At 40.4% G+C, this 72,089-nt stretch overlaps 1 protein-coding gene across 2 annotated transcripts; it reads left to right on the top strand.

Moving 5' to 3' along the window:
• The first annotated feature begins 14,026 nt into the window (after positions 1 to 14,026).
• On the top strand, positions 14,027 to 27,629 carry ISL1 (ISL LIM homeobox 1). Of its 2 annotated transcripts, none has more exons than XM_083883840.1 (6): positions 14,027 to 14,697; positions 15,580 to 15,769; positions 18,680 to 18,939; positions 20,908 to 21,191; positions 22,621 to 22,788; positions 25,110 to 27,629. In XM_083883840.1, the coding sequence occupies exons 1-6, from the start codon at positions 14,670 to 14,672 to the stop codon at positions 25,224 to 25,226; spliced, it is 1,047 nt and encodes a 348-aa protein (XP_083739966.1). In that variant the 5' UTR covers positions 14,027 to 14,669; the 3' UTR covers positions 25,227 to 27,629. The 2 variants fall into 2 exon arrangements, with proteins under 2 accessions (XP_083739966.1, XP_083739967.1); XM_083883841.1 differs by lacking the exon at positions 25,110 to 27,629 and adding an exon at positions 23,776 to 24,900.
• The last annotated feature ends 44,460 nt before the right edge of the window (positions 27,630 to 72,089 follow it).

Below are 72,089 nucleotides of genomic sequence, written 5' to 3'. Positions count from 1 at the left end.
GAGAAAAGATGCAGTCATGGGATTTCTCCACTGTCTATTTACTGCTTGTTACAGGTTCCAAACATTCATTAATGTAAAAGAGACACTTTTTGAAAACTCTTCATACACTCATAGCACAGACATTAATTTGTTCTAAAAGTTACATTGAAAGCATTTCGTTTACTGTATTTGTGTTCTGTTGGCTTACAAACAATAACAATATTATGTATCAGACCAATAATTTTATTTCTTGGAAATATCTCAGAATAAATAAGAAAACAGACAATAGAGACATTTCAGTTTTACAGTATTCTTTTCACTTTCTCTTTTGTTCTTCCTAATACATTCCTGGGAGCCAATATGTGTCACTCTCACAAATATTTAACTAAGCACACAGATGTTGAGACTTTGGAGTATATCCACGCCAGCTCCACGTGGTGTCACCTGAGCTCCCTGTGAGTGGGCACAGAGCTGTGCTCAAGTGTTTCTGATATTTTAACTGACTTATTCAGAGACTAGAAAAGAATTTAATATTTACAGCACCAAAATATGAGAACCAGAAGAATACAATTATTTAAATAAAAAATATTTAATCTGCTGGTTGAAGAGCAGAGAATATGAGATTTCTAGCTTCTTATCCAATCACTATATGCAGCATCAAGGAAGCAAATATGTTTGTAAGCCTTGAGACAGAGATAATGGCCTGGGTTATTCTTCTTCCAGGCTAGGAATCAATCACTGAGCTTCAGAATCATGGTTCTTCCTGTCCCTGATATTCTGCATAGCTACACACCTTCAACAGAAGGGATGGATGATGTCTAGTTTTTTTCCCTGTACTATGCTCCCACCAGGTAATAGTGAGGTGATAGGAGCTCTCTGAAGGGACTTGAAAGGTGTCATCTTGAGCCTTCTCAGGTACATCTGGGCAAAACCCTGTAATCTCTGGGTTATTGTATAACAAGAGCCTGACTGTGACATTGTGCTTTGTTATGTTTTCTGTTGGTTTTGTTTGCTTTCAATATGGGTCACTGAGCTATTGCTCCCAGACTGAATCCTTTTTTTGCAAAGAAGTCAAATCTATGAACAGAGAAAAGACTGATGACCTAATATTTTGCAGGTGCTTCAAACTCAAGATCATTACACATCTCTTTGATCAGCATGTTGACTGCAGTCAAGCATTATTATGGTGGATACATATTTGGGACCACATACCTTTCCCCACCCCTGCAAAATGAGACACCTAACACAAGGTTACAGATTTACCTCACTAGTTTTAAAAAAAAAAAAAAAAAAAAAAAAAAAAAAAAAAAAAAAAAAGACAAAATGTATATCTTCTATAATGGCACCATTTTTCTTAAATCTAACTTTTGCTGTATTTAAAACCAGACATAATAAACACACAGCATATAAAGGTATTCAGTAGCATGGACCTCAGGAACTCTGTATTTCATTCCATGTTCTTTTTGCGCATGCTATTTAATCTTGCAAAACTTGTTCATGTGCCATATTTTGTTCCTCTCATTCTCTTCACTAGCATTATAGATTCCAAAATATTTGAGGCAGATTTATTTTTTATTATTATGTTTTTATGGCGGCAATCACACTACACCTTGATTCGCACTGGGGACTATAATGCTAATAATATCTCTGGTGATGTTCAAGGCAACCAGAACCATGGCTTTTAAAGAAGGGACAATGAATATTGCTTTAGTACCTTTCTGTATCCATCACGAATGTACTGAGGCATACCCTGAGGGCCACTCTGGCCCTGTTCATGTCAGTGATGCACAGAATCTGTTAAGCTTTTTATCCAGCCAGATGCACAGAAAACTGAGCAGCAGCTGGCTCTAAGACATGTTGAAGAGATGCTCTGTGGCCAGAGCATTACTATACTCCAGTGGAGCACACATCATGAGACAGTCCTGTAAAAAGGGCTGTGCATTCTCACATCAGCTCTTAGGACACCAGGATATAAGAACTTCAAGGATGGTCTCAGACTCATAATCTACTCCCACAGGGTGTACTGAACAGAGATTCTTTACAAGCATCTGCATACGACAATATCTGACACTTCCTCAGCTGTTCAAGTTACTTTTTATCTACTTTTAATTTTATTTAAATTTTTGTACTTTGGTAAGTTAGAGGTCATAGAGTAATTACTTTGCCAGTAAAATGTCCTCCAATGCATTCACATTGGGGTTCAGTTCACCCAACAAAATGCAACAAAATCAGTAGTTATAAGTTAATAGTAAATATTAATTTTAATTATTCATTAATTTTAATAGTTTAATGGTTAATTTTAAACCACTTTTTTAGGCTGGCCCCAGTATTCAGTGATCATAAAATTAAGTCTGAAAACAACAACTATAGCACACATCTGCCTTACCTTTTTTTGCCATAACTAATTGAACATATAACAAGGAATTAATAGTCATAGCAGTTAGTTTGGCTGTTTCTGTTTCAGAGTTTGTTTGCATATCCTGGCACTACCTAAGCAAAACAAAGTGCATGTTATCTTATATTCAGCATTTCATAGCCAACAAAAAATCATGGTTTTAAATTAGTTTTGTAAGCCTAATGTTGTATCAGCAAACACTTTTGTCCTGTTAATGTAATAGCTTTATTATTGATACATTAGGGGAAAAAAAAGAAGAAAATTTCTTTGTGAAAGTCTGCAATTAATCAATTAAAGATCTACTACAAAATCACAATGTATTGATGGCCACACAGAGGATACTGAAATTATAGTATTACTTATTTGGGAGATTTAGGGTAATGTAATTGCACCGAGATGTTTACTTAGTAATCCAAAATTTTCATAGGAATAATGCAGGTAGGGGTATTATCAAAAAAAGGAAATATTTATAGTAAATTAAAAACATGCTTGTTCTCTGTTGGAAAATTTCTAAAGAACTTGTTGATATTGGCAGGTTAGTTGCATATTTGGTTTATTTTTTTTTAAAAAGAACATAATTTAAGAGGAAGTAAAACACAACTTAACTGTATTCTCTGTTTACAATTCTGATAGTAAAGTAAATCTGCTGCTCTGCTGATTTGAATCCTAGTTATTCATATTTCTGTCTAGTCACAAGACATCTCTCTTTGAAAAAAGCTACAGTTTGTGTTTAGCATCCCTTAATTTCTCTTCAATTTCACACTCTCCTTGTTTCCATTTTGTTTCTACATCATCTGAACATGAACTAGGAAAAAAAGAGACTGGTAAAATTATTCTTCTTTTCTAATATATATTTTAGCACAAGAATTAAATTTTCAACAGTATTTGACTATCTGTAAGTAATTCCCAGTGCTCATTATCTTTTCTTAAAAAATACTTTTGTCAATTAATTTGCAAAAATTTGGGTTGTCTTAGTTAAAATTTTTTGAAGCTTATGTAAATTTTGCTTTTGTAACTGGACATGGACAAGCAAGATATTTCTAGCTTCTGATAAACAGCATTCCAATGATTTTGATATACTCGATTTTGCTACTTTCTGAAAAAAACAAAACAAAAAAACCCATCATCTGTGGTGGATATATTTTAGAAATATATGATGAAAAAATATTTAAGTGTTTAAACATGTGGGTTTTTTCTGATACGAAAATTTTACTGACTTGAGAAAAATAACAGCTCTGACTAAGGTTTTTGTCACAGAACTCTGTACTGAAACATTCACAAAAGAGGTGATTTGAGTGAATAAGTCTACATATACACGTAGCCTGATTACCATCAATGTCATTGATCTTCTGAGTAAGAATTTCTGTGTTTAGACCTCAAAATGCATACTTCTACAGTTACAGTCATATTTCTCTATTCCAGATAATCCTATTAATGTAAGATGTGTTTGTGTTCATTCAATCATTTTTCTTCCATTAAATAATATTAAATAGGAGTAACTCACAGGAAGAAAAGATAGCAGGAAATTATGTTGAAACATTCATAAAAGAGAAGCAAGTTGCAAGAACTTTTACCTAACATCCTCTTGACTTTCCATTAACAATTTCCAAAAAACCATTGTCCTTTATTTCCCCCAGTCAAAGAGCAGTCTTTCTGAGTACGTCTGTGTTTTCTTTTGAGCTCTTGAATATATAGAGGACTCCAGATACAAAGTGTGTTTAGATGCAGCCAATCTATATAAACAGAAACACTTCTTCCAAAGAAGGAAAGACATAAAGTCAAATAAAAATTCAAGCTGGTGATTTTCAGAAAGACTTTTCTTCCTCTTCTTTAGGAACGGAGTAAGATTTTACCCTAAACAACTATAATCAGTCTTTTGTGGTGATGACAATAAGTGAGAATTATTGTGAATGAATGAAAGATGTCAGGGACTCAGGAAGTCACATACAACCTGCTTTCAAAAAGGCCTCTTATAACAGTAGATTTACTTGAGTCCTTAGAAATAGGCAAATGCTTTACCACTTTATAAACAGAGCTCTTAAAAGAGTCCACTTGCATAATAAATAATCTCAGAGTCAAAGGAAGAAAGTATTATCCTAATTTTTGTGGGGTTTTTTTCACTTTATAACTGATTCTTGGTGGGCAGGAGCACCTGCTAGATTTGCAGATCTAGCTCTTTCACAGATGAAAATTTATGTAAAAATATTTGAGTTTATATCTGCTTACATATTAAAGCTTATGCACCAGTGTAATATTGCACACAGAGCTATCCTAGTAACACATATTTATATGTTGGAACATAAAGACACAGAGATTGTGTTACTTTGATCTTTAAAGCTGAGAAATATCTCAGGCTGTTGCACAATAAGTCAACAAGAAGACTCCTCTCCGATATGCTGATTATATTGACAGCAGAATTTCACCCTTTTTTACTTAAAGGAGAGTTCAGTGCATTTGTAAAATGGCTATAATGATTATTGCCTGCCTCAATATATTGCTTAGCTAAAACTTTTGAGTGACTCCTGCAGATGACTCCCTGAGGCAATGACTTTGTTCAGTCTTTGAGACACTGCAAAATCAACAGTTGAGCATAGTATTATTATTTATTTTAAGCAAATAATTCCATCTTGTCATAAAGCAAATTCAAAACTCATTTTTGGTGGTGCTTCTGAGCAGGTTCATAAGTCTGGAATACTTAATCTTTGTCTTAAACTATTACTCATTTGCTGAATTTTTGAATCATGGATTTTATAAACTGTTCAGATTGGTGAAGCTCCACCAAGAAATTCTTTCAGCTCTCTAACAGAGATTGGAAAGAGAGGAAGGGTTACTCTGCTCACCTGTTCTGACCTCCTGTCATAATTCCTGAAATAAAACTGTTTTTTCCTTTCCACCACATAAGCAAATCTTACCAAACTCATCATTATCAGAATAATATTTATAGTACACTCTAGATAAAGGGGAAGGAGGTCTGAAACAGATAAATAAGGCTGACCCCAATCATTTCTGAAAATCCAAGTATGGCAAAATATACACACATAATAAAAACATCCTTATCTTGTCACACAGAGGTAGAAGATGGTTCATTGCAACATGTGGTGCCAGTATAAGGGTTTCTAATGTCACATAGCAAATCAATTTCTAAATTAAAGAAAAAAAAAAACAATTTCATGTTTTAAAAATCTGATAAGATTTCTCCATCTGCCATGTGCTACAGTTGACAGCTGCTTCCTTTTGCATAGCTAAGTTCAACATGACCTTAGCCAGACAGAGGGTGTAGGGTATAAGGCCATTGTTGAACATGTTAGTGGAAAAGTATTAAAGCTTGGCCGAATTTTCTTGTTTTTGCCGTCTGTCTTTTACTCTGATTAATACCTATCCCTTTCTATGCTGTTCCTGTCTGTCTCATATTTCTTCTCTCTGGTAGATGCCTTTTAAGAGTAGCTTGATTCAGCTGTAGTTGACCTTTAATGGAGCAGTGCTGATTCACATCAAGTTTTTATAGGCCTGCTAGTTTCTGCACATATGTGGAGCAGGGGTCCTCTTTGACCTACAGGAGTTACAGAAAGAAAGATTTTTGGGGAGGGAGGTTTAGTGGGTATTTTTGTTTGAAAGAACAGTGTTTTCTTAAAATCAAAACAAACAAACAAACAAACAAAAAGCATTTACATTATTATAAGAAAGAAATCCTACGCAAATTCAAGAGTGATAAAAAGTAAACAATTACAATGTTTAAATTAATATAAGCATAACATGCTTTGTCACATACACTAAGACAGATTGCACCCTTACAGAAAAATATTTTTATGAAGGAGATTGGAAAACTTCTGCAGTTGAGTGTCAAATCATCATCATTAGCAGCAATATCTGATTTGCCACAGCCTCAGTGTCAGTTACAAACACACTCTGGAAAGAAGCTTTCATCTTTCTATTTTCTTGCCCTGCCTCCATCTTCTCTCTCTTTATTCTTCATTCTGATATGCTCTTTCTTTTATATTCCCTTCACCACTAGTTTCTTCCCTTCTTCCTTATTTTCTCCATTTTCAATGACACTGCATTCAACTTCTTAAACATTTCTCTCACCTCTGCCCCTCTGTCATTTTGTTTGCTCCTCCATACATTTTTGCTCCATATATTTTTCTCCCACCCCTAAAGCAACATCCATACTTTTTTATCTTTTCCCTAGATTGTATTGTCTTTCTTTTAACCACTCCTTACACATACATTTTATCCTACAACATGGATCAAATGCATATGGTCTTCAGATCAGATTATATCTAGGCTCTCTCCTAGGCCTCCTATTCATTTTGGTACCCTTGACAACAGTGGGAATGACACCACCTCTTTACTGACAGCACTTGCAGTGTTTCCCAGAGTACGTGTTGAGTACGGTCCTGGGGTTAGAACACATTTACTGGCCTGCCTTCTCCAAAGAGGTTTGCTTTCTTTTCCAACCTGTCATGAAACTGAGTGGACTAGTGCACAGCAGACAACCTACAGGCAAACTGACAAACTATCCTAAAGACATCAAATTTCCCCTGACCTGCAGTTCAAATACGTTACATGCATAGATAGGAAGTTGATACCATTTAAAAATCCCTTATCTGCCAAACCTGGTTTTGGCAGTGAAACTGTTAAAGTACACGCTGCACTGCAGCATCTTCAGATGCTGAGTTCACCCTGTACATGTTTGTTTACCCAGGGAAAATGCAGTTGGGTGCAACACTGTTTGAAAAGTCACAAAATGTGGATACAACTAACCATACAGCCAGAAATACATACCGTTTTGAGGAAGAGAACACTGACAAGCATCTCAAGCTCTTACTACACTTAGTCATGGTACATTTCTTGTCATGAGCTGGGATTGAATGCTGGATTCTGAGAAATGCAAAGGAAACCACAAGTAGCTTTAATAATGATTATATGTTCCAGATGAATGTCACAAACATGTAACACATGTATTGGTGGTACCTATTGTATTAATAGTCTGACTTGCTTTCTATCTACATACACATAACACCCAATACCACAGAGTGTATGATATGCCTTTCATCTTCATACGTAATGGATGGCACATGTCCCATTAGCGGCGAAAAAAATGCTAAGCCATAAGTATATTGTGCATGCTTCTTCTTAATGTAAGAGTTATTATTTATTGATGGCTTTTATTTGCCCCTGTTCAAAAGAGAGACCACTGAACAGTGGACAACACATAAAAATCTCCTCCACAGATCCTGCTTTTGCCTTCATGCATGAAAAATATTGTACCAAGGGTCACAGTCCATCTTTAATTCATCCCACTAACATTCTGGTTGCACTACCTTTCACTTAGGATTCTCCTATTTTGTATCTAGCCACTTTAAGGAGTTTGTGTCTGCAGTTTTGAAAGTTGCAGTGTTAGCGTTATGCAAATCCTTTTCAGTATTTTTTGTTTTGATTTGGTTTTTATTTTTTCCTGTTGTAGTGAGGCAACCTCTCCTCAGCAGTATAATAAACTATGTGGCTGAGATAGTCTGCCAAAATGTTATTGTGTTCAGATGAATGAATTCTAACTTCTCCCTCTTTGGACTTGGTCTCCTTTTTTAGGTCTTCCTACTGCTTCTCTGGCTGTTAATTTTATAAGATTTATTTGAAGGATCTAAGCAATAATACCAGTTTTATCGGACATAATTTTTTGTTTACACATATTGTCTCTCCTCCTCTGGTTAACCTGACCTCTCTAACTTCCATGCAGACAATTCTGTGTCTGGTTTTTAAACACACAGAATGTTTATCGGTTTTGGTTGCAGTTGTCAATTTTATTATGCTCATTTAAGAAGCAATAAATATACCTTATAATGACCAAAGACGGGTGGCATATCCTCTGTTGGGTCTAAAGTAGATCACTGTCCATCAGACAAGACCAATCGTCAAACTTAGTGTCTTCCAGCTGTTACATTCCTTCATTTGTCTGGTGCTCGCCGCCGCTGTTTAAGTCTAGTTGGGGTTTTTATTTTGATTGAGGTGGGGGGTTTTGACTCTTTTTTTTTTTTTTTTTTTTTTTTTTTTTTTTAACCGCCTGAACCCCGTTGCGAAGGTCATTGGGGCGCTGGGGAGGAAAGCGAGACTCTCGGACAGACAGCCAGGCAGTGCCTTCCCCCGCAGGGCGGAACGGGGAGCGGTGAGACCCTGCAGCCGCCGCCGGGAGCGGGGCAGGGGCCGGGGTGGCACCGGCGAACGCCCCGAGGCGCTTTGGCTCCGCCAGCACGAATCCCCGGCACGGGGCGGACCCGCGGCTCTCCGAGCACACCGGGAGCCCGGCGGAGCGGCTCGCCCGGGGCGCTGAGCGGATCCCCGCGCCGTGCCGCCCCGCCGGGCGCGGTGTGCGGGGTGCTCGGTGCAGAGTCCTCCCGGCCCCGCTCCTGCCCGGCGGCCGCGGGCCCCGACAGCGCCCAGCCCGGGCTGCGGCTGGCTGCCTGTTGTGGTTACCGGCGCTGATGAGGACCGCGTCATTAATTTTTTAACTGGGGGGGGAGGGATGGTGGTGTTTTGGGGTTTTTTTTCCCCTTTCCAAAGCCACCCTGCAGAGATGGGGTTGTGGGCTGTTTGCCCCGGGACCAGCACTAAGAGGGGACGCTGGTTGAGGGAATTTCGGAGAGGAAATTTTCCCAAGGGAATCATCCTGTTTACGAGGGGGTAGGATTGGGGCGTCCCCTAGGCACGTTTATGGCAGGACAGGCTTGTGAGGGACAGGGTTATCCCGGCTGATCTGCATCCCGTCTCTCCCGCCAGTTTGATCCCCTGAGTGGGACGGGCGCCCTTTGGGACCGGCAGGGCCGGGCTCGGGTCGTTGCCTCCCCCCCGCCCCAGGGCCCACACAGCCCCCATGGACAGCGGGGGGACCATAAGGGCCCGATCACCCCGGCGGGATCCCCATCAGAGCCGGGACTTGAAAGTGGGCCTGGAACTCCCTCGCTGCCCTGGGGTTTCTGTTCACCCCGGAGACAAAATCGCCGCTGTATTTCCTGTCCTCGAACACTTCCTGACACTGGGAAGATAACAAAGGGGAAAGTTTAAAGCAATAAACATCCCCGAACTGCCTCGCTCCTCGTGTGCGTCCGGGGCTGCCGGCGCTAAGGCCAGGCAGCGCTCGGCTGAGGAGAAAATGGGCTTTTCCATGCCTCGGCCCGACCCGTGCTCTGATACCTCCTTAATATCTTTTCGGGATTTTCCTCTCCCCAGAATTTTGTGGGGATTTATTTTCCCCATCTGTCCAAGATCTGTTCTCCGCTGTCTAAGCGACCCATGACAGCGTGTCCACTTCTGTCTGGATAAAAAAAGAGGATGCGGTGATACTGGCCAATCCTTTGGAGATGCTCCGAGTCTTACTGAACTCCGAGAACGGCTCTAGGAGAGAAAGGATGGCTGCATTCTGCTTTTCTTTTATTCTTCCTTTTTTTTTTTTTTTTTTTTTTTTTTTTTTTTTTTTTTTTTTTTTAATTAAGCGGCAGCGGGATTTAATAAGCTTGATCGTATTATTAAAAGTTAGGAAGGTTTCCTGGGTGTACAGAAGCCCACTGACAGGTTTTCTTCTGTTTTGATAGATTTAGTGCTGTTATGGTACACTTCTCCCTCACATGCAGTAGCTAAGACTTGAAGATTAAAGATCGCACACCTCTAGATGAGTCAAAGCCTACACCCCGGAGCAGCTAATTCATTTCGTGATTGATTTCCCCGCTGAGCTGTTTCCAGTTTCAGCCTTGTGTGAAACCTCTTCCCCTCTCAGCACATCCATCGCACGGGCTCCTCACCACGTTCCGCAAGACAGCGAGGGGAAATCTGAACCGCTGGGAACCTCAAATCCAGACCCTTCTTGCAATGCATCTTTTTGGTCCAAAGCTCCTCAAGTTTTAAAGCGGAGCAGACTGAAGGAGACTTTCTACGTGCCCGACTGGCGAGGCCATGCCGCGGGACAAAAATAGCTCTCCCGACCGGAGTGGGCGACTCGCTGCCTCCCGCGGCCGGGTCCCCTGGTCTGAGCCCCGGGACGGTGACTGCGACCAGCCCCGGCGGGGCGGGCAAGGAGCCCTCGCTGTCCCTGCGCCCCCGGCACGGCCGCCGCAGCCCGGCACTGCCGCAGCCCCTAGAAGAGCATTTCACCCAGCCCCCAGCGAACCCACTTCTTCTCTTCCGAAACCAGCAACACCTCCTTCATCATTTCCCAAAGCTGATTTGTTATTGTTTTTTTTTTTTTTTTTTCGTGGCTGTCCTGAGAAGACGTCCTAATTTTCCCCACTAAACAAACTCAGGACAGAATTTGTAACGGTTCTTTACGGGACGGAAAGGGTTAATCGCCACTGTCGATTTGGGGGTTGTGTGGGTTTTATTTTTTTTTTTTTCCTTTTTGCCCCCGTTCCCTTCCCTCGAATGCATATAATCTTATTTGAGCCCCTCAACATGGTGAAAGCTAATGATTACTGTGTAGAGTCACCGACTTTTAGCAGGCTTCCCCAGCCCCCATCCCAAAAGTAAATAAATACGATAAAGGGGTGGAGGTGTGTGTGGGGGGGTAAAACATGTATTTTCGGAAGTGTCTCATATATGTACAAATCTCGGTTTACGTCTTCCCATTCACGTGTATACTGATATCATAAAAGAGAAATCCTTCGCCAGGGTTTTCCTCTAAATACCTTATTCATTGAAACTAGCAGTTCCAGTCATTATTCCACTCCCTTAAACCCGATTCTGATGCCGGCTAAATATAGAGCTTCCCCTTACTGGGAACGCGAATCGAATACACACTAAGCAAATCAGTAGCACAGGAGGGGAAAAAAGCCCTTGATCAAAGCCCTCCTTTTCTTCCCAATCCTGGTTTGTGGGGCGGAGACAGGTTTCTCGCTTATTGCACATCATTTGCAAAGATCAAGCTTAAAATGCAGCCACCTCTCCCAGAAGTAGTAGTTAAACCAAAAGTTAGGCGGGGGGGGGGGGGGGGGGGGGTTAATAGAATTACAACCAGATTGAATTATTTTCAATCAAGGGTGTAACGGTGAAAAATAAGATGTGTTATTTCAAATCTGGAAGGAGCTGTACTTTAAGCAGGTCATTTTTTAAAAAAATTATATACAAACATCCAAGGGGCGGGGAGGGGGGGGAAGTATAGAATGCAGTACGAAAAAACACCTCTCTTCGAATTTCATAAAATCCTGGAATTTTCTTTTTCTCAGTCATTGGGTAATTTTTTTTTTTTTTTTTTTTGGGGGGGGGGGGGGTGGGTGGGTTGGAATTTTTTTTTTTTTCCTTTTAATTACTCTAACTTTTTTCCAGCTCGCAGCGCGCGAGGTCACCCGGGGGGAGGTGGTGGGGTGGGGGACGGGAGGAGGCCTGGGCATGCCCCTCGGGGAGGGGGCAGACGGTGACATTTGCAGGAGGAAAGACACAAAAGGTCCGACGCGCGCCCACCGCGCGGGGCCGCGGCCGCTCGCCCCTCGGCCAGCAGAGGTCGCCGCGCCGCCTGCGCGCCCAGGCGCGGGGAGAGGCCGGGCGGGCACCGCGGAGAGACCTGACCCCGCACAGCCCGGCCCCGCACCCAGCAGGGACCCGGCCCCGCACAGCCCGGCCCCGCACCCAGCAGGGACCCGGCCCCGCACCACCCGGCCCCGCATCAGCCCTGCATCGCCTGGCCCCGCACAGCCCGGCCCCGCACCGCCCGGTTCCGCATCACCCCTGCATGGCCCGGCCCCGCACCGCCCATCCTCTCCCGGCCTCGAACCGCGGAGAGACCCACACCGCCTGGTTCCGCACCTCCCGGCCCCGCACAGCCCTGTCCCGCACCGCCCGGCCCCGCACAGCCCTGTCCCGCACAGCCCGGCCCCGCACCGCCCGGCCCGGGGGAGCTGCGCAGGGATGGCACTGCAGCCGTGGGTTTCAGTGAAACTGGCCATTGCTCAAACTGGTCATTTGCCCCAAACACGTGCCAGGCTGCCCGAAGCTGCCTGGCTCAGAAGTCTCTCAAACTGCTTTTTGGTTTACTCAGCTAACACAGAGAATTACAGCCACTACTCTGATACCTGATTGCCTAAGTATTCATAGTTATACGTATACCTAATATTTTATATAGATTTTTTTTTTTAAATCTATATACCCCCCCCCCCCCCCCATACATATGTATATCTCCAGCTTCTTGGGTTGTGGAAGTGATCACCTAGAACAGTTGCATTTCACAGTGTTTATTTAAACGTCGAATATGTAAATTAACTGTGTGCGCGTGTTTACAGCCATATCTTTACCTCCTGACACTATCTTGAGATCATTTCAGGGCAGTTTAGTTATCTCTGCAAGTGGCAACACTGGGTCCCGCTTCTTGTTTGAAATAAACCTGGAGGATGCGTTTGCTCCCTCAGCTTCGGAAAGGAAAACATCTTGCAAAGTAAGTTAGAAACATAAGATGGTCTGCTGTTTAGTAGCTCTCTCAACAGTAAATGAGAGTTTCAGAACTATTTCTTGGCTGTTTCATTGCAATCAGACTTCCTCGTGGAAAACTATTCTGCATGATTATGGCTTTGCCTCTCTTGTACCCAAACTCGGTTGCCTTTTAAAAACATGGGACCTTGAAAACAAGTATGTTTCCCTGATGAATAGTGATTGGAGGGCACTTCTACCCTACGTTGATGAGGGCGGTAGAACAGTCCATACGGAACAGAAGACAAAACTGGGATCTAAACAACCTCAAAGGGGACGTTTAAATCCGGGTGTGGAGCATGGGGCGGTCGCTCTCGGGACCGGGCACAGCTCCGCACAGACTAAAGGACAGGCTCCCATAGCCGGAGTGGAATCTGCCCTTTGAATAACACACACAAAGTAATCAGTGCCCACGCCGAAGATGCCTTTTGCCCGGTTTGGGAAACTTTGAGATAGGTGCCCTCTGGGATCCAAGGGGCGCGGGCACCGCACCTCTCCTGGCCCCGGGTCTCGGGTGAGGGAGGACTCCCCACGCCGCCTCCAGGAGCAGCGCCAGGAGCAGGTCCGCTCCGACAGCGAGTCCACGTCTTCCCCCCACCCCCACCCCCCTTAATAATAATAATAATAATAATAATAATAATAATAATAATAATAGTAAGGGATTCTCTTTGGGGAAAGGCGGAAGTTCTTGAGAGACTATTTAAGGTAAATATTTGTACCTTCTCCGGTCTTGTGTTTAACAGAAATGTTGAAGATTCTATCCACGCCTTTAAGAGAAAGAGGCTGGAGGAGAGACGTAAACAGTCCCATCTCGTGGCTGGGGTCGCGCTCGGCCAGCCCGCTCTGCCCCCCCTCGTCAGGGCATCTCCGGCTGGGCAAACAGAGCGTCCCCTGCGCCTGGGAGAGAGAAACGCTCGGGAGGAAAACGGTCGGATCCACACCACCAATAAAAAAAAAAAAATTATATATATGTATATTTATACATTTATATATATATGTGTGCGTGTCTGTGTATATCCATATGGCAATGGCACATGTGCCGCAGCAAGCCCGGACGGGGGAAGGGGTATAGCAGCCCGAGCGGGGGCCGGGAAGGAGAATGAAAGGTGTGACGGGGGAGATAAGCGACGGCGATGGAGGAGAGCGACAAGACGAAAGTATAAAGGGAAACACAAATAAGGAGCGAGGAACAGAAAAGTTGGCGGCGCGCGCCCGAGCCAGACGCCGGGATATGCTAATGAGGCCGCTGCGCCGCGCGGCCCGCGGCCAATGGCAGCGCGCGGGCGTGACGTGCCGGCGCGTGACGTCGCGCCAATGGCCAGCGGGCTGAGTTGGAGCAGAGAAGTTTGAGTAAGAGATAAGGGCGAGGCGAGAGCCCGCGCCGCCAGCGCCCAGCCCGGCACCGCCGCGCCTCCGCACCGCACCGCGCCGCACCGCGCCTCTCCCGCGCCCCGCTCCTGCGCCGCTCCGCCACCGCTCCGCACCGCGCCCGCGCCGCGCCGACACGCGTGGACCGACCCCGCCGCGCCCCCGGCGCCGCGCCCCGCACCGCGCCTCGCCGCGCGTCCCCTTCTCTCTCCGCAGCCCTGACAGTGTCTCCCACGCCGGTGGTGTTTTGTGCCGTTTTCTTTTTTTTTTATTATTTTTCTTTTTTTTTTTTTTTTTTTTTCGATTTCGATTTTTTCCTTTTTTTTTTTTTTTTTTTTGCCTCTGTTAATACTTCTACCTTTTTTTTATTATTATATTTTTTTGTTATTATTATTCTTATTTTTAGCGACAGCTCTCAAACCTACTTTGGGGTCTTAAAACGAAACCGTACACCATTTCACTGTGGACATTACACCCTCTTACAGATATGGGAGACATGGGAGACCCACCAAAAAGTAAGGCGGAATCTTTACCGTTGTTGGAATAAGTGTGCTGTCTATTGTAATCGTCTCAGGCAGACGAGCTGCTAAAGTGCTGAACTTCATTTGAATGGTAGAGAAGGTGCCTTTGTTACCGTGCCTGCATGCTTGCTCTGTCGTAGCCTTATGTGTTTACAGTCTGGGGTCCTACTCTCTTTTAAAGTTTGGGGAGCAGAGAGGATTTTGATGGGATCTCCACGCACGGAGCCTTAAATTCTTTCTCGTGATAGACTGCGGTGAGGCTGTCTGACTATCCAGCGCCTAGTCGGTCTAGGGGTATTAGCATTAGACTTGCAAAAGAGAGCAAGTGACAACCTTAATGATGCTTGTTCTTGCTGGAAGCCTCGACTCCCTTCTTCTGAGGGAAAGGGCTGAGTGGGAAGTGCACCCAACCATGCTTCATCCTTTCCAGTCAGAGCCTCTTAAAATGCGAAATGAAACACATAGGTGCTCTCCTCGTAAGGCAGGGCATCCAAACAACAACAACAACAAAAAAATAAAATAAAAAAATTAAACAACATGGGAGTTTGAAGTTTTGATTCCTTGCAAGGTTTGTGAAATTAGGACCCTCATCCCAAAGATTCTTCACATTTGCATTTTAACATGTGTTCTGCCTCCTTTCTAAGCGAGGCAAGGCTTTGATGGCACACTACAATTACTATCCAAAAGTGTAATATTCTTTAAAAAAAATCCCAACAAACATTCCCCCCTCCCAAAAAAAAATAATATACAAACAAACAAGGGCAGAAACCAAACAACGCTCCCACAATATGCTTTATAAGGGAATGACATTAAAAGTGTGTTTATCTCTGTAGGAGAGTAAACGGTTAGTCAATCATGTATTTATTTTCATTTCAGAAAAACGTCTGATTTCCCTATGTGTTGGTTGCGGCAATCAAATTCACGATCAGTATATTCTGAGGGTTTCTCCGGATTTGGAATGGCATGCGGCATGTTTGAAGTGTGCAGAGTGTAATCAGTATTTGGACGAGACCTGTACGTGCTTTGTTAGGGATGGCAAAACCTACTGTAAAAGAGATTATATCAGGTACGCCATTTACGTTAATTGTTTGATGAGATTTTATTTTTCTTTTGACTTTATAAAGGAGGAATTAAGAGGGAAAACTGTGAGGAAGCGGGTAAAAGATAATTGGTATGTTTTTACGTGTTTTCCCATGAATAGACCTGCGAGGAAAAAAGTTAGTAGTGAAGTTTTTAATTTGTTCTTTTCAAATGCAAATATCTGCATTACTAGAACTAGGTTCGGGACCGTGTAGGACCTTTCAAGGACTTTGGCAATGCATCCTGTGATTCTAACCAAGGGGTGAATTGTAGATAACGAAGAATATTTTCAATAGTGTAGATATTTTGAGCAGTACGGAACATATAATTTTCCGAGACAACCTGAGAAATGCATCTCTGTTTCTGCAAAGGCATACTGGCATTCCAAAAAAGCCACTTCAAGCATGTATACTGTAAAAATAAATACACAGGTAGAAAAAAAAAAAAAAAAAAAAAAAAGGAAAAGTAAACCCCACTTAAACTGGGCCAATTAAAAAAAAAAAGAAAAGAAAAAGAAAAACAAAAATAAACTCCAAATTTCCTTCGAACTGGAGGATCCTTTTATGGGGATGTTAAAACCTAGACCGAAATGTTTCTTAGCTAAAATAACTGACATTTAATCTTTTTTAAATATTAACCCCTTTGCTGATATCTGACTGCCTTTTCTTTCTTATCTTATCTGTACTGATGAATTAGACAGAGCAGATCAAATTGCCCATCATCTGTTCGCGAACAATTGGGTATATTTAGATAATGGAACCGCTTCCTTCCTCACATTAAAATCTGGTAACTGATAAAATGTGAGAGTTGCCAATGCTGACACTATAGAGAAACCAAAGCAGGAATTTCGAGTGTGTTTATTATTTGTGCTCCTGGGTCATGCTGATCCGTTTCAGTGTCGCCTACTGGGTTTGCCAAATCGTAAGTTTGTATGACACTGAGGTATGAACAGTAATTTTTTTTTGCAGAAAGTTTTTGAAGCAAATCACCTAGCCACCTAAGATATCTTCTGATTTCTGTGTAATTCTGAATTGAAATAAAACCCTCCAGTCTTTCCTTGTCTAGTGCACGATTTATAAGCAGACAATTCCTTCAAGCCATTGTGAGATTATTCTCCAAGTTCTAAAATGGCAAAAAACAAAACGCTTTTTTTTTTTTTTTTTTTTTTTTTTCTAAAAGAACGCTGGGACCGTTCTCTTAAATGTTGTCCTTTCTCTAAATTCAAATGAAAAGAGAACGTTTGGATCGAAATGTGTTTACTTACTTCCTTATAGAACTGAGCGGGAGAAATTTAAGCAGGAAGAAAAACAAAACAAAACAGCTCTTTTAAATTAATGCGGAATACATTTCATTTGCTACAATTTAAAAGGGAAAATGCACATTACGTGCAAGCTGGCAAAGCATGGCTTTGAATTAGACCATGAGCCAATCTCTAAATGTTAAACCGGTGGGCAACCGCCGCAACTTTTGTACCTATGAATGCACCTACTTTACGACCACTCTGTTCTTTTGCTGCTTGGCCGTTTGTTTTTTTCTTCTCAAAACTCTGTATTTCGGGTATATGCAGCCCTGAATATAGGATTAGTACACTTCTATAGCCATAGAAGCTACAGAAGTGTGTACTTACAATTATACATTACATACTGTACCTCTAAGAAAGTATACCGGTGGGGAAATCGGTGGGGATAAATATTAGCTCAGTTTTAGGAGCAGTTTTCACAGTTGTGTGGATTGTGAGCGTGCATAAGTGCATGCACACGTACATCTGTGGAAAGATGTTAATTTTAATCATACCAAGGACTTCTGGCTAAGAAGCACCCGGTGGGAGACGAGAGAGTGCAGTTCGACACCCGAGTTGGAGCATTTTCTTAACGTTTTTCACCGCCCTACTGGTGGGTGAGCTATCGTTCTCTCTTCCATGGGAGACGAGCAGCCCGCCACCCACTCCAGAAACTCCTAATTTGCTTAGTGGGGCTGTCAGCGAGAGGTTGCCCTCTCATTCCTACCGGAGCGCTTGGCCCCCAGCTCAAGGTGGGAGCGTCAGGAGGAGAGACGGGGCAGGGACGCTGAGGCAGAGACAAGCCACTGATCCGGGGCACCGAAACTGCCTTCTTGTTGGAGGCGGGAGACAGGAGTTAGACTGCCTGCTATATCTGAGAGCTTGAGGAGGCGTGTGTGTTATGCTTATATTGTAGTATTAAATTAATCTGGTGAGAGGGGGTTAGGGGAAGAGACCCTGCGCTGGCAGTCACTCCTGCCGGGTCCCGTGGCCAAGTTGTCGGCGGTCCGAGATCACATCAAGCGGCACAAGCCTTGACTGGGTTCTGAACAAAAGGGATCACAATTTGGTGAAGGTGGCAGGTTTCTGTCTGGGATGGGAGCTTCGGCAGTCTCGCCTTTCCCTGGTGTGCTCGGGTAGTCCAGTTCAAGCCCAGGCCAGGCTAGGTCAGGTGAGGAGGCAGGGAGAGGGCAGGGATGGCCCCAGTCCTGCTGCAGCCCGAGCGCTGGGGCAAGAGGGAGAGGTCGGATACCGTCGAGAAGAAAGGGGATCTTTTTTTGTTTCTTCTTACACCTCTGCCTCCCAACTCTCCTCTTCCACCGGTGTGTTTGTGTCCACTCCGCCTTTTACGGCACGGAGATCAGGGCACCGACTGGGAGTGAATCCGGCTTATTCCTCTCCTCTTTTGGCTTCTGTATTTTCCATGCTTTTTAAAGAGGTGGATTGCGTGTGGTGCGTCTACGCGGGGCCAGGGGCTGCCCACGAGCGGGAGTGAAAACCTCTTTCTTTTTCCCTTTCCTTTCTCCCCCCCGCCCCTTCCCTGCCCTCCCCTTTCCCCCTCCCGTGCTCTCCCTCCTTCCCTCCCTTCTCCTTCTTTCTGGGCTGGGCCCTGCTCAGGTTATACGGCATCAAGTGCGCCAAATGCAGCATCGGCTTCAGCAAGAATGACTTCGTGATGCGCGCCCGCGCCAAGGTGTACCACATCGAGTGTTTTCGCTGCGTGGCCTGCAGCCGCCAGCTCATCCCCGGCGATGAATTCGCGCTGCGGGAGGACGGCCTCTTCTGCCGGGCGGACCACGACGTGGTGGAGAGGGCCAGCCTGGGCGGCGGGGACCCTCTCAGCCCCCTGCACCCCGCCCGGCCGCTGCAGATGGCAGGTACCGCCCGCGCCCGGCGCCGCGGTAACCCGCGCGTTTTGGCGATGCCCGGTCCCGCTCCGGGCGGCGGGGACAGCCCCACGGTCTCAGCGGGTCCCGCGCCTCCGTGGAGAGCCGGGCCCGGGGGTGCGCGCCCGGGGAGAGGCGGCGGCGGAGGCGCGCCTCGGTCTCGGCGCTGCTGCGGGTCCAGCTGCCGCCAGAAAGGCCCGCGGTGGCGGCACGCGTGAGGTGGAACACCTGCGGAGGGGCCGCGCCCCCACCCTCCAACCCGCCCTCCTCCTGCCCCCGCCGCGCACAGGGCGCGGAATTCCTCCATCACCCTGCCCCAGCCCGGGGCGGCCCCAGCCCGAGCCGGAGAGAGAGGGACGAGCCGCTGAGGAGAGCAGGTCTGCGCCTCCAGAGCCCTCCGCTGCCTCAGGAGCGAGTGGAGAAGCTGTTCTGAGCGCTGGAGGAAGTGGGGTCTGAAAAGAGATAGACTTCATAACTACAGGCTGGCGCTTAGGCTGTAATTTAAAACTGTCAACAAGCTAATCTTCGGTAATTGCCTTTTAAAGTGACTCTTGCCTTCTTGAAACGTTTCATGTAATTTGATGAGAATTTCATCTCAAAACTCAGCCTTGTAACTTCAGAGTCGCCCCACCTTACAACTTCATTCACACTTCCAGTTCTCGACGGGTACGTCAGATACTCAGAGAACCTTAGCTTTAGGGACACTTCTCTGAGGCTGACTAGGCTGGACAATGCCAGGCTGGCCAGCCTTTTTGCTGTGCAAGTAACTGTAAATCGAAAAGTTGTTTGTTAAATACAGCCATCCTAAAACGGGTTCTATACACAGGGAGGAATAATCCCCTAACTGATCAGGGCAAAATTCTAGAGAGACTGTGCTCTCTATATCGTGTTTGTGCATGTCTCTGAAAGGCTTAGTGTGTCGGCAGGTACAATACTGATAAGATTTGAAGCCTTCGTATTGTCGTCATCGCATTTGCTGATGTATTGTTACAGTTAGAAAAGTCGGAACCCGGCTGTACAAAAGCGAGCACTTCTGACTGTTAGCTAAACAGTTTTAGGAAAAAAAAAAAAAAAAGGAACTGTTTTTATTTTTCCCTAGACTGGGTCAGATTACACATAATAGCTTCAGCTACATAACGCACAGAATAGCAGAACACTAGGAACACTCGAGCTCTTGATGTGATGCCACCCGTAGTTTTGTGTTGCTGGGCTTGCTCTCCTTCTAAAAGCACTGATAGATATTTTTAAATTATTCATCCAAAGTATAAGCAAATGCACCTAGCATCTCCAGTTTTTAAGATATAACCCATCTCGTGTGCGTTGAGATACGGAGCTCTCACAGGGTTGTTGTTTTGTGGTGGATTTTTTTTTTTTTTTCATTGGCATGGTGCAGAGGATTTGGCTTGTTTTGCTCTGTTTTGGAAGCGTCAAACTACTGCGAGCCGCTGAACGTTATCACGGCTTCTGGTTAAAATGAGCTAGATTCACTATACAAGAAGCAGACCCGAATTATGATTAATTTAAGAAGTATTCTTTCACTAATTTTCGGGCCAAAAGTCTGTTTTGGTGATTTGTCAGGAAATAAATACATAAAAACCTCCTGCTCCTTTCCTAGCGCACACACACCTTAGCTAACTTGCCCTTCCCTGTCAAGTTTCACACAGGTTCAAGCTTCTGTCATTAGGGGTTTTAGGGGGTGGTTTGTTTTTGCAAATTAATTGTCTGTGGAGTCAGAAATGTCAGTCACTCCACCAGTGCATAAAGCAGAGGAGGCTGCAGCAGCTCCGATAGATCTGAGTGCTTGAATGGCCTTTGAAAGAGGGTTCATCACCCGCCCCCCCCGCACCCCCCCGCCCGCCACCTTCCCCTGTCCCACCAGCTTAGATTCATAGTCTCTGCAGACTCCCTGCTTCCTACTCATGGGGATCCTGTTCCTCCCTTCCCCTTCCCTTACAGCAGAACCTATCTCTGCCAGACAGCCAGCTCTGCGGCCCCACGTCCACAAGCAGCCCGAGAAGACCACCCGAGTCCGGACTGTCCTTAATGAAAAACAGCTTCACACCTTGAGGACCTGCTATGCTGCCAACCCCAGACCTGACGCCCTCATGAAAGAGCAACTGGTAGAAATGACTGGCCTCAGCCCGAGGGTCATCAGGGTTTGGTTTCAAAACAAGCGATGCAAGGACAAAAAAAGGAGCATTATGATGAAGCAACTTCAGCAGCAGCAACCCAATGACAAAACTGTAAGTGGCTTCAGCCCCTGTCTGTGCGCTGCCTTAATTCCCGAGGAGAAACGCTCGGTGTATGTCCGGCATGGACAGCCCCAGGGCTCGGTTTGATGCTGTTAATTTTTTGCCATCTCCCTGAAAACAATGAAAACGATACTGCTTAGCCATTACCCGTTAGTTTCTGCTGTCAGTTTCAACCGAAACAGACCACAGCGAGGAGCCGATTTAGGCCGCTCAAACGTACTTAGAATTTGTGGAGCTAAGAATATGCGGTAGCTTACACTAACTTCTCTGCAGCATGAATGAGACCTGCAGAGCTTATGGGATATAATAAACCCAGTCTCATCTAATACTTATATGGCAAATGCAAAGGACTCCTTAAGGAGAAAAGGACGCCTTTGCCCTCTAACGTGTTTTTAAACAGGAGTAAATCCAGAAGTAAAAATACCTTAAAAAAAAAAAAAAGGTAAAAATAAAATAAGGTATTTTTCTTAGCACTTTATGTACTACAAAGTGTGTGCATGTCAGTGCACTTAATGCAGAAAAGGACAAATGCAATGCAAATTTTTCAGAATTACCATAGTGTTTACAGGTTAATATATATATAGTTATATCTATGTAGAGCTCTTTTCTGCAGATAGATGAATGGGTGATGTAAACAGGCAAAATGCACTGGGTTCAGCAGAACAAATTGCCTGTCTCCATTTTAAGCCAAATTTGTTTCTTTTTTATTGTTGTTGTAAGTCCACTTGAAGAAGAGTCTGTTACTCTCCCTGTGTATATTGACTGACCCGAGAATGACTATTAATTCATAAGGCTGCCTAGTTAAGTGGAATTTAAGGAGTTTCGTTTCACCCTGTTGGAATGCAATAAAACACGGTGTTATTAACTCGCCTAACAATCTATTCGTCGAGGCTTGGAGTTATGTTGTACACTACTGTGCCTGCAACACAGGGCATACTGAGAGGGCTGGGGCTTTTTTTTTTTTTTTTTTTTTTTTTTTTTTTTTTTTTTTTTAAGAGCGTGGTAATGACGTACCCCAGGTTTGCCATGCGCTGGATATACGATCCAGTTAAGGTCACGCAAAACAAAACCAGACTGGATGCGAACTATAGGAGGGAGCAGGATTACCCGTTTCTTGTTCTGAGGCGTCCACTGGCAGCCGAGATAGAGCCGCTCGTGTTCAAGAGAGCTTGGGGCGGAGGGGGTATGCCTTGAGACGGATAGGAGGATTAAAGAGAAAGAAAGTAAACTTCCACCGTGATAAATGCAGCGAGTAGAAACAGGCTGACCCAGAGTAGAATAGAGTAAGACATTCACAGCAGATTAACAAAGCAAATACAAGCGACCGTATAGATAAGATAGAAAGCAGTTTATTGACTCAGCGTTTATATACAATAAAGTTAACCAAGCTCATTAACATCTTTTGCTGGGCTGTTTACAGAATATCCAAGGGATGACAGGAACTCCAATGGTGGCTGCTAGTCCGGAGAGACACGACGGCGGTTTGCAGGCAAACCCCGTGGAGGTGCAGAGTTACCAGCCGCCCTGGAAAGTACTGAGTGACTTCGCATTGCAGAGTGACATAGACCAACCTGCTTTTCAGCAACTAGTAAGTGTCGGTTCCCAGCCCGAGCCAGCCGGTACCCGGGTCAGAGCAATGGGAGATTCACTCCAGGTGCCAGATGCTCTCAGAGAGACAAGCAACCCAGATTAGCTGGGTTTTCCAGAAATTGCAAGGCGGGCATGACTGCATCTGTAAAAGCAGAGAACTGAATTGATTTCACAGAGCTTTGTGCGAAATCGACCTTAGTGTACAGCAGAGATATTTCTGAGTTGAGTGTGAGTTTGGATAAGGCCCAACTCAGGTCTGATAATAGCTCGCACACTCCTGAAAACTGAAAGCGCTTCACCAAAACATTCTTTATATGTCACTTAATTGTACTTACATTTGTGAAAGCAGTTTCTAGAATTCACCTCTCCCCACTTCAGGTCGATTTTGCCTTTATGCTGCAGGATGAATTTTAAATACATGAATATGGTGTCAGCCAGGGCCCTTGTTTTGTCAAATATGATCTCTTAATTAAAATTTCAAAGTTCGTGTCTTATGCATGTACTTCTAAATATAATTTTATGTATCTATATATACACATGAATCTATACATATATATATATAGTTTACATTAAGTGTTGTTCTTTGGAAAGGAAATTGCTAGTACATATTTAGGTGAAAAATTCAAGCAATATAATAAACTACCTTAAGCCAAAACAAAACAGACTTTATAGAATAAATTCTGTCCTTAACTCACTTCCTCATGCCTACGTCACTTGGCAGCCCGTATGGGACTATATCACCAATAATTAGGCACAACAAGGTGAATTAAGGAGAGAAGTCCAGTCTTAAGTCAGTTTCCTGGCCTAAGTGTGTTAAAACCAGATCTTTAAAATAATAAGGTACATTGTGTATACTATTTCAGGGATTCAGAATAACAGTTACAAAAAATTAACATGCAAACCTTTCTTTGATCTGTTGGGCGCTTTTTTTTTTTCCTTTTTCTTTTTTTTTTTCTTTTTTTTTTTCCTCTTATTTTACACCAAGTGATGGAAGACAAAGGTTTGTGGTTGAATCTAGCATTGTGTTCAGACCTTTTCAGTTTAGTATCATGCTCTCCTGCAGAACTCCTTTTCTTTTGCCCAACAGCAGTCACGCAGTGTGTTCCCCTCGCTGGCACACTATGCTTGCTCTGGAAGCTGTAGCACAGCAGCAGGGCTATTTGCATCCTCTTACATCTAAAGTAACCACTGCTTTTCCTGCTTTAATCAAGCTGTCCATCAGACAGGAGAAAAAAATATATCTCCTTTGGTTGCTTTACTTACTGTGCCTTAACAAAATACGAGACTTTAAAAATCTTTGAGGCAGTGAGGTTTCGTATTAAATAGTTAAAGAAAAAAAAAAAAAAAAAAAAAAAAAAAAGGCAAGATGGAAGATGGATAGTCCAAATACACGTATAGGTAAATAGACCATTAGGTTGACAAATGAATATTGATATATATTCGACATAATACGTTATACTGAAAAGGGTTAAATTAAAGAATAGTGAAAGGAACAGACCGTTCATTGGCCGTTCAAGGCACGGCTCTAATCTGGAGAGGGCCTTAATCACAGAATTGGCCAGCTAAATAGGTGCCAAAGAAATGCTTCTGGATTAACAAAGCTCCACCCTCCAAGTCATGCCTTTTCCCAGCACTACTCCTAAACCAACGGGAGCAGTGGGGCACATTAGGATGGAATAGTGTGACCTTTTTTATCAAACAGACTCTCATTAAGAAGAGATAGCACCAGCCTAGAATCAGAGAGGCTGAAATGAAAGAGGATGGCTGGTTTCAAATGCCTTCTGGTCCTGGATGCTCCTTCCAGGTTTATTTTGGTATTGCACAAAAAGGGAAAAAAGTAATCTTTCAGTTTCATGTCAAGAAAACACATGCACTCCTAAATAATTGACTAGAACATCCTATTGGGATTGCCACTCTTGCAAGAGAGGGAAGAAGGCCTCATTAATAAGTTTGTTTGTTTATTTGCTTGATTTTTTCAGTCTTCTTTTTCCATTTTCTTAATCTACTTTTTCTTGGTGATTTGGCCGAAGGCCTGAAGAAGGTTCCTGTGAAGTCAATGGGGAAGCTAAACAGAGCAACCAGCAGTGACACAGCCTCCTGTGGAGATGTATCAGGCCTATTGGCTGCATGCCTTGTATATTTTTTTTTGTGTTCTTCTTTGCCTGCTACTTTTCTTTGAGTTTTACAGTTGTAGCAACAGTTCTTTTTCTTATTTTTCTTCTTTTTTTCCCCCTCTCTCTTTTTTTTCTTTTTTTTTTTTTTTTTCTTTTTCTTTTTTTTTTTTTTTTTTTTTTTTTTTTTTTTTTTTCTTTTTGGCAGGTTAATTTTTCAGAAGGAGGACCTGGTTCCAATTCTACTGGAAGTGAAGTAGCATCAATGTCCTCTCAGCTGCCAGATACACCCAACAGCATGGTAGCCAGTCCTATTGAGGCATGAGGAACATTCATTCAAATATCTGTTGTTGTTGTTTCTGCCCTTACCCTCACCCCTGTTGAAGAGAGTGGGAAAGTGAACATGTTGGGACTTCGAAATAACATTTAGGGGGAAAGAATATTTAACAACCCTGTAACAAAACTAGCAAGGAACTGCTCCATGAGATGAACGGAGTCATATTTGAAAAGACAAGGTAATATGGTAGCAACACTGTGAAGACAATCATGGGATCTTACTAACAAAACAAACAAACAAAAAAACTTAGAAGAACCACAAACCCCGTGCTTTTCAATGATCAGAGGAGTATCGAAAAGACATTTTCCAAATATAAAGGATTTGTACTTGTGGATCTCAAAAAAAAAAGAAAAAAAAAAGAAAAAAAAAAAGAAAAGAAAAAAAAAAAAGGGAAATCTTTTCATTTGACTGCACATCTTAGGGAGAAACCAACCAAGGTAGAGGGACTTTCTATCCGGTCCCTCCCATTCTGAATGGTGCTGTTTCTATATTGGGGATAGCCTTGCCAAAAGAAGCTCCAGTAGGTTTTCCATCGTCAGGAAACAGACGATTCAGCCCTGCATTGCTGAAAGATTCATTGCAGGAAGGTGGAGCTGCATTGGTTTGCAATGTTGTTTTTAGTTGACTCTTAACAAGGGGTTCTTTCCTGGGTCTCTTCTAGCATGCCTGTAGCGGGGTTTTGATTTTATTTGGTTGAGATCCACCCTCTATTAAGCGTGATGCGATTAAAAATAGATTTTTGAATTCCTCTTTAAAGGCGAATTTATAAAAACATTGCAACAAGGTATACCTCTATTTTGCCACAAAGCGTCTCGGGATTGTGTTTGAAATGTGTCCGCCCAAGAACCTTCCCCTCCCCCAGAGATGTGTATAGTCATTGGTTATAACGACTGTTTTTCTCTCTTCCTTTCTCTTTCTCTTTCTCTCTCACTCTCTAGAAAAAAAAAAAAAAAGGAAAAAAAGTAAAAAAAAAAAAAAAAATAGGAAAAGTAAAAAGAAAAAAAAACCACTCCTTTTGTTTGCTCTTGCATTGCAAAATTATAAAGTAATTTATTATTTATTATCGGAAGACTTGCCACTTTTCATGTCAGTTGACTATTATTTTTTGTTTGCTGAAGTAAAAAACAAAAAAGGAAAAAAAAAAGAAAAGGTTGTACCGTGGTCTTTGAATTATATGTCTAATTCTATGTGGTTTTGTCCTTTTTCTTTCCTTAAATATGATGTGAAATAAAAGCGCCATATGTAGAATTATTATATCTTCAGGACTATTTCACTAGATAAGCGTTTGGAATAGAAATAATAATAATAATGATGATAATATTAACATAAAATAATGAACAAAGTTCCCTCTTTTAAATATTTACAGGTTAGCAGCTAAAATACCTGAAATAAAATATTGCATGCAAAGCCGGTCGTTAGTGAATAAAAGGAGTGTGATATTTTATTGCAAGTATTAACGACCAGCTTGTAAATTTCCGTTTCAACAACTGTATCAGGGCTAGTTGGATGCCTTAGCTTTCAATCGATAACGTTAGAAAGTCTCTTGTTTCCCCACCCCATCCCTTGCCCTTAAAAGTGATATTACTCTAGGCATGATCAGACATAACGTTACGACATCTAAAGAACTGAGAGCTCAGGCTTTTTGCTGAGTTCTGCTATTTTTAAAAAAATAATAAAAAGAAAGTGCTGTATACCAAAGCCTCGTTGTTGAGATTGTTGAAGTGACCTGTACTTTAAGTATAAGCTCCTGATAAAAGGGACGCTTTTTGCTTAACAAGTCAAGTATGACCATTATTTATCAATGTCTGCTGTCAAAACAATTGAATAATGCTGCAGGAGGAATAGTTGTGGGGATATTTCTGTCGGGGATATTGCTGTGAAATTGCACGAATATGTTCCTTATTTTCTGTCGACTTCCCTCTCTTCACTCCCTCTTTTCTTCCTTTTTTAATTTGCGGGGGAGAGGGTGGTGAAAGCTAGAAACGTGGGCGATTTCTTGGGGAAAAGTAGAAAGAAGTAAATTAAAAAAAAAAAAAAAAAAAAAAAAGGGAAAGGGTTGTTTTTGCTCCAATCCAAGTGCTCCCTAGTGCTCCCGGGCAGCACAAGACAAAGGTTCGCTTTAAAACACCCTTAAGGACTGGGACATACAGAGATTTTCAGTCTGACAAAGACAAGTTGGTTTGCATGTCGGTTATCCCAAACCCCAATGTTTTCTTAACATAACCTTCTTTTCCCTCCCTCCTCACCATCTCAGCCCACCCTGAGCAAGCTCAGCTATAGACAAACCATTTCGACAGTACAGAGAACATGAAAAAAAAAAATGTTAAAATCTAATACAAGGATTTCAATCATCCTGATTAGAAACTGGATTCATTTTGTATGCTCAAGTGTAATACATTTTTGAGTACTTGATAAATATTTAAATAAATATGAAATCTACCTTAAACTGTGTGATCAGTAACCCTTGTGTTTTCATGCAGGATCAGAGGATTGGTACGGCGCTTCGGGGGGCGGGAGGGAGAAGGGGTATCATTTCTGCCCGGTGGTCTGACCTGTGAGTTGTCGGAGTCGCTCTTACTTGGGTGAGTTTGGAGACGGAGTCTCCGACTCGGGAGGGTCTGTGGCTGGCGCTGGAAACCTGTACGGGCAGGGCACCCTGGAGCCCTCTGCCTTCGCCTCTCGCCCCGGGGGGCTGAGGTGTAGGGGCAGGAGCGGCGGGACCGGGGTCATGCAGGGCGGGGGTGACCCGAGAGACAGCAACCTGCCCGCCGGTGAGACCTGTCCCGCTGTCCCGGGAAGGACCTTGGGGCGGCTGAACGCCTCCCAGGGCCGCGCAGGAGGGAAGGGCGATTTGCTCTGTCGGTCCTTGCCAGGGAAAGGCCCCCAGCCCTGCCAGGCGCCCCGCGGTCCCGGCTCGCCCTCCGGGCGGCTGGGGCAGCCCTGGAGATAAGGCACCCGCCGGGAGGCAGCGGCTGATTTTGGCCTGCCAGCACGGCGTCTTGCACCTTGAAACACGCAGGGCAGCAGCTGCAGCAGCGTGTTTTGGAGCCGCAGCGCTGCTGCGGTGCTGCGGGCTGGGAGCCCACTGGGGATGTGCCTGCACACACACAGTGACCCCCAGGCTCCCCCCGCAGAGGGCCTGAGACCCCCAAAGACCCCCAGCCCTGCCCGGGGCTGGGAAGAGCCGGGTGGCTTTGGCGGCGGACGCTCCGGGGTGTCCTCGCCCTCAAGGCCACTGCAGCCCCACCCGCGGTCATCCCGGAGCCTCCACCCTCTTCTCTTAAACAATTCCCGTCTGATTTTCAGATGCTTCTTTCCTTTTATGGCCTCTGATTCCCTTTCTCATTACACGAATTTGTGAGGCCCAAACTTCAGAGTCTTTTTCACCCTGAAGCAAATACAGACAAACTTTGGAGCGGATCCTCCCAGAGCCTTCGGTAGAACACTTCCTGAGCTTGGCCAGCAGGATTTGTGTAAGCGAGAGAAAAGATCCTCTTCATGAAATGCATGTCCTTATGGTGCTCTGCCCTGATTCCTCTTTCTGGCACGGACCGAGGGTGGCTGTGGCAGTCCCGGATCCGCCGGTTTACCTCTTGCTGCAGCTACACTTAACCGTGTCAAATAAGCCCGCTATGATTTCTCTGAGGACTTTGTTTGCACGCGCAAAGATCAATATTCAAACTCTTCTCATTTCAATATTTGTACCCAGGTTAATTAGCTCTCAGCATCCCCAGCCAGCGTGGCAGTGTGACGCAGAAGCCGGGTACGTGAATTCCAAAGTTGGGATCAGTTAAACGCCTCAACGGTAAGCGATTGCATTTATGTACATCTGTATGCATACATATATTAACAAATTCACGTTGAGTTTCCTAAGAATGGATGTCAGAGAAGGAGCAGGGGGCCCTCAGGCGATGCCAGCCTTCAGGCCGCAGCATCCCCAGCCCCAGCACAGCGGCTGGGACGGAGCCGGGGAGGGGTCAGGGCCTGTGGCACCGAGTGGGTTTCACGGGCACTGATCCTCCCTGGCCCTCTCTACACGCCCGAAACGCCGAAAGCGTTTTACGGTGAGAGATGCCGCTGCTGGGCGCTTTGCGTGCTTTGGCGGAGCGGTAAGTAGTTAATAAAGGGGCTGGAAAGAGATCCTGTTTACTGATTGTTCCTGATTGTTGTTTTCTTGATAACAGAGCAAGCCACTGAATGACTGTTTGAGCTCAGGCGCCACAAACATAAACTTAACAGCTCCCAGTGTGCCGGCCCTTCTGGAGGATCACTCCTCACCTCCCAGGGCTTGTGAAGTGCAGGAGGAGAAGGCAGTTCCCAAGGAAGCAGGCTCCGGTCTGGTGGGGGTGGTGGTGGGGAACGGAGAAAACCCGCCTGTATACCCGACCTATCCATATCGCACGGTATCTGCCCTCATTAGCTAGGGCCAAAGCGTATAAAATCAATAGGTACTTTTCTCCGAGCCTCCTATACGTGCCGGAGCTCGGGGCAGGCTCCGGATGCTGCTCTGCGGCATCCCAGCCTGGAGATGCTGGGTTTATATCACGCCGCAGCGTCGAGTGAATTTCCTCAAATTTTCCTGCAGCAGGAAAAGGGCTAAGGGCCACCAAACAAAGGCTCGCTATGGGCCAGGGAGGGAGGACGAAGGAGACAAGGGGGGGCTCAGTCTCGCTGCGGCAGACCCGCGCACCCCGCGCCGGGCCGGGCCGGGCTGGGCCGGTTCTCCCGGGATCGGCAGCACCGGGGCCGCGGCTGCCGCGGGATGGGGGAACCACCTGTGGCTCCGGCTCTTTACTGTACTGGGGTGTGCGGCTCGGGGAAGGAAGGAGGGAAGGAAGGAGGAAGGTTGCAAACCAGGATTTTTTGCTGGAGTGTGTCTTCTCCTTTGTTTTATTTTCTTCTGAAAGACAAAAAAGGGGTAAGGCGTGTTTGTGGGAAGAGAGAAGACAGAAAATCTTCCAGAAATGACACGGACCAAAGCAGAACTCGGCTTCTATCTCCGGCCAGACCTCGTGTGGCAATGGGAAGAGGAAAATAGGGTGTTACTGTGGCTTTTCTTTAGGAGGGCTGTTCAGGTCGGTAGATCTCCAAGGCTAATCCAAACAAGCCGTTTGACTTGTGAGGTCCGGTGTCTAGACATAGCTGGTGACTCGGCGGCTCCTTATCTGGTTTTGGAATCAGCCAAAAGAGACTTTTCTTAATGTCCACAGCAGCACTAGGATCTGCCGGGGCCGGGGAGCCACCGCACCTCCCAGACAGGACAACAAATACACCCACCACCTGGAGGCTTTACAGCCCACTTTGTTGTTCCCGAGCCGCCGCTGCCGCGGCCCGGCCTCCCCCAGCCCCGGCCGGCGGGCAGGGATGACCGGACTGCTGCCCAGGCAATCCCAGACCCAGCTGCTGGCCACGGCCGTGCCCCGCTCGCCCCCGGGCACGGAAGGGCCGCCCCTGCTGCAGGAAGTGGCCGTGGACACTCAAGCTCTGCTGGGGTCAGAACTGCCGCTTTCTCGACCCCCATCACAACACCCGCTTCCACTTTGTGTGTGTGTTTTTGTCACTACAAATCTTATGGATATTTTTTCCCCAGTTGAAGTTTTGCAGAGAATGGCTAAAAATTTCCAAAGTCACTCTTGTTCATAAATCTTAAAGGGATGATCGAAGCAAATCAATTGAATGAGAGGAAGTCAGTTTAGATAAAAGATGTTCTTTGGGACTAGAACACTGCCTTCTCTCTATCAGTCCTCCATGCTGGATTTGTGAATATTGCAACCTGTAAAGCTTGTTTGAGGTGGTTAGAATCAATAAAGGCATTTAACTCAAAAGTTAGCAGCATTTGAAAATGAAGAGAAAGAGGCATTTTTTGCTTGGATGTCACTCGTTCCATTTGCTCATTTGGGTTTCTTTGAGATTTCGAACTCTCTTGGAACAATAAGTGGCTGGATAGTGGGTTTTCAGATTCTTGAACAGTGCATGAGCCCATCCACTGCCCTTGCTGTTTTTCTGCTGAAATGTAAGCCGATGTGCTGTGTAATTCCTCTTCAAACTCCGTGCTGTTTCTCAGTGTGGTTGAGTTCAGGGCCATGATATCCCATTTTGGGAGCTGATTGCTGTAACTACGATGCACTGATATGCTATTTGCAGTGGATATTGTAATTGAGTCTGCTAATGTGGAATTACGAAATTTACCAGTGGGTAGGACTCTCTCTGTGGATAAGTGCTGTTTTCTAGATTTAGTAGTTGCAAATTTCCTCTTGTATAGAGCAAATTATATTCCAAGACTTTTGGAATAATTTTCCATTAAACACATTTAAACCATTTTAAACTCCCAATAACTCAGGGAATTTGAGATCAAGAGAGCAACATTTCCTAGAAAAGGAATCTTAACCATGATTCTGGTAGTCCTCTTTTTTTTTTTTTTTTTTTTTTTTTTTTTCTCATGGGTAAAATTTTGTGTTTATTTTTAACTGTCACAAATACAAGGTGTTGTTTGAAAAGTGTTAAACTTAGCAGGTATATAGAGATAATACTGACGTGTCACTGTGCATGATAAAGTAAAATATGGTGGGAATTAACTTGAAAAGTTTATGAAGGTTTTAACTACAGCCCATAAATTAACCTTTTTTACAAAGATATTATGATATGTAGAAGATCTTACAATATATATGACACTTAAAAATACTCTAAAATTTGGAGGCCAAACATTTTTCCCCTGACTTGAAGACACAAACTGAGGTCTCAGACATTGAAGATCTTTATGTAAGTAATCTGAAGTAATTAATTAGACACTCCAGTGAATCAGAAATTGCAGGAGCAAACTTTCCAGTTTACACAGGGCCTTCTGTGAAGGTAGTGAAGGATTTGCTGCTAACCTCTAGTGAGGCAGGAATGCACAGCTTTGAAGGCTCAAGTCCAACTCTCATTGCAGCTAGTGACAAAAACCTCCCTAGACATGTGGGTAAAAAAATCAGTGTATAAAATCTGTATAGAAATCGTAAAGAGTCAGTGTTTAAAAATTATATAAAATCACTGTTGTGATTTTGCAGGAGAAAGTAATTTCCTTTCTACCACCCTCCTTCTTTGCCCATATTTTACTTTAAATGATATAATTTCCTAAGAGAAACTCTCATTATTATATTAATAACATAATATGTTATAGGTATAATGTATCTTATAATAAGATATTGGTGCATCAGTAAAAGCATCTTGCTTGGTGTGGGAATCAGAAACAGGAGTTAATAACTCATCTGAATGTAGAGAATATCGTAAAATAAAACAACTACTCCCTCTCTCGCTTATTGCTGCCTAAGGGAAATTTTGTATGTGCAAGTGCTGGGGTAGAAGACTATATACAGATTACCTATATTTTATTTTAATGGAGAGAACTCTTGGCAAAACCTAATGGAATTAGCCCCTACCATATCCAAAGGTCTAATTGGCATGTATTTCACCTTTGAGATGTGAAATAAGGAAGATTTTGCAGGACTGACCTTATTGGTATAACTCAAGTTCAGGCTCATTCTGAGCTCGGCATCTGCCCAATTTTTTTGTTGCAGAATGACCCCAAACTTCACACACAGCACAGTCAGTGGGATCTGAGGTGTTCTAAAGATGCAGGGTTTCCTTTTGACAAGATGGGCACTTGAAAGGCTAGAGATTTTTCAGTTAATCAAGTAACTTTATTCAGGGCTGGGCCTTCTCTTTCTGAAATCTGTGGATGGTTCTGATAATTAGGTCAGGATGATCAGGACTGAGCACTTTGTGACCAGGAAGCTCAATCTATTGTATTAGCTTAAATAAAAGCATTTTAGTCAAGCATTGAATCCAGATCTTACTGGTTTAGGTAGCATAAACTAGGAAAACAACTAACTCCCACTGTTCATAGAGGAGCAGTATGTTTTGAAATATCTGTTCACTGTTTTTCTTCTAATGAATTAATTTTCAATGCATCTTTGCCTGACATTCCAATAGGCACAGCTGTTTTATGCTCTGATCTTAATTTTTTTTTTCTCTCCTGAGAAAAGCCCCAATGGACTTTTACAGAATCATGTGTCCTCAATTCAGTTGAGGCCATCCCATTTCAAAGTCAGCAATCCCTGCCAATTATATAATAGGAAAGGAAAGCACATTTAGATTTTTGCAAGGACTGCTACATATCATATTTCTTTGTGGTACTAGTACTATTATGAGGTACTTCAAAGCAGGTCGTTAAATTAGTCCTAGAAGTGAAATTTCAACATTTGGGATCTCAGTCCCACAGTGCATTAGTTCTCCAAACCCTATTATATTAGGCAAAGGTGCTTGCAGTTTTAATTTAATTTACTAGATATCAGCAAAAAATCCAGCCTCCCCCTGGTCCCTCCACCCCTCCTCCCACCCCCCCCCAAAAAAAAACCCAAACAAACAAAACCAGAAAAAGAAAGAAAAAAAACTCCAAAAAAACCCCCTTCAACCAAACAAGAATAAAAACAAACCACAAACCCAGAAGATTATGAAGAACAGACACTACTCCTTACAACTGTCAAATCAAAATTATTCTTCATCAATTTGACCTTTTTTTCCTTGTGTACATTTTGCCTATAGAAAAACCCTTCTTTCTGAAATCATTGTGTCATTTAAGCAGGTATTTATTTGAGGATGCTTATGGCTCCTCCAGAGATATGTAGTGCCTAATACAATGGACTGTGCTCCTCTCATGTCCTCAGAGCAATTATGTAACCTTTGTAGCCCATAAAAGTAGATAAAACAACACAGTGATGTTAATACAACTCTGCAGTAATAACTGGCTGATATAGACTGAAAGTCTTGTGTCTTATAAATGCTAAATTACGATAAAATATTTTTTTTCAACTCTGCACTTATTCCTGTTTCTATGGTGAAATTGTTGCTAACTTTCGTAGGAGAATTTGGTCTCTTCATTCACTAAGTGCTTCATAGAAGAAGTGGGAATTAAGAATGAAAGAGCCTGACAAGTAGTAGCATTGCAATTATCAGTGCAAATTTTGTATTGCAAGGACTGAGTGTGGATGGAAAACACTCTGAAAACTGAAAATCTTGTTCTGCAAGATGAAATGTTTGTGTGTCTATTATAGTCACTAAAGCAATATGCTCATTCACTGGAGTTTTATTTACCTTTAATTATTTAGTAAGATAACTCTATACCTCATATTTTAGGAGATATTTTTAATTTTGATACACATTTTAATATAGTGCTGGTAAAAAGACAGTAATTAGAGCAGCTGTTGATCAAGCAAAGGATAAAAATTTAACTAGTTAATGATGGATTAAGTTTGATGAATTACCTAATCCAGTTCTTAATAATTTCTGTTATTGAGGTGATGCTAGTCTGAGTAGCCCTTTAGTCAATAATTGTTTTATATTTTTTATTTGGCAATAAAAGTTCATAGTGCCAGAGGATGTAAGAACTCTTGTGACTCTGGAGTCTAAAATGAACAAATAATTAGTGATTCCAGTTAGGTCAGTGAAACTGCCAGGTGCAGTTGATTGGTAAACACAATTTTAAGAAAAACATGGAAGAGAAAAAGGGAGGTTGAAAGTGCTTTATGTCTGCCTGTGCTGTTCCACAGAGTCTGTGATACCCTGACTGTGCTCTCTGGTACTGGAGCCCTTTTTTCATGGCACAGTCTTGACATGCATGGGCTTGTGAAGGATTTCACTGGTGTCAAGAGTCAGCAGAACTTCTCTGGGAAAGGGTGTTTCCCTCCTCTTCAACATAGACTGAGTTGATTTTGGTGGGAATGGTTAGACAGGTACTCTCTTCCTTGGAGGGATGCTGAAAAAAGTTGTGGCAGGATAGTTCCCAAAGCATAGAGCTGACCTAAATTCATATCTGTGTGTGAAGAGGCTTGGACCACAATGATTCCCCAATGATGGATAGAGATCAGGCATCCCTGATAAACTTCATCATGCCTTTGTAACACTGGAAATAGAACCCTGGCAGCGAGGCCTGGGCTTGTGTTTCTGTCAGTGCTTTCTCGTTCTTCATGACAGCCCCTCCAGAGTAGCTGTTTGGAATCTGAGTCAGGGAGCTGAAACTTTTCTGTTCTCAGGCGTGTGGCTGCCTGCCCTTGCCTTAATGCATTGCTGCTCTTTTCCCACTGCACTGCTTGGGCTGTGACCTGGAACTTTCCAGATGTGTGAGCCCGGCCCTGGCCGGCTTCTCACCCTGAGTTCCCACACTCCTTGGTCCTTCCTCTGGAACAGGGTGTTCCTAGTCCAGTGCTGCAGACTCATTTATATGCAGGATATTGAGGCTTGCTTGGGCAAAGCTCTGCCTGGGCCTTCTCCATCTCCTTAATCAGCATAGGGTCCATGAATGTGCTTCACGACAGAGTATAAGCCTCTGTCCATGAAGCTAGGACTCACCACATGGCACCTTCCTTGTAAAGGTTCTGCTGGTAAAGGAAATGGGCCCTAGTGGTACTGAGAGTCATCCGTCGCCTCTTAGAATTTACAGCCAAGGTCCTTTCTTAAGTGTGCACACTACTATTGTTGTTGTTGTGTTTTTTTTTTTTTTTTTTTTTTTTTGTGATATGTAAGGTATTATTTTTAACTTCAGAAGATGTATGGAGCCGTAGCTCCCCTTCTCTGAAACAGATCAGTGGTTTCAGCATTTATTTAGGATGTGGCAAACCGGTTTTCAAACCCCCTTCATGCCTGATAAAGCCATGCATCCCTCCACCACCCAAGGCAGTCCTGTGTACGTGTGAAGCTGTGTGTCTGGTGGGGCTCTTCCATCCAACTCACTGAAGTTATTCAACAGGAGGTGAGGCTGGAGAGAGGAATCAAGAACTTGAAGGTTGAAACCTCTGCTGTGGAAAGCATCTTTGAGTCCATTTGGTCAGACTCAATGATCTTGGAGGTCTTTTCCAAATGTAATGATTTTCTATTTTTATAATTTGGAGGATGGCTTTTGCCTGAAGCATGTATCTTGTCAGAAACAGACTAGGCATCCCTGCAGACAGAGTACTCTGGATGTTTAAGAAACTTTAGCATAGAAATCTGTGCCTTCTGCGGAGGTCATTCTTCTCTGGGAGTGGTCATCAGGCAAACAAAGTTTTGAGGATCTCATTTTGGGTCCTAACTGCTTAAACACCTCAGCCCTTCTTCAGGTGGCTACCACTGTGGAGGGTGTTTGCAGTGTCAGACGAATTCTAAAGCCTCCACAGGAGGAAAGATCTGGACAGCTTCCATCTTTCAGCAGTGCCAGAGTGGTTTGTAAGTCTCCTGCAATGGGAAAGCGAGACTGTGAATCTCTGCCTTGTTTAACTTGATCACTGCTATCAAGTGCCTTGCCCAAGCGTGTGAGGGAGACTGAGAAATGACTGCAAGCTCTCTGGCCACAGCACAAATTGGTCTGAATCAGGCTGAAGGAACTGCCACAGCTTGGAGGACTTCCAGGAGGTAGAACAGAACTTGTACCTGCCCTGATCACTGGGGACTCTGCTGGCTGCTGAACTGGAAGCATTACTGTTATTTTGACTGCAGCTAGGTGGTCGTGGTCCCATCTCAGCAGATGAAAGGCAGGTTCCCCAGAACTCTTCCTCTTCATTTATTTCTAAGACATTTGCTATCAATGGATGAAGATGCTCTTGTGATCCATGCCCTGGCACATGTCCTTGCAATGATCTGTTACAGCAAATTTGTCAGTCTGTACTACAACTCAGAGTGCCGTCTCTGTTCACTAAGCATTATGCCTTGCTGGAGATTTAAAGCATAATTTTGACCTGTGTGCATGAGAACATGGGCATCTACCTGCACAACCTGTCCACACCTGAAACCTGCAGTAGCTGGGTATAAGTTGGAGGAGACACAATATAAAAACGGAAAAGAAATGCCTGCCAGCAAGTTTTTGAAGTCTCTGCTCCTGAGTTCTCTGGTATTCTCTGGTATTGCCTGGTGTTGCCAATGCAGCCAGAATAAACTGACCTCCAGTACATGACCAAGTCATCTCAGGGGTGAGGAAGAGTAGATTGTAGAGGAAGAAGTAATTATTTGAGAGACATGGATAAGGTTTTGTGCCTATCTTTGCAAAGTTATTTTCTACTTAGAGGTTAGAGTTAGAATATTTAATTTTCAAAAAAACCTCACTTTGTGTCTGTAATAGTTGTTACAGATTTTCTCTTCAGTCTGTAACTGTGTGTTTCTTTCTTGAATAATAGTAGATATGGCCTCCTTTTCCTGAGCTCGTCAGAAGTTCCTTGTCATATTCGTATCAGGAATACCACGGTTTACTGAGAAATTTCCAAACTCTTGTATCTGTGTGCAATTGTTCAGTGCAGTGTGTGAACAATTGACCAGTTCCTGTGCAAGAACTTGACTCCATACAGAGCTCTAAGTACTGTAACCTCTTCAAATTAAGTTTTGTAATCCTTGCTTTATTCAGTTCTACAAAGTCAGTCAAACACCAGTAGCTTTAGACAGATAGATTTGTCTAAAAGCACATCGTAGGTATAATTTGGATAATAATTGCAATTTGTAATGCAACTGACTCCATGGATATTAGGAGAAATATCTTGGCAATAGAAGGCTGCATCAGAGACTGCAAAAGAATCTCACCAGGGTTTTTAATGGAAACTGTTGTTTGAACTGTTTAAAATGATCAGCTACAATGTTATGGAAAGTAGTGGTTTGGTGGTGTAGTCAATATAAATATTTAGCAGCATGTGGAAAGATATGCTTTATTTTCCCTATTATTCACTAAAAATAAAACAGTGAAGCTAAGGACAAGGGTGAGCAGAGCAGAAGGTCAATGTCATGGTTTCTTTTCCCAGAATAATGAGGTTTTGATGATTAGGAGTTCATTCTGATCATATTTTACATCATCATACAATAGATATGCTACAAAATAGTTCAATGCCATCTAAACCAGGGTTTAAGTGCAAGTGAGGAGACCATAGCAGTTTTTCTTCTTCTCACATTTTGTCTTGATTAAGTACAGTGCTGTGTCCAGATTCACAACACAAGCTCATGGAGGTGCCACAGAGACTTGCAAGGGCAGCTTCTTTCTTTTGTACCACACCCACAACACAAAGAAGCTGGGGCACAGTTTGAAGAGCTGATCCAGGATGTTTAAAAATATTGCATATCTAATGACTAAGATAACCCTCCTCAAAGACGTTTTGAAAGAATCTATCCTATGCTTAATCACTAAAATGTTCTTTCTGCTTGCCCCTAGCAAGATTCATAATTATAAAGAAAAGTCAGGGATTTTCCCACAGGAAGGCTGTCTGTCTGAGATTTGGAGGTTCTACTTGGTATAGCATTATACAGCAGAAGATCAGAGTATGAGGCTTTGTATACTTTTCTAAGGATCAAGTGAAACCCACCCAAGCTGCAAGGCTGTTGTGGACTTTAGTTTGCTTTTCCTGCTTTTTAATATTAAATAAATCTCTAACTGTTTCTTCTTTCAGATAGCATGTGTGCTCTCATTTAAAGACAATGTTTGCTTTGTAAAAAATACTTACAGTGTTTCTATCATAATCCAGTGTTATGACACTGTTAATTCTTTGTCATGATATGCTAGACTGCAAGTTTACTCAAATGTGCAGACTAACATTATGTATTTTAAATATAACTACACAATCAAATATATTCTAGTTTTTTTATGTCTTGGGATACAGAGACATGATGACTTTCTACTCTCACTACATCTCTTACAGGGATGGTGACTTACTACTCTCACTTTCATACTGCTTAATTTCACTGGTATGAATACAATTTGATGGGTTTAAACCAGAATTTGACCCTGAAGTATCCCGTAGCTATTTGATGCAGTCATTTTTGGAAGAATGTATAATATAAAACAGATATCTACGGAGACTTTAATTTCATTAAGTAAGCCAGAGTGCTGTTTTCCTCAAAAGAGGCATTTGTCTGCCTCTGTTCAGCAGGCAGAAATCATGCTGGAGCTCTGTACAACAGCAGCAGCAGCAGAATACATCCCGTATCTGGTGAGTCCCAAAACAGGTAAGAAAACAATAAGAAAATCACTGAAAGAGAGCAGACTCACACTGACATGGCCAGTTACTGCGACACTTCATACATCCTCAGAAAGCTGCTGCCATCTCTGTGGGCACTGAAGCCTGACACTCTTAACAAGAGCAGCAGAGGACTGAGTAGCCACCATTGGCTGACGAGTTATAAACATGATCTTACACAATACCTCACTGGAAATAGGACCTACTGGATGTTTCTGAGGAAGAGATAACTGAGCATAAGCCCGTGCTGCATCAAATCACTTGGATTTATTTTTTTTTTTTCTCTTAAAAAATACCTGTAAAAGCAGAGTACATGTGCATTCTTAGCAGATAGGTTTTGTGCCTATGTTTCTGGATGCTGAAGCTTTAGCAAAAACCCATACTTCATTTAATAGTCCTTTTAATTTAAAGGAAAATACGGGATTACAGTAATGTGTGTAAAATAAATAATAAGTTATGAAAGTAAAAACCTAACACATTTTTAGAGGGAAACAAAATTGACATCAATAAAGACAATAGGTCCTAAAATATTCTTATAGGGGAAAGTAAAAGATGTTCCACCATAAAATAATTGGCCCAAATTATCCTAGAATCATAGAATGCTTTAGTTTGGAAGGGACCTTAGACATGACCTGGTACCAAACCTCCTGCCAGGAGCAGGGGCACTTTCTACTCAATGCCCCATTCAACCTGGTCTTTAAAATCGTGAAGGATGAGGCATCCACAATTTTTTTGGGCAACCTCTTCCAGTGCCTCATCATCCTTGCAGTAAAGAATTTCTCCCAAATATCTAACCTAAATTTTTCTTCTTTTACTTTGAAGCCTTCATTCCTTTCTCTATCGCTACAGTTCCTGACAAAGAGTTTCTCTCCAGCTTTCTTGTAGGCTCATTCAGATATTGGAAGGTTCCTATGAGGTCTCCACACAACCTTCTCTTCTGCTGGCTGAAGAGCCCAGGATTTCTCAGCCTGTCTTCATAGGGAAGATGTGTTATTGCCCTTATCAATGACGCTGGCCCTCTTCTCTTGGCCCTCTCAACTTACTCCAGCAGTTCCATGTCTTATGTTTTGGACTCCAGAGCTGAGCTGAACACAGTACTTCAGGAGGGGTCTCACCAGAGCGGAGCAGATGAGAATTCCCTCCCTTGACTTGCTGACCACCCTTCTTTGGATGCAGCCCAGGATTTCCTTGGCTTTCTGGGCTGCGAGCACTCACTGTGTGCTCATGGTGAGTTTCTCATCAGCCACCACCCCCAAGCCCTTCCCCACAGGGCTGCTCTCAATCACTTCTCTGCCCAGCCTGTGGCTGTGTCTGGGATTGCCCCAATGCAGGTGTAGGACCTTGTACTTGGCCTTGCTGAACTCCCTGAGGTTTGCATGGTCCCATCCTCCAGCCTGTCCAGGTCCCTGTGGATGCCATCCCTTCCCTCCCCTGAGTCGAGTGCCCCACACAGCTCAGTGCCAGCAGCAAACTTGCTGGGAGTGCCCTGATCCCACTGTCCATGTCACTGACAGAGGTGTGGAATAGTATCAGCCCCAGGACTGACCCCTGAGGGACACCACTGGTCACTGCTCTCCATGTGGACAATGAGCTGTTGACCACAACTCTGAGTGTGGCCATCCAGCCAGCTCTTTATCCAGAGTGGTCAATCCGTCAAATCCATGTCTCTCCAATATAAAGACAAGGGTGGCACATGGGACAGTGGAATGATTTGCACTGATCCAAATCAATGATGTGAGTTGTTCTGTCTCTGTCCACCAAGGCTGCAGTCCCATCATAGGGGGGCTAAAATCTGTCAGGCATGGTTTGTTCATTATCCCTAGCCTTTCTTTTATTTGCAAGATACCCAAGAAGCCCCTCCTGTGGTCATACCTGGCCAGACTCAATTCTATCTGGACCTTAGCTTTCCTAACCTTATCCCTAGCTTCCCTTCATTCTTCTCAGGCCACTTATCATGTTTCCACTTTCTGGAAGCTCCCTAATGTTTTTTTAATCTGATGTTGCACAACAGCTTGTTATCCATCCATAGGGGCCTCCTGGAATCTTTGCCTCATTTCTTCCTTGTCAGGATTTATTGTCCCTGAACTTGGAGGAGGACCTTGAAGATTAGCCAACATTCTTGGCCCCCTTGGCTCTCCAGGCCTCTATCCCCTGGAACTACACTGATTAGGTCCTTAAAGAGGCCAAAGTCTGCTCTCCTGAAGTTGAGGGCAGTTAGCTTGCTGCATGATCTTGTCACTGCCATAAAGATCTTTAATTCTACCATATGGTGGTCATTGCAGCCAAAGCTCTATTGGACCATCACCTTCCCCACCAGCTCTTTCCTGTTTGTTGACCACAAGATCCAGAACTGTATCTCTCCTTCTTGACTCCTCTTTCACTTCTATGGGGAAGTTGTCATTGACACCCTCCAGGAACCTCCTAGATTTCTTGGGCCCCGCTGTGTTTTCTACAACAGATACTGGGGTTGTTGAAGACCGCCATGAGAACCAGTGGTTTAGGAGTGTGAAACTGCTTCTATCTGCCTACAGAGGGCTTCATCCACACCATCCTCCTGACTGGGTGGCCTGTAGCCAGATCCCTACTATGACATCCTCTGTCTCCATACTCCTTTAATCTTCACCTACAGACTTCTGGTTGACTCCTCATCCACTGCAGGCAGAGTTCCACACTCTCTTGGACCAAGTTTCCCAAAACAAGTCCCTATCTAAGTAACCAAAACCCTGACAACAGCACCACCCCTCTATTTCTTAACCTGCCAGATTTGGCTAGCCACGATATCAGATTAGTCAAAGACAAAGAATAAAATATCTATTTATCACTTGAGCTACTCCAGCTTATCAGGCAGCAGATACAAAAGCAAGTAATAAGTAGCATTTTTTCAGGCAACATATAATTATTAACTCTGAGGTGCTCACTGTCACAAGTTCTAATGTGTACTGCAGGGTAAATAGACTGCCCAAGGAACAAAATCATTGTTGGCCTCTAGAAGGGTCTACCAGGGATGGGTCAGTCTGTATGCATCTTGTTTTCTTATGCTTTTGCTAGAGACAGGATAAAAGTATCTTGTCAGATGTGATGTAGAATTTGATCAGGACTCAATCTTGTCTCATCAAATGGCACAGAATTTCATTCTACTGACTTCACTCTCCGGATGAGTCCTTGCAATTTCTATCCTTTGTCCTCCATATTAAAATAAAGTTTTGACTCATTTGTTCCGATGTGCAGGTACTTGACATCCCTTGCTTTTTTTTTCAATAGACACTATGGTTCTTGACACCTCCTTGAGGTTCTCCTTGAAAAACTGAGATCACCTTCTTTCCAGCCCATATAATACCCATAGTTTATTTGTTCCCAATAAACTATACAAGTGTTAGCAGAGATTAAACATTGTTTGAAACTAAATTTCACATTTCTGTGTAGTATAATGTCTAAATCTTTTCAACTGATTGATAATGTTGTAATGTTTTAAACAACCATCTTAATAGCTATTTGAATATTTTTAAGATGGATTTATCTATATTTCTATCACCTGTATGAAGTACCATTCTCATATACTATACTTGAAGTTGTAGTTTGAATTCTCCATGTCAAGTAGAATTGGACATTCAAAATTTGCTATAACCTTTCCTTTTGCTAACTGTGAACAACTTTGCTGCCTTTATTTCTAATGTTTGATAAAAGCTATCAAGTAACATTATCATGCTAACTTCCCCCTTTGGTTTTTATTTCCTTTCAAAACTGGATTTTCTAGAAACACTTGTTGTATGGTCAGTTACTTTTATTTCATGTCACATCATATATTAACAGTTTCATGCAGCTCTTTCAAACTACAAAGCCTTGTCTACCTTCTATGTATTTTTCAAGTCCTACATTGTATATAATTTATTAATGACTCTGCTCTTTGTATGCACAGAATGTACCCTCAGTGAAGGTCATTCCTAAGGAAACCGTATTTCAAAAACCTTGATAAGGGCAACGCCTCCTTCTTATCATTCAGGATTTTGTCCAACTATATTACTTAGGCATGAACTGAATTGGCATAACCTGATAGGATTCTGAAAATAGAAAAGTTGGATAGGTTTTGTCAAAAAAAAAAAAAAAAAAAAAAAAAAAAAAAAAAAAAAAAAAAAAAAAAAAAAAAAAATTCTAATGCTCCGAGACAAGTAAATGATAAATGATTGGATTAAAAATAATTCCAAGAAGAGTGAAACTCAAGATGTGGGATCTGATCTCTTGACCATCATGGTACACTACCCCCAACCTGGGATTTTTCTGTGCTAACTAAAAAAATATGTTTTTATGAACTGCAGCAATAAAACATTAGGACAAGTGACAATTTCAAATGAAAACTGTCTTTCCATTCCTATTCCCACTGGAGAGAAAGGAAAACCTATATAATTTCGACATTTAAATCTCAACTAGTAAAATATTTACAAGAGGCTGCTATCACTATAAAGCACACAGACTCTTTACACATATACTAAGAACAGTTCAGTGGCATTCATGTGAGTTTTTGTTTTTTCCTTATGAGCTCAGCCTTTTGAATAAATTGCTTGTTAATAGCCAGCATAATGACATTTTCTCCCCATCCTGGTGTGCTCCTGGTAGAGGTGGATGTGATCTCCATGTACACAAGGAAAGTAGGCAGAAGCGAGGTGTCAACACACATGTCCTGATGCTGGGAAAGAGAGAGGGCAACTGACCTAGAAGCAGGGACAGAATTCCTCAGGTCTCCCATTTCTATATCAGCTTTTGACCAAAATTTGTCTCTGTACCCTGCTTCAGCACTTGCATTATTCTCTCCATGACTTTGCAATCACTGATCAGCCTTCTTAAAGAAGCATTTCTTTTGTAATAACACCAAAGCAGTAGAAAAAAGGGATTATGGCAAACTCAGCACTCTTGAAGTGCAACACTTTAGCTAATGATATATCTCTATGGCAGATAATTTCCTCTAGTCCCAAGTCATGTTATGTCTCAATACAATTTCTTAAAGCTATTCCTTCTTGTTTCAAAAAGCCCCATTATCTTCTTTTTGGTGTTTTGGTTTTTGACACATCTGAAATTATTTTGTCATTATCTGGAGAAAACAAAAAATATTCAAAACTAACAGTTTAGATACTGTCTTTTAACTATTTAATTTATACCACAAAAATTCTATTTCTCCAATGAAGTAGCTTCCCTTGCTCTTCTGTACATAGCTTGACTAATTATCACAGACTTTCTACCTTTGAATTAAATTATAATACAAAAATAAAACTGTAGACTAATATCTGGCTCTTCTCTTGGAGCTGCAGTCACTAACAGGAGCCATCTAAGTGCAAACTGAAGAACAGGACTGCTCAGCATCAGACTCAAAGATACAGAATAAACAGATGGTAGAAATGCTATCTCCATGAATTCTTTTATTTCTTCTTCATTGCTCAATATTTTACTTTTCAAGCCCTCTCATTATCAAAATCTTTCATGAACCTGGAGTTTATGATTTTTCCTGTGCTCTACTGAGAAAAAAATTATTCTTGAATCATTCTTTGAAAGAAATTACACATTTCTTAGAAAATACAAAAAGAATGCCATGACAAGGCGTGATTTAAATTGGTTTAAAACAAAAATACAAAGAGAATGTCTATGCTTTTTTTTGATTTAAATCTACGAAGGTGTTCATGATTCTCACACATTTTGAATGTCATTGGGATTTGTTTATTCAGTATTTTCCAAAAAGACCCAAGTACATCTTTGCGCCTACTTAGGGTAAAATACCTCTAACTCCACCCATTCACAATCAAGCCTCAAATGAATAAACAGTGGGAAGAGTAATTATATCACAGGAGCCACACTTTATTAATCAGTAATATTTATGACTCTAAGTCAGTGCTGCAAATTTTTATTCACCCACTTACCCTGTGCAGGTTTTTCTCTTTTTTTTGACAACGTTATAAAATGCCACTAGATTTTTTTATTAGCATTAATCACAACGGTAAAGGGCAGTCAGTTACAGTAAATTTTAGTCACATCTGTGTGAAGCAGGGTTAAGATGAGTACTATTCAAACATTATTTGCAAAATAATTTTCTCAATTATTTTTCTCTGCATTATAGTAAGTACATTATTTGTGTAAGTATTGCCTGGTTCCCCTAGAGAGATGATTAATTTATATTCTGCTTAACTACTTGTGTTATTTTTCTTATCAAATAGACTGATTATTCAGTATTAATTTTCTGTTGTTACTTAGTATGAAAATCAGAATTTGAATCTATGATATGGTAGAGAGATGTGTGTGAAAGGATGTAGTGCTTTCTTCTTTACTGAAGATGGCTTCAGTAAATGTTAGTGAAATTCGGGAGAGTCAGACCATCTGTGTCAAAACTTGAAAGGGAGACAGTTTAATCTTTTTGGCTTTCCTGAAGTAGCTGCATTGTTCCCCTTGTGTTCTGCCAAATACTGTGAAGAGGCAGTAATTTGTATTTTTTTAGATAAATTTATCCTATTTTTAATAATGTAAGTTGGGCTGCACTGGACAGTTTCTAGGTCCTGGGCTGGTTCCTCTGAGAAGATGCTTCAGCCTAAACCTAGAGGTCTTCTCTTGTCATGTCCCAACATTCCAGTTTTAATTGACTTGCCTTGTCTCCTCTCCTGGATGATTTTGATAAGATATGCAATGTTTAAGTGGCTAATGCATAGTGAGAGATGAAGCTTGTTTGCTGGAGACATGAAAATTATAGAACCACAGCATTACTAGAGGCAACTCTTTTCTGGCTTTTAACTTTTTAAGAATATGGTCCAAATATGGGTTTGAGAATAACAATTTTTAGATGTGTCACTGATGTGTATTTCTATTCCTAATTTTAGATTCTGATTTTACCTTTCTGATTTTTAGTACTAGGCTGAGGAAGCAGAGGCAGTCAGTTCTCAAAAAGTGGTAGTGAAATCACTTGATTAAAGAACTATTGGAATGTTTCCCAGGAAAAAAAGAAAAAAGAAAAAAGAAAAAAGAAAAAAAAAAAAAAAAAGAAAAAAAAAAAAAAAAAAAAAAAGTGCCCTTCCCCTTTCTTTCTCCTCTGGTCTGCATTATGACCATGAGTGAGATCTCTGTGCTCTCTCTCTGGTAGCTGGGCAGCTCCTGCAGGCACAGTCTGAGCTCTGTGATTCACCCTCTGGGGTGACAGCAGCTGCACTGCCCATGGCATGATTCATTCTGGCAGCGTGGCTCATATGGTTATGTAACAGGAGCAATATAGCCACAGTAGCTGCATATGATGGTGTATTTTACAGACAAGTTGGACAGCAATGTGGCAGTCAGAAATTTGCTTTACTATTGATATTTCTCCCTTCCTCTCCTATATGCCTGTACCTCAGCCACGTATTATACAACTTATTAGCACTCTGGCAAATTGCTGGTCTGAATTGTTGAATTTAAATTCTTCTACAGACACTGATGAAATCTACTGCAAATTTTGTCCAGCATGTTTAAAATGAGGGATCCATATTGTGAGTCATGTTAAAATCTTTTTTACCTACATAACTTTTTCAAACCTAGAACCTTCATTACTATTTTATTGCACTTGCTAACTTGTATAGAAACACAAATGCACAGATCAGTGAAAAAATCCTCTAAAATAGAAAAAGTGAGACATTGACTTTTAAAATTGTAAGAATTAAAAAAAAAAAAAGGATACAAAGTAGCTCTGATCACAGTCTGACACTACAGGTGATGTATTGCTGGAGGCAAGACAAATGATTCAACAAGCAGAGAAATTGTAAGGTCTTTGAGAAGAGAATCTCACCTGCCAGAATCTCACCTTCATTTTTCAGTGTCTGTTACTCTAGTTTTTTGTACTTTATACCAGTAGCAGGAGGCTGAAGATGAATTCAGTATGGAAAGACGTTTTACATTTGAGTGCAGTAGATCATGATCCTATTTAAAGCTCCATTGCTTGCCAGCCACAATACAGTGGCTGTTTGAAAGTTAGATGCTCACGGTTAGTCTACAATTGGATTTTTCACATCTGCTCCATGTCACAAAGGCATTCTACCTCTGGTTACACCTGAGTATCCCCATTGAAATCACTGTGACAGTCACATGTGTGTAATTGAGAGTAGAATTTGGCCCCCTGTGTTGAAGTTGCTCCTTTGAAAGCTGTTCCACCTCTTTTGGCTTAATCCTACCCCATTAGGGGAATGTAATCCCACTCTTGTATAAGTGTAATGTGACTCGAGTTTCAGCCTGATAACTGGAGGGGAAACCCAGAGGCAGTGTAGCTTAAATTCAAAGCCTCATTATATGTTTCTCCTGTGGAAATTACATGAACAGTTGAGTCAGATAAAGAGCACATTCTCATTTTTCTTTCACATATTCCTCTTGTGCTTTTTCAAATCCAGCAGAGGGACTGAGTATCAATACACCATACACATTTTCTTTCTGTATACTTTAAAGGTTTTTTTTATTATTATTTTATTTTGGAAAGTAAGAGTAATTTTAGGGAAAATATAACATCTTCAAAAAGAGAGCAAGAATACCAAAAAATAAAAACTAAATAATTCAGAAGTCATTAATTAAAAGGCTAGAAGGGACCTCTGGGAACCTGGTTTAACCTTCTATTGAGTGCAAATCTTTAGACAAAGTTTTCCAGGTCCTTGTTAACTCATGTATTCAATGTTTCATGCATAGGAGTTTCCACCACTTCTTTGGGCAATGTTCAATTGTTCTCACAGTGAGGAGGATTTTTCTTATATCCACAGAGAGTTTGTCATGAAGTGAGTTGTATTCTTTGTCTTGTTGCCAGGCTCCCTTTTTAAGAGAGTACATGCTCCTTCTTCATAAATATACACATGGTATTAGTACAGTGTGATTAAGTTCCTCCTGAGCCTCCTAGGTTGAATAAATTCAATTCCATCAATATTTCTTATATGTGAAGTCCTCCAGTGCTGTAACCGTTTTGGTGGCCCTCTATTGAACCTTCTCCAGTTTTTTGACACTTCTGAACTCGAGGATGAAAGCTGCATTTTTTCCAGGTGTGGCCTAAAAGGTGCTGAGGAGGGTAGAAAAATCATATTACTTCTCTTGCTGATGCACCACAGGATGCTGCTGGCCTTTACTGCTGCCAAACCCACAGTGCTCCAAGGCAATTTGCTGTCTCACAGCTATTAGATGGCAGGCCAAATTTCAATTCCTGTTTTCTCTATTTGAAGAAAATATTTCTCATTTGAAAAAAAAAGAAAATGAAGCATATAATCTATGTTTGCCATAGCTGCCATGACACCAGGTTTTAATTCATTGAGATTTACTCCTAATTAGGTGCTGGATTCTGGTAGAGAAAATTAATTCCTTTTTTCAACGACGTTTAAACTAAGATTATTGAAAAAGATAAAGAATGTTGAAATAACTTGTAAGGAATTCAGCTTTCATGTGATATAGATGCCTAAGTCATTTCTGTACTGAAGGATGACCAGAATTAAAACACAGGATGTGTGTATATGAGTTCAAACTGGCAGCTTCAGGCAATGCAAACATAGTGAAATCTGTGTCATGATAGATGGTTTTCTTCTGCCCCTGCTTTTTTTTTTGCAACTAAAATTAAACCATTGTATCTATTTTTGTATACAGATTGTTTGCAAGCAAATAACTTGATAGAATGTTTAAGGCAAAATACACCTGGGCTGATGCCTGGAAAATCTTCCTGAAGTGTCAGTGAATGCATAATTGGAGTAGAATGTATGAATGGATAGGTACAGCATAAAAGTATGAATATGCATAGGAGTGCAAAAAGTTTTAAATATCCTTTCCTGATGAAAGTGCATGATGGAGAACAGATCCCATGTGGTTCAGGGACAGAAACTCAGATCTCATCCCATTCTTTCCACTTGCTTTTCCCAGCTGATCCCCTTGCAAAGAATCATTTTGTTGGTGAATCAGAGATGGTTGGGCATTATGACAATTATTTATTTTGTTTATCATACATTTACTACAGAAATTGCCCTTACCTGCTATGGCCCACCAAGCTGTTAGAGCTTGGGGGAGAATTTTGGTCCTTTTTTTTTTTTTTTTTTTTTTAATTTTTTTTTACTAAATCTTCTTCAATTAATTTATGGACAAGGTGAGAGTTGAGAATCTGGGAATCTCAGTTATACTTTTGTTATATTTTTTCATTTCCAAGTCTAAGGTAAATTCAAGAAAAATAAATATATTTGTGAGAGAAGTTAAGTAAACAACAACTCTTTTTAGAAAAAAAGTAGGTCCAGATTATTTGCTGGTCTCAGTGTTGTTGCTGTAGGTGGTTAGGGTTTGTAGAGTTTGGGCTTTTTTTTGGAGGGATTTCTTCCTTTGATTTCCTTGGTTCCTCTCCTTGTCTTTTTTTTTTTTTTTTTTTTTTAAAGGAGGAATACATATATCTTTAGGAAATTTGCTCAGGGTGTAATATTTAACCCTTTCAGAAGGCCAAAGCCAGCTTTCTGATGTTCCTTTGCTGGAACATCTTGTGATGTTGCTTTGCTTGAAAGGGAGTTTCACTCATGGCTTCAGCAACTGTGTGTGAGGGACAGTACCTCAGTGGTGGCATGAGCAGAGTCTGCAAAATGACCTCAGCTCTGGGCTGCAAAATCCAGTTTTTCTATTAGATTTACCCTCAGTCTCTCGGCAGAAGAGAACGTGCTAACTTTATTTTTAAAGACTGGAATGTTTACCACTACTTGATTATCAAAGGACTATCAACTCAATTTTAGTGTGTTTTCTGTTTTAAATGCTGTCAGTTAGAACCATAAAGTGCAGCACTTAAATTAATAGAAGTTTTAGGAACTTCAGGGGTAGACTTACATTAATCTTACACCAATTCCATGCCTGGCAAGATTCAAAGTTTTTCTTAAACCACAACTGCTTTATACTGTTTCTCTAGAGTATTTATCCTTCAGCCAATCAATCAGTCGAACAAATTACCCTAAAGGCTCTTAGTTTCCTGTGCCTGTAGGAAAAAAACCCCAATGAAACACGTGGTATGAGCATTGCTTAACTGATTTAGAAATTAGAAGATGGAAAGAAAGAAACTAACTGTATTAGTGATTTTTAAAGGTAAGTAACAACTTGAGACACTTAGATTTCACTTTGCTCATCAAAAAGTTCCTATTAGCAAACATATACACTACTGTGTATAGTTTAAAAGCAAATCCATTAAAAATATTTTTTTTTCTCCAAATCTAGTAGAACCAACAAACCTGTTGCAAGGCTTTGCCTTTGAGAATCTTACACATTCCAGGGAAAACCACAGGACCAGAAAGCACAGAGGAAAAGATAGCTGTACGTAACTTTAAAAGTCGAATGAGGTCAGGAAACATCACAGGAGAGATGAAAATAAAGAATTTTGCCACTGGCTCTCAGGAAGGGCTGATTTTTTTCCTTCCAAAAGGCAAACAGCCTCCTGTCTTCTGATTGCTCTACTGAATCACCAGGCAGGAGACAATCCTTAGGGCATTCATTGTCTCCTACTGTTCAAATATATGTTCTGAACAGTAGGACACTCACTCATTTTCGATGCACACTTCATGGTAAAAAGAAGATTTTGCTTCTTTTTTGTATTCTCACTCCTATAATTTCCATTCATTTGAAAAATGCCTAAGCAAGTGTTGGCAAAGGGATGTTAGTTTTTGTAGTGCAGACAAAAAGAGAGTAGTTTAGATGAAAATCATAGCTGTTCAGCTCACTTCCTTCCTGTTATGAAACATGGAGTTGGAAAAAAACCTTCAGTGATGATGGAACACAAAGGAATCAAAGGAGATAAAGAGGTGTGTGCACAATATCAGTATGCTCAATGCTGGTGCTTGCCAAATTAACAGCTATGTTATGTTTGAATTATCAGCTCAGCAAACGAAATGAGCTGACTATTACTGTCTCATGTCTGAATTTTAAAACAATAGAAGGTTAGACTAATTTAGAGGAAACTGTGAGATTTTACACTAAATGATTATTCATTCATTATGGCAGAAATCCAGGGTTCCATAACTGCTGTTCTTCTTAAGTCAATACCCACATGGGGAAATAACTAGTCACTTTTCATAAAACAATGGCAATAATCTGATTTTGCTCTGCCCTTTTGCATTGATGTATTGCCCCTGGCCTGTGTCTAGAAGCCTGTGGCTAGAGGGATTTGGTTATGTGATGGATATAACACTAGTTATTTGACAAAAGAAGGATATGTAAATTGTTGGGAACAAAACTAACAGAGAGTGAATGTGCAGGACTCAATATGCTGTGAAAGAAGACATCAAGGAGAGAACCACAGTCTGGATAAACTGGCTGGACTCAGTGCAAAAGTTCACTGCTCTGCTATTTTTTTTTTTTTTTTGAGATGCAGTTTCCTTTTGAAATCAGTAAACTCAAGTGCAATTATTTATCTTTTATTTTTTTTCTAAATTTAGATAAACTTATCCTTTTCTTATATTAAAAAAAAAAAAGAAAAAAAAGGAAAACTTTTGGGGCATTTTCATCTTATTATTTCCTATCCTCTCCTTCTTTTACTTCCATCATTTTGTGAGTCTCCTTTACTATAAAAATACCTCAGTGTAAAAAATATTATCATTTTGCAACTCAGAATTTAATCCCAGGCCACTTTAGGCACAAAACCAGTGCACAGTCATTCAACAATTAGGGTGGCATTAAAGTGTTGTGATTATGCCTCAAGCACAGTACAAGAATACTCAAGGTTAGGAAAAGTCACATCTCTGAGCCACTGTTTCAGGCTATCTTCAGACTCAAGTGGGAATCACTTTCAACAAAGAAGGAATTGCCTCTGCAGTCAAAAAGGCTGGAGGTTTTTAAACTTTAGTGAGTGGGAAAGCTGAAAAAGCCTCTGAAATACATGATGTAAGTTAGCTGCATCATAGGCATAAATTGCAGTACTCCGGGGTATCAATACTTTTATGGAAGATAATGAATTCAGCTGAGTTTTTCATTCATATTGGAGCCTCTGGAGCCCAGACTAACATTTTTCTTATTGTTATGACACTTACACCATTTGCAGTAGAGGTAGGAAGCAATTAGGTTGACTTTAAAAGAATGCAAACCCACAATTAATGATGTGCATATAGCTATGATGGGAACTTACAACTTCTGTGATTAACAAAAATGTTTCTAAGCTTGAAGAAATTTTCAGCAAGCTAATTCAAACTAAATTAAGCAATCCTCAAAACAAGGCTCACAGCTGGATGTGGCCATGATTTTAGAACCAAACTGGAAGATTGAGGGGAAATTGAAATGTGCAGCAAATGCTGGTTTATAATAACAATTCAAGTTGTTAGAAGAATTGATCTGCTGAAGAGGAGACAACTGTAGGTATAGACACTCAGGGAAAAGATCCCCATATCCATCAGACTTGTAGCAGAATGGAGACAACTTTGTTCATGTTTTATTAGACACTATGCCTTGCTTGCATGTAATAAACACACATCAAGTTATAACATTCTCAGTGAACTGATCTGCATTACTGTTTCAACAGGACATAAAACCATGCAAAGCCATTGACACTGAAAAACTCAGGATCACTCCCTAAAAAACTCTGATACTGTAATCAGAGGAATGAACATGTAAAATAAAGACTGGAAGAGCCAGAGAACAGATTTGTTTGATTACAGAAAAAAAGTAAAGAAAAAAAATCTGACCCATTTCCCTAAGAGCTGCTTGAATAAGAAGGACCTGCAGTGGCATAGAACTCATATTCTGTATTCTATTACAATCTTCATACAGAAAGAACCAAACTATCCTGTTCACCCAAACACTTCCACTTATCAAGCTGATTTTCCAACTATTCAATCCCCTAAAATATGACAAATTCAGACATTGAAGAGGGGCTTATATGTAAAATTTTGGACAGGCAAAAATCCAGTCCTGCAATACCATAGCACTACATATGTGAGCCTAAACTAACTTCCAGATGGACAGTAAATACAGATTTTTAGGCCCAAAATCTCTTTAGCTTTCTTCTAGGAAGACATATATGATGTCTTCAGCTCAACACAGAAATGAAGAGGCTTGTATGGCACTCAGCAGAAGGGAATCATTGGCAATGATTCACTGGTGCATTAATAAACACCCCAGAAACAGCAAGAAGTAATTGTAAATTATGAATATCTACTTTACAAAGGTGTTCTGCATCTTAAATATTCTAAAATTTTCTAGCTGTATACTCTATTTTTTAAAACCAAAATTTCCATGTCCTCTGGAATGTCTGTGTTTTCAGACTTTTATTTTCACACAGTATTTGCAGCTGACAGGCTGCTGTGAAAGGCTCTGGGCATACTGTACCCATGGTTTCATCAGACATGATTCCAGCCTGGAATTCCATGTTCAGCACTCATTAAATCGGTGAGTACCATCAGATGAAACCTTGTTTCATCAAATCTTTTCCTAGGAATTGCCTGGGGTACAGCCACAACTGCTTGAAAGCACTACTGTTACATGTTCTGCTGCAGGAAAATACTATAAAATATATTTCCCACAGTCCTGGATCAAATTTGCCCAGGACCTGAGGGAAGATGGTGGGAAAGCCATTGCTTGCATTTCCATGATGATTTTGGGAAGGGTGGGTCAGTCAAGCTCTATTGCACCCTTCCAAAGTAGATCTCAGCTTTGCTATCCTGAACTTGATATTATGTAAGGCACAGTTATTACAAGACTGACTTTGGATAAAGAAGAACTATTATTATTCTGACTGCCATGATATTCAAGCCTTCATAGTAAAGGTCTCTTATTTAGTCTCACAGAAGATATTTTTTTACTACAGGTTTTTTTTTTTTTTACTTACGCTTAAATGTAAACACAGGACTAAGAAAACCCAAAGAGTTTTAGAATGCCCAAGATGAAAAAAATTGATGGAGGAAAAAAAAAATAATTTGGATTTTTTCTTGTCTTGTTAAGCTTCAAAGAAGGATGGCTCTGTACTTTACTAAAGACATGTTATAATGTAGGCAGAGCCCTCAATTTTCAACATTGGGTTTGTGGTAGCTCCTCATCCTGCACTGCTCTGTCTGCTAGCACTGATGATTCATTTAGATGGATTTTTTTTTTTTTTTAATAAGATCTGTGTGCAATCAAACATACCCCTATAAATTTTGTGTCGAGTAGAAATATAGAATTGCATTAAGATCCTCTACCTTGCACATGGACTTAAAAGTAAATGTTTTCATTTTACTTGGAATAAATATATTTTAACTTATTTCACTTTAAAACAAAATATTTTTACCATTCTCTAAAAGAAAACATACCATTTTGCCTTCTCAGATATTTTGGTGCTTAGGTTTCTGGCAAGTACAATTTTATTGACTGAACAGAGGCACTACAGTATGATGGACCAGAGTTGGTGCAGTGGTCTACTCAAAAAGAGAGAGAGAGAAAGAGAGAGAGAGAGAGAGAGAGAGAGAGAGAGAGAGAGAGAGAGAGAGAGTACATAATTTTCCGCTCAATCTGTATTCTTCTTTCCGTCTCCTGGAAACATTTTTGGCTTAATTTGTAGCCACTCACTTCAAAGACGGAGCAGTCCATGGAGGTTGGTCATGAACAACCTGTTACCCCGGCATGTTTTTAGAGAAGAACTGTTGCTAGTTGAAGACGTGGCTAAACCGCGCTGCCTCCAGACTGATGCTCCTGGGTGCCGGTTTGGAGAGATGTTTCACTCGCTTTCCAGACAAGGATTTTTGCAGGAAGCAGGGAGCTGTCCCGTGGGGACCCAGGGGAAAGCAGAGACTCCTGGGGAGCAGCACAGAGCGGTGAAGGGCAGGGGCAGCGCAGGGGCCCCGGGAGGGCGGTGTCCAGTGCCCTTAGCGGCGTGTCCGTCTGTCCGTCTGCCACCAGGTGTCTCCGCCCGGGGCCGGGCTGAGATGGACCCCGGGCTGAGCGCCCGTCTGCGCCCGCAGCGATTAGTCCAGGCCGATTTAACTTCATCTGAAACTTGCTCTTCAGTAATAGCCTCCATTCCACCAATCTCTGCGTGAGCAGAAGTGGGTTGAAATTTAGGGAGCAGGAACAACAGAATCCTGAAGATTCTCCAAAGCCTGAAAAGTGTTGACTTTGTTAAAACGACTTTTTTTTTTTTTTTTTTTTTTTTTTTTTTTTTTTTTTTTTTTTCTTTTTTTTTCTTTTTTTCCCGCTGTAAGTCTATGTTCAGGACTTTTCTTGTGCTAGTCACAGTTTAAACAAATATTATACTAAGAGCATTTTTATCTGACTGTCCACTCAATATTCAAAATGTATTATTAAAAACATAAAATACAGAGAACGTAAAAAATCACCTGCAGGCACTTGAAATCCTTAAATTTCAAAACTCACAAGTTACTACAAATTTTATTTCAACTCCTTTTGCGTATAATGCTGGGTATTATTTAAATTCCGGTTTTGAAACATCAACTTTTTTTTTTTTCTTTTCTGTTGGTGCAAAGCCAGCATTGTAGAGGAGATGCAAGTTGGCAACAAGCCTAATTACCAGTGGGAATACGTTGCCTATGATAGATTTGTGTTATTAAACACTACCTTAAAAGCTCTGTATAATGATTATTAAAATGATCTTGAAAATATCAATCAGAAAAGTAGCTAATAATTACTAGGCCTGTAACAGATCATGAACTAATTAGACTAAACTGCAGAATTTGTATCTGTGTTTGTGTAATTGATGAAAACACATTCCAGAGACTCGCCTGGCATGAAGAAAATCACCTTGTTTCTGTTAACAAACCCCTTGATGTAATACAAAAAGAAAAGCAAAAAGGTGGACAAGACCAATTGGTTGTTTTCATTTTGAAACCTATATATATCATTGATTTCTTTGGGCAGAACACCTTCAGAGGCATGCAGTTTTTCTGAAAGACAAGATTTTTCCTGTCATACACCCATTAGGTTTAAGAAAAAGTAATTCCTGAATGTGTGATTATGAATTATCACCCCAAAACCTTATTTCCTGTATGATGTTTTCCACTGTTACATAGAACAATATGTGTAGTTCTCAAGCTAGGTTATAGTTTTTGCTTCACACTTCATCAGAAATAATCTTCCAGTTTTGATTGTAAAATTAAGACCTCAATCACATTAATGCTTTCCCTCATTCTTGGATTGTGTTTTTGGTGACATATGCAAACAGAAAAACTTGCACACAGTTAGAAATAGGGCAAGGAAGGATGATGCAGCTTCTTCTCTGCAATTCATGCGCTGCAAGACCAACAGAAAGAAAAGACTGTAAGGCTTAAATCTTGTTTCTACAGGCACCAGATATGATGTCAACTCATTATAAATAAGGAACAGATGTGCAGAATAAGGAGGTGTCATTTTTATATCACCCCTTTTCAGGAATGAGCAGTACTTTAAGAATATTTAAAGACCTGTTGGTGGGAGAATATCCTGGATTCTTTGTGCCCTTTGGTTGTTTTGGACACATTATTAAATATAACACCTGGTGAATACCCTGTGACATCAAACAGTGACATGAATTCTTTGTGGCTCATTTTCTGACATCATGCTAGGACACACTGCCAAATGTGCAGGTGATGTCTAAGTCTGTGTAGGTTAAGTTCCCTTGAGGTTACTCAGACTCTCCTGCATTTTTCTAGGCCCAGTGGGCCAGAGGTTTGGGTAACTTTTAAATGAAGGGATATAAATAGCAAACTGGCAGCTGGGAATGAGTCCTTATATAGGTTTGCTAGGAAGAGTGTGCAATAAATAAGCAGAGCAGGGGCTTACATATTGGATTTTTGGACATACCTGCTCTGCACCTGTATAAATCATAAGGAGTTTTGAGTTCATGGTTACCTGCACAGTTTATACACAGTGTGCTGAGATTCTAACTTCTGTCCTAAATAGAGCTGCAGCCTCAGATATTGTGTAAGGTGAGACCTGAACTTATTTAAAAGTCACTCTTAGTACCAAGATTGAATAAACAGCATGAAAAATTAGCATGTTGTGTAAAAATTGTGTTTTTATGTTTTTATGCAGGCAAATTAAACATATGATAACAAAGCCATCTTTGACCTGCAGATACCTTGGGTGTCAGATTAGATGCAAGTAACAGAGTCTGTCTGTCTTTATTGTAAAAAAAATTGTAGGCCAGAAATAACAGAAACAAATCTGTCACTGTTTTATGTCTAAGTACCTTTGTACATGCCAGATATTAGAAGTCACAGAACAGTACAGTTAACAGAGTAAACTCACAATTTTTTTGTCATAGTTAGAATCAGTTGGTAGTGTGAAGATTCAGACAGTGAAGAAATATATGCTAACATTTCAAACATAGTCTTGTATATGCTTCACAAAATATTAACTAGTTCTGTTTTATGAGATGTGCAAAAATCATATCCCTGAACAATTGGATGTAGACTCTATTAACCAATTTTTGTCAAGTGGTAGTTGGCTTATGCCATGAAATCTAAGCATTTATATTTACTGTCATCTTCTTTTTCTTATCTGATACAGCTACAGAAATTCTCATTATCCATATAAATATCTAATCCTGTATGGCTTCTAATTTGATATTTATTTTGGCAATGTCTTACCAAAATTGTTCCTTCAAAATCCTTCTATTTACTTAACATATACAATTTTATATGTCTATTGATGGTTATCCAAATCATTCAAATACTGCTGAAGTATTTGTGAGAAAAAATACATTGTCTTTTCCTCCTAAAATATTGTCTGTGTTGTCATGCACAAATTATCTACTTCCTCTTCTAATTCAATGGTCATGATCTCTGAACATTTCTCTGAACATAACTTCATGTTTCTTTATTCTCTTTCTGTCAATAAAATTGGAAATAATTTCACTGAATTTTGGGCTTGTAACTGAAGCCCTTGATATTAGTTCCATTTAATTCTAGACTCCTATAATGTGATGAGAAGACCTTTGAAGGTACAGTTTTGTATACTCTGACTATAAAGAAATCAAGGCTCATAATCAAGTGTCTCAAACAAGCATCTAAATTTATGGATATGATCCTGAAGAGTGAGAAAAGCTCCATCAGTTTTCAATGATGTTTAATAACCCATTGCATTAGTGGAAGTGCGGCTGTGCCAATAACCAGTGCTGCACTCTGAGTAGAATTGTCATGGAGCAATTTGCAGAGACACCTAACTATGCCATTCAGGAACTCTTGTGCTTGCTTTGACCTCTAAGGAGATATATCACTAAATTTTGATGAAATATAAATGTTAAAATTTTGAGAAAAACTACTCAATATGCAGGACTCCTCATTTCTGTTGACTTATTTAGATTTTGGCTCCTCCTAGGTTACTTTAAAATGCTCCATAACTTTTGTTGGGATGAGTTACACTTTTGCAAACGACTCAGGCTAATTCACCATTCCATATATGATTTTAATGGAGCCTGCTTGAACAAGTTACCTTTTGCATCTTAATTATAAAATTACATAAATAGAGTTTCCATTAAAACTTAATACCAATTATTTCTGTCTGATTTAACTCAGAATCTTTATTGACACTGTTGGTCTGTTCTTGGTATTGTTTAATTTGGTGTTGGTATTACAGAGTCAATAATTTGCTCAGTACTGGTCAGGACAAGTTTCTAAAATGAAGGCATACATGCTAGTTATGATACCTACTTTCTCATTAAGCCCATTGTTAAGTTCCAGCTGAGGAAAATAGATGATTTCAGTTGAGCAACAAGTCCTTAAAGATTAAATATCTGATGAATAAAAAAAAAGATAGGGAACTGCATCCACTACTGGAAACAGTAATTAAATCTGCATGCCTTTTTTTTTTTTTTTTTTTTTTTTTTTTTTTTTTTTTTTTTTTTTTTTTTTAATTGTGATCTGCTTGTATTTGCATACAACTCCCTTGGGAGGCAAGCAAAAGTTATTGAAGTTTTAGGATGTCAGAATATTCAAGATGAATACAAAAACTGAAATATTAAAATCCACATGCAAGCACTCGAAGAAATATTTTATACCTCAGGGATGCTCAAAATTTTTAGTGAAACCACATGGACTTCTGATGAGTTTGGGGAAAATATTCATTATGCGTTTATGCACCGTTCCAGATATTCTGCTTTGAAACTCAAGGGTTTCAAAAACAAATTTTAATTTAAACCCTGCCATTTAAGAAAAGCTTTTAATTTTTGATAAACAGTGAAAAGTTTTTATTATCTGGCTGTGGGTTTTTTGTTCTTTATTTCATACACTTCTTGCTTTCACTTGCTTTAGACATACCTGGCATCTAAATTTTAATTACATCCATTCATTTTACCTGTCTCTTTAAACACTTTTCAATCAACATGTACTTCCTCTGGCAGAATATTGTGTTCAGATTCTTTTTAATCAATTTTACTGCCAAATCCTGTTTGCCTTACTCATGCAAGTATTCCTGCAGAAATCAATTGGACTACTTGTATGAGAAAAGCAAGCAGTTCTTGCCTTTATTTGGTAAAGCAAGACTTGAACAAAAGCGGTACTGTACCTGCTATGGGCAGCCAGAAACAATGACGAGCTCCTTGATAAGATTAGATGTAATTTTAAATGCAACTAGGACAAAGAATCCCTCCCACCAATCCCAACTCATAACTCTCTACAGTAATTCCACTGCAGCAAAGCAGTTGAAGAATTACTGACAAGAACCAGACTGCCCAGTAAGCACCACCTAACAGACACAGAAACATGATCTGCATTATTTTTAAGCTTGGCAGACATTTTGTGCTTCTTTCAAAAAAGGAAAAATAAAAGAAAAAAAGTGCAATCTTTTAAACCAGGCACATGTAAACCTTATACATTCCTGGTTTTAATGTTAGAAGAAGACCTCACATTTTAAACATTCTTATAAATGTACAATGAAAATAGTGAAATATTACCTACTTGTGGATGATTGTTTCAGAATAAACAAATGTTCTGCATTGTCATCATGTGTGAATAGATTAGTTTAACTTTAAAACAAAAAGTTTCTCCCCAGTCCCAAGTCAATTGCTGAACTTACGTTCACAATATTTATGCCAGCAAAGCTGAAGGCTTAGTTTGCAGCTATGGAATGGATGCATAACTACATGTAATGCAGAATATCAGGCTGAATTCCTATTTGGTTTTTGAAATAATGTATTTGATTAATTCTGTCTTTAACAACCCAGAGAAACCTCTAATATAATGTTTACTCACTATTCATAGTCCTGAGATAAGCAGTATGCAAATTCACACACAGTGAGATTTAGACATGATCTCCTTTTCAGCATAAATTCCTTATTTTTTTCCCTTGATTTTTTCAATTTAAATATACTGGCTTATATATGGATTAAATATATTCAGTTTGTAATCTTAAGGGTAATAGTGTGTGTTTAGACATTCAGCAGCTTGATGCTGTGGGCACTGAAGACAGTGTCTATAATCTATAATACCTATAGGCTTTGGATCAAACCCAGATGGAGGATGAGAGAACTAGGGTAGGGAATTCAAACAGCATGGGCAATGTTTCTGAATATGTGGCAAAGATGATGAAGCAGAGGAGGTTGGGGTGTTACATAAAGTGTCACACAACATCTTGCCCCAGCACATAGTTTTTTTTAATGAAAAAATAAAACATTTTTGTCCTATTACCTAAACAGTATGAAGAAGTGTTCTCTGCAGCTAGACTGAGACAACGACTCTGGCAGCCAGCACAGGAATTCCAGGGAAGTGAAAGTGAAATACTGGAAGTGAATTCTCTTGCCTGTTAACTACCTCAGCTGCGGTGAGCTGTTGGCCCCAAGGGGGGAAGGCACCAGCCTCCATCCTCCAGCACCTTCTGAAAGCAGGTGTGCTCCAAGGCCACAGTGGATGATGGTTTGTTTTACTCACTCTATCACTGTATTAATAGAAGTGGCTTTGTTTTTGCAGTTTTTCAGCATTTCTTAACAATTTTCAGGCCTTGGCTTTGTCTGGAAGTATGTCATCCTTGACCAAGAAGGCTTTGTCCTGGCTGTCACATACTTTGTCCTAGACTTTGTGATCTGTGCTGCTCTCTAAAGCACAAGGGCCCTTACTATCTAGATGGTCTTGGCACACGTCTGTGACACATTTAACTCAGGCACAAATGTGTGATGTGACTCTGTTCTTAGTTTACCTGGACCTCACTTCTCCACCTGAATATTGGAGATAAGACCAATCCTTCCCTATCTCAAAGAGGCACTGGGAGGATAAAAAACATTTGTGATTGCTAAGTGCTGAGATATAGTCATGACAAAGGCCAGCAAGTGCCTTGACAGATAGCAAACCTCATGGAAGGCAGATATGGCTCCATTTCAGTTGCGACTAATTTTGTTGCTTTTCCTGTGATGAAATTTAAGAAATCCACATCATTATAGAACATGGGAGAGTAAATATGCTAGAAGTGAGATTAATAAAATTATTAACTAATATTTATTGACTTTGATACAACTTGTAATGTATTTAATAAAATTCAGTATTATTATCTACAAAAAAAAGTGGAAACAGCAATAAAGATATTAAGTGTTATGTATGAGATCAGGTAATTAACTGCTAATGGGGCTGAAACCCATTGGTGGGACTGAATTACAGCCCAGAACTCATATTTTCCCTTTTATTTTTAAGAAAGCATTAACGGCATAGGAGTTTTGCAGTTCCCACATTTTAAACATATCAAAATTATTTTCTGTGATTTTTTTCTCATAAAATGAATAAATTTTTGATGCATAAAGCATAATCTGAAATCTAAAATTTTAGTATGAAAAAGTATGAAATTCTTATTTTATTGTTTTACATTTCTTGGCCTGCAAGATTTAGCATTGGTATGCAAGGAGCAATTAAAATATATAAATACACAGACTTGTATTTTCTACCTTTATTAGGGTTCTAACAGAAGCAAGCTAGCCTTCCATATTCTGAATTATTCGTTTGGGTGGCATCTGTGTTTTCTCATTATTGTCTGTGGAACAGACTATTCAAAAAAGATGGCTGTCCACTGCTATAAATTTGTGAGAACTTTGTGTGATAAGGCAGAGCCATTGGGGCCATGGCTAGATTGCCTTCAGGAGTTGTGTTTATGATCACAGAGATCTAGCTCCTGCAGATAAACAAGCTGCTTCATTTCAGACTGGAGGAAAAGCAAGAAGCTACCTATAAATAAAGATCCTTCAGATGATCCTTCAGTACCTCCTATAAGGTAAAATGACAGTACACACTGAATGACCAAACAATAAAAATGAGGGTATGGGTGTGACTTGACTACCTCAATGCCGTCAATTTATGTTCAGTTTAACAGAATTTATACAAATATTGAAGATTTTTTAGCATGGCTTTGAATGCCCAATATCTGATATTAAGTGAGCTGTTTTCAGAAGTGGGGTGCTCGGCACATGCCAATAGCCAGCACATGCCTTTTTGTGGTATCAAAGCACCTAAGACCATGAGTCACTCTGAAAGCATGAGCTTGGATCCCTCTTCCCCTGGAGATAGTCAAAACCTTATTTGTGATAAATCTATATTTTGCACACAGGCAATCTATACTGCAGCAGTTACTAAGAGTTAAAACAGGGAGCAAAACCTAGAGTGCCGATGGCTTAAAAGTCTCACATTTCTGAGACATGCTTCATCCCCCCATATCATTCTCCTACGGGGTTATCAGACCAACTTTCTGCATTCAAAAGAGCTGTGGTTCACAGCTCAGCTAAAGTGACCACAGCACAGTGTGAAGTGACATGTCACTCCCTCGCTTGTTTTCTTCTTTTCCCTTTAAGCCTCCCCGGACCGATTTGAGTTGCCTGTCATCAGCCGAGATCATGGTTCTGCCAGGCACAGCTTCCCAGGACGTGTCAGTGAAGGGGATGCTCCAGGCAGCCTCCTGGACCCATTGGCCACTGGGGTGTGAAGGCAAATGCTGAGAGCCCAGAGCACCAGTGTCACCGCTGGGGAGAGGCAGCTGGCCTGCTGGGAATGGATCTGGGTGCTGAAAGGGTGCACTTCAACCTTTCAGTTTGTACACAAGTCTCCCTGTAACAGCATTATCTGGCAATTGGCATTCTTAGGCCTAATTTTCAATCCACAAGTAGGAGGCAGGTCATTGAGGATATCCTCACTATTAGAGTTATTCAGTTTGCATAGAGGCTCTACTTAACACTTGAGGAAGGAGTGCTGATTTCCAGAGTGTTGATTTGATTCCCCAGTCACTGCTGTGTGCACAGCAAGGCAGTGTGGCACTGGCAGCCAAAAGTTTGCAGATGACCAGAAAAGACAAGGCACCTACAGAAATGTCCAGGACTGTGTGTAAAATCCCCAAACTTCCATAAATAGGGATGTGATACCTGCCTTGCAGTTGAAGATTTAGTCTAGAGTGCCAAAAACATTTTGTAATCATCATTGAAGCCATCAGTTGTAAATATGAGGGACAAAAGTGCAAATATAGATATTAATTAGAATAAACTTCAAGAATAGAATATATCAGATGAAGTTTGTCCTATGTGTATTTAATAAGTACAGATATGTTTGAAATCATAGGTATTCCTTTCACTTTAGGTGTGCTAATACAGGTGTTTTTTAAGAGAGCAGTAGTTGGTAAAGAGGATCAAGGAAATCATTAAAGATCTAAAAAAGACAGTAATGATGCTGAGGCTGAAAGCATACAAGCACTAGATTTATTTTGCCTGGCTCCTCTTTCATCCTAATTTACATCCCAGTTAGCTTATGCATGTAAACTTCTGAAAAATACTGTTGTGGTTTTTTGTTGTTGTTGTTGTTGTTTTTTTTTTTTTTTTTTTTTTTTTTTTTTTTTTTGCCACAAATATATTTTCATTTTTTAAGGAATTGATGTGGGATTAAGAGAAACACTTGAATTTTGTTATTGAATGTATTTATGATTTTCAAGTTTTGTCAAAGAAAAAGAAGATGCAATCCCACCCAGGAAAATTCACTGTGACAGTACTGTAGAAGTTTTACTCAGGAAGATCCTGTCTTAAACACAGAAGAGGAACTGCTTTTACAATATTAATGTTGGCAAAAAAATGGACCAAAACAAAACTCAATAGTAGAGAATATTTTTCGTATTCCAGAACCAGATCTATATGTTGTGTCTGATATCTTTCACAGCAATTGCACAAGCTGTACCCCACACTAAGCTTCAGTACTTATCAGCTGTAAAGAAGTTCCTGTCTGTTCCATGTTCAGCTCAGGCTTATTGCTAATGGCTAACAGGCAGCTAAATTACCACTGGATTTTTACCTGCAGGAGAGTATCTAACTCTGCTATGGGAATAAGCCCTGCTATCCTTAAAAGGATATTTTTTGCTTACCTAAAAATAGATGTGGTATTGCTCCCCCTCATTTGTGAATTCCTGCTGTTGAATGAAGTGACTGACATTCAAGAAACAGCATGCCCATTTTTCTGTACATTATTAAGCTTTAATAAACAAAGATGAATGTGAATTCTTGAATTACTGGTCTACACAGAAGTCACTATGTGCAGAAAGAGATCAGTGCTGGAAGTCCTGTAGAATTCTTTTTTTTATTTCGTGTTTGTTTCTTTACTCAGAAGATTAGCAGCTTCACCATAGGCAAAAAACCCACCAAGCCAATGTCATCAAGTTCTAAAACAGAAAGATTTTCAAATTAAAACAGCTGTTATTTATCCTTATTTTTGTAAGTAATAACTATTACATTTAGCTTCTTTAATACAGGTGTGGAAATCTTATTCCAGTTCATTCAAGAACAAGAATTCCACCTTAAATATTTTTAAAGAATGCTCTGAACAACCAACTGTGTATAAGCAAAGGAGGGACTGCATTATTGCTGTTGAATTCTGTAGCCTGAAGCAGAGAATGTACAAGTTGGTACTAATAACAGATGACAGTTTTTAGTCTTTCTTAGATATTCTTCCATTTTCCAGCTATCTAGGAAGTCCCCAGTAAGTATGAATGTACAAAGGGGATATACCTGGAGCACTGCAACGCACTATTTCCAATTATAACATTTCTAGTATAGAAAAAAATAATCAGGAAAACTTCTTAATTTTGAACTTTTCTGGTTGTGATAAAGTAAATTCTTCCATTAAAAACACTAAAAATCAGTCTCTGGTTTTGATTCTTCACAATTCCTTCATTGTTGACCAGAGATCCCCATACTATGTAATCAGGAATAGTATTTATCTCAGATAAACTGTAAACATGCTGCCTCACAAGCATGATTACCCCAGAAGTCCTCTTTCTTTTCTCTGTTATTATTTGAATCTATTTTCAGATGTACATATCTGCAGGTCATGGCAGATTTCAGTCTGTTAAGGTATTTTACACTTCACTAACAGTAAGGAAAATAATAAGGTTTTGACCTTATCCACAGGTCAGTATTCTTCACTTAAGAGAGAAGAACTGCAAAGACTGAATAGCTGCTTTGTTACTCTTCTATAGTAATCCACCTGTGTGGTTAGCTAAATGACTACATAATGGGTTTTAGTAAAGTAATAAAGCATTAATATAGCACAAAGTCTTGCTTAGAGATATATTCTCTTTTATGGCATGACACGGTTTCCAGCTAATGTCAGTCAGAAACTGCACTGACTTCTCTCCTCCACATACCTGTTAAGGTATGCCCATGTGTTTTTAGGGATGAGAGGGATGAAAGAAGTGGAGTCCCAGTCTTAGGCTTTTGACCACAACCACAGCAACAATAGCAATAATATTTGGTAAACTGAAAGCCAGGAATGAATTCAGTGTTTGAGGACTGCTCTTTCAATGGCACTTAAGAGAAAAGTTCTCTGAGGAATTCTTAGCATCTAATGTTTGTTGTTCACTATGAAGTTCATTCTGTAATTCTTCAGATGAAGTTCAAATGTTTCCTTTTGGGTTTTTGGAGAGAATGGGAAGTCTTTTTTTCTAATGTCCTCAAGGAGACTAAAAACTATCCTTATCTGATGTTGAAATACAGAAAATTTAACTGCCAGGAACTTTTGAAGAGAAACCTGTTGGAGGTTCTACATTTAGTTAAAAAGTCAGGGTGGTTGTTGGTGAAACACTATAAAATGCAAACATTTCAGATTATTTTTATTCTGTAAGCACCTGATGAACTCTTGTTTGCACTAATGGGAAGTCCTGAAGTAACTCAATAGATTTTAATTAATTCAATAGATCTTATTAAACAGAAATTTTCTTTTCTATGTTTACAGTCATAATCTGCACAGTTTTCAATTGCATAATCAATTTATCTGCATGGAAACAGAGCCTAGAGCTTTATAACTGCCACAATAGGCAGGTATTTATTTTTCTGAAGTCAATTCAAAATCATAATTAAACCAACCATATTCATAAATTAACTGCTTTATATTAGATATGTCCCTTGAATTTCATTCAACTTATTGACATACCATAACAAATAATTATTTCCATCAGTATTTACTTTTACTTAGATAAATTAATGGAACAATATAATTATGGAAATGCATGTAATATCTGAAGTTTTCTCACAATGGTGAGGAACTCCAAGGGGATCTAGGATTGGAATTTCTTCCTGGCACACAGGTCTATGCATAGTCCACAAGACAAGTGATTGTAAAAATTCTTTGATTCCTGACTGCAGTGTTGTTGTTGATGTGTTTCTAATGCTTGGGAATGATACACAAAATTCAACAGAAACTCTTTTCTTGGAAAGCAATTCTTGTTTCTCCAGGCTGTCATCTTTTGTAAAGCCTTTAATAGTTGTTGACATCATGTGCCATTATGTGTCAGACTGGTTAGCAAAATCTTTTGATACGTAGACTTATTTGTCAAGTAGCAGATTCCCTATACTCCTTTTCACCTTTAAACTGTTATACTCTTCTTTGGTCAAAAATATCTGAAAACACTGCTTCAGCATGAATCTTGTCACATGGAACTGGCATTTTCCTCTTCTCCATTCTTTTTATCAACCAATTTATTTTTAAATACTTGTCATGTTCAGCTTATTACTGCTGCTCTACTTCACCAGGAAAAAAAAAAAATCACTACATGCTTGTAATTCATAGAGAAATACAGAAACTGGCTTTGGATTTTTAGGAGGAAATCAACTACAAGTTTTGGTTTGCATTAAAAATATAAATATTTGATTTTTTTTTTTCCTGTGAAAATGAATTGTCAGCCATGACATATTTTTAATTCTTTCCTCAGTCATTTTTACAGTGACAATGAAATAAAACAAAACACTTTTGAATGACAACTGCATTAATATGGCTAAGCATGGTGGAGCAGAGTTCAGCCTTGTATGTTCATGTTACAGAGTAAAGTAACATGTAAAAAAATAATTTCTAAATGGAAATGGTTCAGATTTTTTCAGTTAAAATAGATCATGTGAGCAATTCAGTCTCATGGCCTTGTCCTGAATACCAGAAGATGGACTTGATTTTCCATATGTGGGCACTCCCTGTGATTCTCTCACTGTGAGGATATAGCATGAGTGGTATCAGGCAGAGTTAGCAGAGAAGGGAAGAAGCTCGAATCTGAGAAACTGATGTTTTGCTGTATTGTGTCTTAACTTTGTAAAGTGACAGCTGTACACATGTCCTGCCCAAAGAGAAACCAAGTAGTGAGACTCTGCATTTTCCCAGATTTCTAGATTTGAACACAAAAATCCCATGTATAATTCTAAAATTCTAAGCTGTGTTGCTACCTACATATATTTTATTAACTATGTATGATTTTTTAAATTCTTATATCCTGACTGGAACAACATGCAGTGATTTTGTCTGACTGCACAAAAAATTGTGGCTGCTTTTTATTTCAAGAGTACATCACAGCTGTCATTTTTGTCTTGGGTTTTCTTCATCTTTGACTGTGTTGGGATTATTTATTTGGAACATATTAGCAAAATGAAGAACAATGGAGATTTTTGAGCATAGGATTAATTAGATGATAATATGCAAGTAGAAATTCAGTAAGACTATGATAAATATCTTTCTGTATTTCAAGAAAATAAAAATTCCAAGACTTATTCATCAAGATACAGGATATAAAGAAAAGAAAAAAAAGCTTTTTTAACAGTTATACAAATAAACACATATCCATGGAAACAAACTCCATTAATCTGAAAGGACTTCCCTCTTTTAAGTGAGAAAAAAAATAAGTGAGTAAAATTAATGTCTTCTTTTTCTCTGTACCATTTCTATTGTTCTCAACCAGAGTCGTTTCACTGACTTAAGAGACTGGCTGGTAAAGGGTTACTAAATCAGAGGAGTTCAGAGACAGATTAGGGTTTCCCAGTGGCACATATCTCTAGCAAGTGTGGAAGCCAACTCGGAAGAAACACGTTTGAAGTGGCAGAACTAATCATGCAGAAGCAATTTGCGATTTTCTCTCTCTCAGCCTAGATAAAGCAGAGCATTATGACATTGGCTGCATGGAACAAGGTCAATTTACTGTGAAAAGGCAGCTATAGTCTCCAACTTCAAATAAACTTTCATCCTGAATGATGAAAAAGAGGATTTACCCTATTGCTTATCCATAGAACAGAGAAAACCAGACGAACAATTCAATTAGGACATGCTAGTTTGCATATTTTTTCCCACCACTGATTGTCGCACTGTTTTAGTAATTCATAACGTAATTATATCTCAAGGTATTTCTCTTGACATAACAGAAAAGGAGCTGCTCAACTGCTGATAGACTTGACCTCAACTGAAGTTGTTGGGCTTCTCTGAAAGTAAAAGAATTAAAGTGCAAAATTTCACATGATTACTTCAAATGAGGTTGTGTTTCTTTTTCATGTTTCAGATTTTTAAAATGTCACCAGAAGTAAAGTAGCGAAGACATAATGCAAAACACTTATCGTATATATTCTTTTAATTGTCACTCTTTCTCTACTGTAACTTGAAATTTCCATATGCTAAGGTCAACCCTCTGCTTGAGTTGCACATTGAAGTCTTAAAGCTACATCATTTGGATAAGTTTTGATTCTTTCTCTGTGCCCTCCTTGGTTTCAGCCAGTGAATAATAACCTTCAGCAGGAATAAGGATTCAAGATACTTTCTGTAATGCATCTGCTGAAGCCTGGTTCCTAAGATGGGGAGAAGTAACACCAAAATTTTAGTAATTTTCAATTTTCCTTACCAATGGTTAACCCATGGATGTAGCTGGCTCCTCTAATTTCTTAGCCCACAAATAAATTTTTTAAACAGTTTTGTTACAGTGTTAGTGTCACACATAGTTTATTTTTCATCATATAGAGAATAGATTCTCACTCCAAAAGAATACCTATACTTACCTATACTACCTATTTCATTAGTGAGACTGTCCAGTTATGTTAAATGATTTTTAGTATATTTATATATACTCAGAATAGTTGTATTCTTAGAATGGTCAAAAAAGTACTTTTGGTCATGCATGACTAAGCACAAATTATCCTTTATGCAATGGAAAAAACGCTGGCAAACCCTCACCTACCTACAGCCAAAGCAGATAGCCAAAGCAGATAATTCTTGGGGAAAAATTAAACAAGGCTTCATTTTAATTAGTTGTTCAGGGATTCAGCCAGCTGTGATGTACATGTTTTTCTGTATTTATGCTTATTAGTTGAATCCAAAAGCCCTCCTCTTTCCTCACTTGCCCTTCTGTAGTAGTTTATATTTATATTGATGGCAATAATCAGGATATAGAGTATTTTATATGCATTCTGAAATCATAGTTGGAAGGTAAATGAAGATATGATTGAATGCCGTAGCTGCTATAGTTCATGTTAAAAAATGCACAACCAGTCTAAGGGCAGAGAGGCTCAGTGAATTAATGCATTAGTCTATTAGTCTTCCTGTGCCAGACTAGGACTCCAGATTGAGTTCTGGTGAGCAATGAACCTCTGTAGGGCTGACATTTGCTCCTAGAAAGGAGTAGAAAACAGTTCATTAACCTTCACATTGGTATAAAATCAGCTACTGAGTTTAGGAGCTACTGGCCAGCTGTGTGAACAGGTCTGTCCTTTCACTAATAATACAGTTTCAATGAGCAGTGCTGTCAGTATGGTTGGTACTTCACAGGAGAAAAAAAATGGAACATTCCTCTCAGTTCAAATAACTTTGAATCAAAAGACAAACAGGACCACCACCCCACCACCACTGTCCCTTGCCCCATTTACAGTACTTTTGTACAAACTAAAATTCAGTTTTCAGTGTTCAGATTTCCAGCTGGTGATAGATAATTTCATAATAATCTTTCCTAATTTAAAAGCCCTGGACAAAAGGGATGTAAAGGCATAAAGACACATATCTGAGAGAAAAGATAAAACTGCCTTGGTCTCCAGTTAGTGTAGTTCCTATAGAATAAGCCTCCAATCTTGATCCTAACACTGAAGTGGAGGAACCTGACATTAGACTCCTTTGGATTTTACACAGGGAAGAACCCAAGAAATTTTTGGCTGCTTCATCTGAAAAGCTGACAAATTCACAGCCCTTGCCAAAAGCTTCTTGCCAAGAGACTTTTGGCAAGGACTGGGAAGTGAAGTGGGAACGTGCTATAAAGGGCTTCCACCCACATTTCATGCTCACCCTGCACAGGCTCGTGGGGACAGCAGCTTCCACACAAAAGAACAGAAGAATATTAGGTCCTGGCTGAAAAGCTTGCCAGCCTATCAGGATTTTTAGGGATGCTGAGGAAATTTTGACTCAGCCCTTAAAAGGTGATATGAAAAATCAAATCTGCATGAAATGTACCTAACATTTCAGAAAGAATAAAAGGACGGCTGTTGTTTAAAAAAAAAAAAAAAAAAAAAAAAAAAAAAAAAAAAAAAAAAAAAAGGCAACATCATAGACATGCCCTGGCTTAAGCAGGATTTAAAGCCTGGATTTCTTCAGAACTAAGCTTCTCTTTTGACTGCTTTCAAGCATTTCAAATTAACATAAAACACATAAATGTTCTCTTTCAGGGGCTTACTGCAGAGCTTTTACAGCTGTATAGAAGTGAGAGGCTACTTTAGATGTGTTGCAGGTTTCTTCAATTGTTATACCAAGAGCTCTCTTTATGTCATGCTCAGAGTGCTTTGCCCAGAGCACACTGAAGGATTCAGTAGAGATGAGCACACCTCTTCATTATTTGGAATTACTTATTTTTTCACTCATTCTTTATTTGGAACTGAAGAACTCTTGATTGAAAATTGAGGAACTGCTAGGCAGGTCCAACTTTTCACCTTAGGGTACTGACTGTTGGCTCCCATCCATTTCTTAACCATAAAGTATTGCTTTGTTCCATTTCTGGAAATGCAACAAGATATGCCAAGGCTTCTTTTTGAAATGGAAAATTTGTGACAGATTTCTCATACATCCAAACTGTCAAGAGCAACTTGTTTGTCCCAGAAACTCCTGCACTCTGTGGAAGCCATATTAAGTTTCTGGTAAGTATGTTCAGTGCATTCCAAATGTCACCATTCTTGTCGCAAAACAGATACCACATGATAAATGGGCAGATATGCAGGCAGACATAGATGGATTAATGTATTTTATGTACGAAAGGAGATTAATGCAAATTTCTAAAATGAAAATGCATGTAAAGGGATCATCGTCATTAGCTTTAGCTTAAAATTTTAACTGATCACTGAGGTAATTTCAAAGAACACAGCCTTACAGATAAAAAAAACTTATTCCAACTCACCCTTTTTGTACATCTGTGAAAGAAAATTACAAGCTTCAGAATATAAAATGAGATTTCTTTTTACAGATTTTCTTGTAAACTGGTGTCATTGACTTTATACATATAGGCAAAATAATTCTCACTTCTCCAAAACACATCAGGCTAAATCCTTTGGTTTGTAGTCACTGCTCAAGTTATAATACTCTTTTTTCCAGAAGTAGTTCTATTGTTTGAAGAACCTGAAAAAAAGGTAGAGCTGATCTTATGTTCTGCAAAGTCACTCTTCGTTTTTGAGTGAGGGTTACAAAGGATAAGTTGTACAAGAAAGCTA

This window comes from Zosterops lateralis, assembly GCF_965231275.1.
Source record: "Zosterops lateralis genome assembly, chromosome: Z".
Classification (NCBI taxonomy): Eukaryota; Metazoa; Chordata; class Aves; order Passeriformes; family Zosteropidae; genus Zosterops; species Zosterops lateralis.
Note: the sequence above shows the minus strand (reverse complement) of the source record. Positions and strands in the feature narration are given on the sequence as shown.

Bases quoted from the DNA above. Each gene is read 5' to 3' on its own strand.
- ISL1 (XM_083883840.1), top strand. From the start codon at position 14,670: ATGGGAGACATGGGAGACCCACCAAAAA. The intron at 14,698-15,579 runs GTAAGGCGGAAT...TTTTCATTTCAG, and splicing joins CATGGGAGACCCACCAAAAA to AAAAACGTCTGATTTCCCTA. The intron at 15,770-18,679 runs GTACGCCATTTA...GGCCCTGCTCAG, and splicing joins TGTAAAAGAGATTATATCAG to GTTATACGGCATCAAGTGCG.